The 64,860-nt window shown below is 35.7% G+C and overlaps 6 protein-coding genes across 12 annotated transcripts; 2 read left to right on the plus strand and 4 right to left on the minus strand.

Annotated features, from left to right (window-relative positions):
* Nucleotides 1–2,609: 2,609 nt before the first annotated feature.
* Nucleotides 2,610–5,174, minus strand: LOC113495341 (leucine-rich repeat-containing protein 70-like). The gene is made up of 2 exons (XM_026874022.1): nt 4,979–5,174; nt 2,610–4,517 (listed from the first exon to the last, which is right to left on the minus strand). Exon 2 carries the CDS (start codon nt 4,513–4,515, stop codon nt 3,235–3,237), a length of 1,281 nt encoding a protein of 426 aa, XP_026729823.1. The 5' UTR covers nt 4,516–4,517; nt 4,979–5,174; the 3' UTR covers nt 2,610–3,234.
* Nucleotides 5,175–8,260: 3,086 nt separating this feature from the next.
* On the minus strand, nt 8,261–9,934 carry LOC113495082 (insulin-like growth factor-binding protein complex acid labile subunit). The gene has a single exon (XM_026873676.1). It carries the CDS (start codon nt 9,930–9,932, stop codon nt 8,481–8,483), a length of 1,452 nt encoding a protein of 483 aa, XP_026729477.1. The 5' UTR covers nt 9,933–9,934; the 3' UTR covers nt 8,261–8,480.
* Nucleotides 9,935–11,478: 1,544 nt separating this feature from the next.
* On the minus strand, nt 11,479–12,970 carry LOC113494900. Its single transcript, XM_026873417.1, has one exon. The coding sequence runs from the start codon at nt 12,383–12,385 to the stop codon at nt 11,540–11,542; it is 846 nt and encodes a 281-aa protein (XP_026729218.1). The 5' UTR covers nt 12,386–12,970; the 3' UTR covers nt 11,479–11,539.
* Nucleotides 12,971–19,891: 6,921 nt separating this feature from the next.
* Nucleotides 19,892–21,151, plus strand: LOC113495448. 4 transcript variants are annotated; one of them, XM_026874168.1, is made up of 3 exons: nt 19,892–20,195; nt 20,276–20,686; nt 20,900–21,151. In XM_026874168.1, the coding sequence occupies exons 1-3, from the start codon at nt 19,980–19,982 to the stop codon at nt 21,041–21,043; spliced, it is 771 nt and encodes a 256-aa protein (XP_026729969.1). In that variant the 5' UTR covers nt 19,892–19,979; the 3' UTR covers nt 21,044–21,151. The 4 variants fall into 4 exon arrangements, with proteins under 4 accessions (XP_026729969.1, XP_026729971.1, XP_026729970.1 ...); XM_026874170.1 differs by having other exon boundaries at nt 19,892–20,150; XM_026874169.1 differs by having other exon boundaries at nt 19,901–20,195; nt 20,909–21,151.
* A 5,690-nt stretch (nt 21,152–26,841) lies between these two features.
* Nucleotides 26,842–28,899, plus strand: LOC113495078. Its single transcript, XM_026873673.1, has 3 exons — nt 26,842–28,083; nt 28,164–28,352; nt 28,432–28,899. Exons 1-3 carry the CDS (start codon nt 27,687–27,689, stop codon nt 28,737–28,739), a joined length of 894 nt encoding a protein of 297 aa, XP_026729474.1. The 5' UTR covers nt 26,842–27,686; the 3' UTR covers nt 28,740–28,899.
* A 4,730-nt stretch (nt 28,900–33,629) lies between these two features.
* On the minus strand, nt 33,630–60,582 carry LOC113494799 (equilibrative nucleoside transporter 1-like). 4 transcript variants are annotated; one of them, XM_026873271.1, is made up of 9 exons: nt 60,468–60,582; nt 48,415–48,522; nt 46,749–46,989; nt 42,840–42,985; nt 38,626–38,855; nt 38,050–38,239; nt 37,443–37,558; nt 36,820–37,016; nt 33,630–36,399 (listed from the first exon to the last, which is right to left on the minus strand). In XM_026873271.1, the coding sequence occupies exons 1-9, from the start codon at nt 60,475–60,477 to the stop codon at nt 36,264–36,266; spliced, it is 1,374 nt and encodes a 457-aa protein (XP_026729072.1). In that variant the 5' UTR covers nt 60,478–60,582; the 3' UTR covers nt 33,630–36,263. The 4 variants fall into 4 exon arrangements, with proteins under 4 accessions (XP_026729072.1, XP_026729069.1, XP_026729070.1 ...); XM_026873268.1 differs by lacking the exon at nt 60,468–60,582 and adding an exon at nt 59,187–59,310; XM_026873269.1 differs by lacking the exon at nt 60,468–60,582 and adding an exon at nt 53,830–53,887.
* Nucleotides 60,583–64,860: the final 4,278 nt, after the last annotated feature.

Raw genomic sequence — 64,860 nt, forward strand, 5'->3', positions numbered from 1 at the left:
GTCCCAAAGAAGTGGGCACGAATCAGCTACACTATAAAAAAACTTTTTAGAAATTGCAAGATTTGATGAAATCTTCCAGAAAATTGCTTGTCCACGTGCCGTTTGTCAAGTAGAAATACGTTGTGTATTTATAAAACAAACTTTCTTATAAAACGTACAATCTATAACTACATAACTGAGCAAAAAGCACACTTTAACAAGTTAACCATACTCAAAATAACTCCAAACATTACGAAACCACACAAAACACATTAGTTTTAAAACAACCGCAAATTAATAGAACAAAACTTAAATTAATTCTCCATCGGCATCCATTTCATACGCATCAAATAATAACAACAGATTATATTCGGCACAGATAATGCGACGCACAGCCAAATGGCGCGGAACGCGTAAAAAATAAAATTATAAAAAACTGCGATCTCGTGCCAGATAATTAAGGCTTTTGAGGCATTTATTATGAAAAAATGTTTACCTGAGCTATCTAAATTGTGTGTACAGGTGGCTATGTTTTAAGATAGCGATAACTTGACGTTTGCTAAGAATTTTTAGAATTATTTATCGTAAAATATAAAAAAGTTTGTGTTGAATTACAAATTGCAAGATTAGTTAAACAAAGGATGAATTTGTAAATTAACATCCATGCATTACTAGACTCTACTTTTTATGACTTGTAAATAAATCAGGAATTAAGATTAGTTAAAAGCGTTAAAAATCTTTCTAAAAAAAGAACTATTTTTTTTTCTTTGTGGATTATTGAGTTTCTTGCCGGTTCTGCTCTACCTAGGAAATATAGAAATGACATTTTGGAACCGTGCACCTAGAGTAAATATTGTAACGTTTTAAAAGTGCCTGGAAAACGACCTATTTAAAATGAAAATAATGTGATTTTGATTTTGTCATAAAATTATTTTTTTTGTCTGAATAACGTAAAAACAACTTTACTTTCTAAACTATTGCTATACTAAAATATCTTACAAAGAAATTAACATTTATGTGTTTCAAGCTAGATTCTTAAATTAAAAATTAAAAAAAAAAAGTGTTTATCTTCAAAACGGCATCACGCCGTATAGCTAGCCCGTCACATACGTGCACCGAATCTATCTGATATGCGATCGCTAAAAAACAGCAGAGCCCGCGTTTTTTATCAAAACTTCAAAAGAAATTCTAGAGAAAAAATACGATTTCGCAGATGTTGGTTTTATAAATTTCTTGCACGTGTTTTGATGTTTTAGGGTTCTTCAATAACACACATGCATATTGCACAACACTTAAAAATATTATTTTTTAGTGCTCTCTATAGCTCTACTCATTTGTTTTGCTCTACTTTTCGTTGCAGTCAGCAAAATAAGTTAAGTTAGAAAATTAAAATATGAAAAATACCTATTTCAAAATATTGTTTTTATGTAATAAATAGATCTCTTGAAACTATTAACAAACCTTAGAAGCAGGTTGCATTACACCAAGAACTATCCATAAACTGTTCAAAATTTCATTCTCTTCATAAACACTTGCATGGGTATCCAACGCCTTAGTACTTACAAATAAGAACATTAAGTTTATCAAATAAAGACACTAAAAACGTTTTTAAAGAATACTTAAATTGTTTTTAATAACAGAAACATCTGTATTCCTACATTTTTAATGTCTTACTTAAGGCAGAGTGCATTTGCTATCTGAGACTGTTACGCGAGTTGATAGTGTTCTAAAATGTATCAAGTAGTGAGAGAATCGTGAAAAAATGCCGACAAAATACCATTTTATATTAATTTTAAACTTGATATCTAGATTTTTTGTTAAGAAATAATGGTTATTTCTGGCCGACTTGTTAAGGACGAAAAAAGTCTAAGTTGCTCATTAAAAGTATGCTGTCTGGGCTACTTTAAAAACTGAAGTACCTAGCAGTAGATATTCATATATCCATATATTCATATCCATATATATGTATGAAGTATAACCTGTTTTTATATTTTATTCATTGAATTATTCAATACCCCGGTTAATATTATAATTCTGTACATTAATGTTTAATTTAACTTGATTCAGTTTAGTTTAGTTTAATTCTTTATTGCACACAGATACTTATAAAAATAAAATAACATAAAAAGTGGGTACAAAAGGCAAGCAGGATTAGCTAATGTAAGAAACGGCTTATCATTACTCAGTGTGCGGAACCCAGTGGTCAAAACGATCGTACTTAACCGTTCCGAACTCAAGTGTGCGGTCCAAAATTTTATGAAATGGACCAAAAACATAAAATCGGCTTAATTAAAGAAAACGTATAGTAATGATGGCGAAACATTGTTTATAGTTTACTAAATTGAGTTTTAAAACGTTTGCCACAGATAAAATACTTTAGATGGGTGAACGTTTTCGTTTTTGAACATTAGTAAACTAGTTACGAAGAGGTATACTTTAGTTTATTATGTAGTTTTTTTATTTAGCGACTATTTATTGATTAGTTCTTTGTAATTAGTTTGAGCGCAGGCTTTAACTGCTTACTACTTATACCACGTATACGCAGACCTCACATCTGAACTGAAAATAATAAACATATTAACTTTAGGTATAGCTGAGATATTAAAGAATAATAATTACCAAAACTAAAAATCAATTTATGTTTTTAATAATTTAAAATGTTTTTCGTAGGTAAGATTGTTACGTTAAATCCTATCGGAATAAGCAACTATTAAAGCAAACGAAACTTATCAAAAAAAGAATTTATTATCTATTTAAGTCTAATTAACAAACAGAAAAAAAAAGAAAAGCTCTGACTTAAACGTTAACATACTTAAAATGCAATAAGATTTCTAAAAAATCAACGCAAGAAAAATTTGTCATAGAGACATCTATGTAAGAAACTTAGAACTAATTGCAACGTGAGTACTGAGAATGATAAGAGATGTCGTTACTGTTCTTCCTCTCTGATTGGCAATGTTGCATATAATTCAGTCGTAAAATTATAGATGGCGCTGTTATAAGTTTCACCCATTCTTAAAGAAGCGGTAGTATATTTGAGTTACGCGTACTGTCACTACTAAAAACTTTGTCTCCCATTTTATTGCTTTTATACCATGTTGTAAAACATAAAAGTAAATGTCTCACTTTCCAGTCTCGCCACGAAAAACGGAAGCAGAAAGAAAAATATGCCTCACAAGTTACATATGACTTAGTTTTATAACTTGTCTCAAGCGTACTCTGGCAGTAGATTTTCTCCATTATCATTATATTTATTTAAGTTCCGTGATTTGACCACAAGATCTTTTTTGTACTTTTAATTTCATGATACGCGTCAATATAATTTTCATTAGCGTTCGATTGTCGATTGCATGTAAATTCATTCCAAGTCACACAAACAGGATCTCTTCCATTGTACTTCGCACTGTTGTATTCAATTCCTAGTCTTTTCACTTCTCTGAGCAAGTCCATGAGGCAGGCACATTGCCAAGGATTAGGGTCGAACAGGAACTTCTTCAATTGACCTCCGGAATTCATTAACTCGAGGCAAAAATTATCTTGTAGATATGTTATTTTATTATTCGATAGATTCAGATTCTTCAATGGGGATCCTCTAAAGGCATTCACAGGTACATCTTCAATCAGATTCCCGAACAAATCTATTGTTATTAACTTCGGGATGTTCCGGAATAGGTCATTAGGTATTGTTTTAATTTTGTTACTTCTCAAGACAATCTTTTGTAGCTTCTTGAGTGGTGCTAGGATATCACCATTAATGTGCTCTATTAAATTGTAGGATAAGTCCAAGATCTCCAAGTTGTCCAGATTAACGAAAATCGCTGAATTGTCTAGATTCGATATTTGGTTCGTTGAAAGAATGAGATGCCTCATTGTTCTGAGGTTGGACTTGATTGCGAACGCAGGCACTTCGGTAAGGAAGCATCTGTCAAGGTTCAGGAATTGTAACGAATCAAGTGCATGCAACAGATTCTGAGGGGCATTGTTCATGTCGTTTCGTGAATAGTCTAACCAGATAATGTGTGTGCTCTGGTCGAAGACGTAAGGGTTGAGATCTCTCCCCACAAGATTATTACTGGACAAATCCAAAACTTTCAAACCGTGCAACGAATCGAAAACTCCCAACTCGAGATTGCTGATTTTATTTCCTTTTAAATCCAGATGGGTTATATGAGTTACTTGGTCGAAGAGGCCGAGAGGGAACCCAGTGAGCTGGTTGTAGGATAAATTCAGATGCGTGAGTTGTGTCGGTTCATCAATAACACCGAGTTTTAGTTTTTGTATTTTGTTTACAGACAAATCTAGGTGTTTTAGGGAGGTCAGGTTATTGAAAGACTCGTAATCCACATCTATTATCCTACATCCTTTTAATTTGACAACTGTAGTGTGGGTGTTATCGGAGACCAGTCCTCTCACCAGTTTGTAGTCCGTTTTGCTGGCGGTACACACGACTACAGTTCCAGTTGTGGTACATTTCGGTCTTGCTTCAATAAGGATCAGTAGAGTCAGCAAAATGAAGGATGACCAGGATGCAGACATTTCTGGAAGTGATAAAGAATTTATTAAGAGAGGTGCTCTAAATCTGAGCTTTAGATTATACATATTTCAGAGCTAAAGATGGCTAGGTTGTAATTTCTAAATCTGCTGAACCGATATTGAAAAGTGATTAACATTTAGAAACTATTTCGTTTGTGTGTCGTTTTCTATACTTATTTTAAACTAAAAAAACTAGATTTTATATATTTGTGAGTTGATACCAAATATTTATTTGAATTTAAAAAAATAACCTATGGGGAGCAATCCATAGTCACATTTAAAACCATTTTGGTGAAAATCTTTATTGTTTAATCCCCTTATTATTTCTTAAACACTCAATTAAGAATACAATAGGTTACCCATCAAATCAAAACAAGTTTCAAAATAACAAACTTAACCTAAACAAACTCTGACACATAATAAGTTAGATACAAACGTACACACAACAAAAAAAGCAATAATTTACCTTATAAGTCTCTCAATCCAGAGCAAATAAAAACTTTTCACCAAATAATCACCATTAATTAATATCACAACTGGCAGGTTATCATTTTTCGAACTTATTTAAACGACCCTCGTGAAAAATAAAAACAATTGACACAAGATTTTATCAGCCGGTCGTTTCGCGAGAGTAGTCTCTCTGTGACTGCAAAAGTAAGATAGGAGCAAGAACGAATGAAGTTTAAACTCTTATGGACTCATTCAAACGATGCGAGGAATATTGTACAAGTAGATATACATTGCCGACGACTTAAGTTCACTTTTGTTGCAAGAGTAGTGCGGCCAGGCAATGAATAGCAATTCGCACTTGTTTTCCGCGACGTCTAAATGCGCCTTTAGTTATAATTGTAAATATAGCGTATTATGAGTAAGTATAGTCTGTGGTAACTTGTTTTGACTTCGTAGCGACTCGGGTTTTCCCGGCAAACAACATATTTGACGAAAGGATCTCAGAATCTCAGTGTATCGCTCAATTGCTTGATACATGCTTGCCTGTTTGTATGAAGGGCCCTGATACAGCCAAATTGTTGACTCATAGTGTTTGCTATGTAAGCATAAGGCTATTCAAAAATGCGTTGACCTGTTCAATTAAATTTTCTATAAATGGTGTGTTTATTGATTTAATAGTTCCAACAAACTTACTGACATTATTAACGTATCTAACTATCCATAATAGATTTTCTTTTCTGAAATCGGTCTTTTTTTTCTAAGTTAAAGTTTTATTTATCCATTTCATTATTCATAAATAAGAAAGAAATAAACTTTTCAATACCCAATTTAAAAAGGAGAGGTTCTCAATTCGGCCTATATTGTATATTCCCTAATCTCCTTGCTTTGCCATGTATCCCTACTAATTATCTGGATCCAATTAAAATCCTTCGGTTTAGCTCTACAACTTTGCGTGATATATAAATTTGGATTCGCAATTTCAAATAAAACAATTACTTGAAGTATTTATTTATTATTTACATATCGGTCACTTATAACAATAGTAAGTTTAGGTACAATTCTTATTCTCTTACAATATTATGTCAACATAGCAGTGTCTCATGATATCACAACAATAGGCTTAATCTTAGGCAGGGCGCACATGTGGATATTTTGGCAGTTTGAGGCAACAAGCAAGCAATTAATTATCGAAAAGCTACAGAAAAACAAAATTCTACAGAACTTAGTGTGTCTTTTTCTTGATTCCCAACCACACAAATGTTTTTGTAAAAAGCACGATTATTTTTTATATCATCATCATCCACAGCCTTTGTCCTCCCACGACTGGGCACAGATGAATATTAGAAAAAACTAGAAAAACACAAAATTCGACAGAACTTGGTGTGTTTTTTTTTGTGAAAAGAAACTCGGTTTAAAAATGAAAGTGTCTAAAACCGATGTAAAACAGAATAAAGAAGTCAAAACAATAATTACCAAATAAAATATTCGACTTCAACATAACAGTCCTTCAATTATTCAATAAATGTTTTGAATGGTTACATAAATCAAGATTATTAACAATTTTTACGTATAAATAAGGCTGATCTTCTATATATTAATCAGCAACCACAATTCCGTATAATGGCGTGCCTTGGCAACAAAAAGTATCTACGTTTGAACACCGACTAACCATAAATGTGTTATTAAAACAATAACATTCCAACTTATCAATTATTTTTAATTCTAGTATGTAAGAAATGTGAAAATATTTTGAAGAGAACTACGATATAGGAATGTAAGTGAAGAGATTTTTTGACGGATGAATAACACTGTCACACAATCGTTTATTTGAAAGAACGAAGGTGCAGATCCTATGAACCAAGTAGATCTGAATCAGGGATTTACTATACTCAGGGTCCCGATTCTGCTATTTACAATGGGCGATGAATGATTAAATTAGCATTCGTATTATTATAAGCATTTTTCTAACACAATAATTGGAAATTTAAAACGGGGAGGAACACTCATGGTCAATACTATGTATTTGAAATTATTGTGTTGGCAAAAAACTTAAGAGTATAGTCATCCTCAAATTTAATCCAACTGCTATTAATTCATCAGACGTTGTAAATAGCAGAATCGGGGCCCTGGTCTATATACGATACAATGGTCTCTCTCACGGTCCAGGGCATAATAATTTATTTGACGACAAAATTAAACGCTCCGGCTATCCTCACGCTAGAGAGCCTCTAGAAACACACTTGCTATATTTTAACCTACATTTAATGCTCAACAGCTTATAACTTTCGTCAATCTTTCATTAACCTGGGTACCTCAAAGATACCATGTAATCAGAGAAATCAGTACAAAAAGAGCGACACAACATAAATAAAAGATTTCATTGATCAAGTGTCGAGTTAATGTTTGTCAAACATGTCAAATGAGCTTCGTAAACAATCAAGCATGATTCAAATTACGAGTCAAATTCATAGTTTTAGGTCAAACATGTTGTAGCGTCTCACAGGTATTAGAATCAATCAGTTTTATAAACTGAAGACTTCTATTTCTAGTTCGTCGACCGAATACTTTGGCATACAATTCGTCGCTATGAGTACACAGTCCGTTCTGAATCCTTTAGATTAGTCGTGAAAATGACAGACACGTTGCCGATCCGATTTCAACTCCAGCCTACTTTAAAAAATCGCATAATACCGTGTCAAAAGATTAATTTTTGAATACGCAGAATATTGTAATGTTATTACAAGTTGTAGTCCAAAGCTCCGCCCTCGTAAACACCATCCACCGTACGGTCTTATCTAAGAGGAAAATGAATATTCTGTGCTAATTTGCTCATACAATACAAACTATTTGTGTCACTTACATTCGAGTCCTTGCTTTATTATAGTATACTTATAATTCAATAACAAATAAACACCAGTTGCTCCACACTTCTACTGTATAGCTAACCATATTACATTGTAATGTAATCAACTTCTAACACCTGGGCATCTTGTTTAAAGAAAATCCAAATTTAAATATATTTAAATATTTTCTTGTACATCTTATATATAAAATTCCCATGTCACGATGTTAGTTACCGTACTCCTCCGAAACGGCTTAACCGATTTTTACCAAATTTTATATGCGTATTCTGTAGGTCTGAGAATAGAACAACATCTATTTTTATACCCCTAAGTGATAAGGGTTGCAGACACTAAAAAAAAATATTTTATTTTTTGGACGAAATTGTTTGTTTTTATAATGTGGCATTAAAACTACATACAACTAGAAAAAAAATCGGCAAAACAACGTTTGCTGGGTCAGCTAGTATATATATATATGTACAAGAAAATAGGATCACTGACTGCACTATCTTCAATCACACAATTGTACCAGCCATTTGAGATACTATGGTGCACAAGCATGTACACAAACAATGTGTGATCAATACTCAAATCTCCCCGTAACAAAAAGAGGCCTGTGCCCAGCAGTGGGATGTATATAGGCTAATGTTATAAGAGCTATCGCTATTCATCATCTTATAACATTGCAGTTGAACCCATAAGTTGTCTGTACGTATTCACATACATATCGATCACATTTGGGTTTCTTTTACAAATAAATTCTGTAGACGTCACACAGACTAGTTCTTTTCTTTCATACTTTGCACTGTTGTATTCGATACCTAATATTTTCACTTCTCTGAGAAATTCCGTTAGACACGCACATTGCCAAGGATTTGAGTCGAACAAAAACTTGTTTAATTTGCTTCCAGATCTCATTAAATCCAGACAAAAGTTGTCTTGTAAATATGTGATCCTGTTGTTCGATAGATTCAGATCTTTCAGTGGGCTTCCCTTAAATGCATTTAGAGGTACTTCTTCAATCTTATTTACACTTAAATCGATTTTCGTTAGTTTGGGAATGTTCCGGAATAGAGTTTCAGGTATTATCTTAACTTTGCTATTATTTAGTAGAATGGTTTTCAATTTTCTTAACGGTTGAAAAATTTCTCCATCGATATTCTTCTTCCTTTTCTTCTTCTTCTTGTGTTTAATTTTCAGGAATTTTCCAATTATATTGTGGGATAAATCTAAGTGCTCTAAATTCTCCAAATGTACAAATAAGGACTCGTTTTGTAAATTCGATATTTGGTTATTGGATAAGACAAGTTGTTTTAATGGTCTCAGATTTGGTTTGATTGCAAAAGCAGGAATTTCGTTTAGGAAGCATCCGTTAAGATTTAGGACTTGCAAAGATTGGAATGTTTGCAACCAGTTCCCAGGGGCAGCAATCATATCGTTTCTAGAAAAATCTATAAATTTTATAAAAGGTCTATTGTCAAATAAACGGGGATGCAGCTCTCGGCCCATAATGTCATTGTCAGAGAGATCCACATACTCCAATTCTCGTAATTTGTCGAAAATACCAAAGACGAGTGTGTTAATTTTATTCACTTTAAGATCTAAATGAGTGAGACGAGTCATCTGATCAAAAATTCCAATAGGTAAATTAGCCAATTGATTGTACGATAAATTAAGAGAAATGAGTAGTTGTGTGTCCTCAAAAACGCCAAAGTTTAATATTTGAATTTTGTTTCGAGATAAATCTAGATATTCTAGAGCAGTTAGATTACTAAAAGCTTCATTTTCCACTTCAGATATCCGGCATGACCTTATTGTGATTACAGTTGTGTATATATTGTCAGAGACTATATTTCTTGCTAGTACGTTGCCCGTTGTGTCAGCAGTACATGAAACTAGACTATCGTTCATCGTTTTACATGTTAAGTCTGCTTTGGAGATGATTAATACTGTCAGCAAAATGATAAGATGATGTGTAAACATATCTGAAAACAGAGAAAGTAAATATGAAGTTTTTTTCAATAAAAATATGAATCGTGAGTATACAATTAGTAATACGTGTTTGAGTCCAATGACCTGACTATCAAGAAGAGACATTTTGGTACAGACAGAATTGAAATAGATCATTAGCACACAAACTGGGAAAAGAACGTAAAATTTTTTTTTCAGTTTAATAAATAAAGATACTCCTATTTACTAAAATTTTATACGCTATCAAAAAATCTTTAGATACTTTAAAAACCAGAAGTAAAACAATCCTGACTGAGCATTACTATACAAATCAACCATTTACCTTATATACATAGACACTACAAAACATACAGAAAATAATTATAAATAATCACTGTCATGATATCACAGCTTATCACCAAGCACATATTAAGATATTTATAGGTTTTCCAAAGTTTGAAAACACAACATTGTCAACTTATAGACTGCCGGCAACTATATCTACTCAGAGTAGATATAGTTATAGGAAGTAATGTAAATGTAATGTCATGAACTATGGAGATAATGAGGAAAAAATAAACTGATCGTTCGGAGCTGTGATTGGTAAACACTTCACGGTACTTATCTCCCGAACTACTGAACAAATATTGGTGAATTTTGCACTATTTGCTTTTGGGCAAGAGGATAGGTTTTTTGGATTTATTAATTTGGGGACTTTGGGAATTACATCTTGTAATGTTATGTGTGCAGAAAAACACAAAAGTGGTATTATAGTGACAATCTGTCAACAATTTTTTATAACAATGTTTAAACAAATTACTTGTCAATGTAGAAACTTCTACTTTGTTATATCTAAGGCTGGCTGCTGCACTCACTTTTGTTTCTGCTTTTGTCCTTTTCTTCTGATCAAAAACATCATTTACAGATTACCTCGCTTTTTTCACGAATTGTTTAATATAATCCTAATTCTTATCAGAATTAAACAAACACATCTACTACGGTAAAACGGGGTGAATAGAGTTTCAAGGGGTGAATAGAGAATAGTGTTTTTAGGGGGTTACATGAATATTTTCTTACATTAAAATGCTTAGACACAGTTACTTTATGAAACACTTGTGAGTTTGCGTATAATCTTTATGTTTTGTCTAGTTAAACGTCCAAATTTTAATAAAAACTCTGTTTCTATCCACCCCAAAAAACCCTCTATTCACCCCGTTTTACGGTATCTAAAAGAGCTTTATCGATTTAGTTCAAGCCACAAGCTAAGTCGAAGTAGTCATCATTAAACGCGCTAGATGGCGCTTTTTTAAGTTTACGTAGTTAATTATGAGTCAATATTGGTTGCTGCTGCACTTACATCATAGTGAGTTAATACCGGCGTTAAATATACACCTACAGCCACCTACTCGACTAATATTCATTAGTATTTATCAACCTTGACCGACAACTCATTTGAGTACAGAAAAACTTGTAACCTGTCTTATAGGATCTTAATCATTTAGGAGTCTAAACTTCCTTTTGCGATCCATAATTAGGAAGAAAAGTTTGTACTTTTTATAGCCTTCATCATTTTCTTGGCTCTGTACCTAACGACCATATCCTTGAGTAAATAACTATCCTGCATATTAATGAATCACGTACGACAATTAGTGCGAATAGGCATTAGTTTTATATTGTTGTTTCTAGCTTACTAAAGTAGGTATCTACGAAAAAAAACACGAAAAAAGAGAACATGTATTTATTTTATGACTAATTGTATTTAAATTTCAATGAGAACATTAATATTACTCATCTTTAATTACATCACTGTGTGAATTCTCATCTTCAAGTCGCGGCGTATTACGCTCCGACGTTTCTTGTTCGTCAACCCTATTACTTTTATCAGTTTCGGGATCTTGCATCTCATATGTATTGAAATCTATTGAAGTATCTTTCAAACTAGTACTACTACTACTTTCTTCAACATTCTTACTAACATTTCTCGTAATATCTAACTCACTTTTCAGCCTCTGTATAGCTTGAACCACTTCATTTTGAAAGTTCATGTTTAGTTTGTAGAGTTGTTCTGAATGTTCCTTCTCCCTTCGCGTTTCATTCCTCATGTGCGTGTCTTTGTATTTTTCGAACTCAGTCATTATTCTCACTTTTGACTCGTACGTGTGTTGTACCATCGAGACGAGTGCAAATAGTTTCTCGATCACTTTATCTTTTACATCTTTTGATATGTTTGCGTCTGATTCTAAGTCGGATTTCGCGTCGAGAGCTAAATCGTTAGCGGACGATGGGAACCCGAGTAAAGACTTTGATCCATTCGATCCGTTTGTTTTCGGGGGAGTCGGGCTTTCAACTTTAGGTGTACTGATGTTAGTGGAGGTCTTCGTATTTGTTTTAGATGTGAATGCGCCGTGAGTGACGACCTCGGTGAACACACCTGAGCTGGGTTTATTGGACTGATATTCCGCGGCCTTCTTATTTACCTTTTGAATGAGTTCACTTTGCTTCTCCTTCTGCTTCTCAAACGTGCTCTTCTCGATGACTTCTTCGTGCACAACCTTTTCGGGAGACTCCTTGGCCTTTTGGAAAGGGCTTCCAGTTCGTTTACTGAAGTTTGTGACGGTCAACTTAGACATGTTTATGGTATCTATATTTGGTGTTGTGTTAAATAAGGCGATGAAAATTCGTATCACTGAACTAGAATTTTACACGGACGCTAGTGTCACCGGTGATGACGCTCATGGCACTAAGCGGCCGGTCATACGGCGCTGGAACGGTTGGCCTCAGCGCGCCAAGTGTGGGCTTCGCTCCTTACTTTTGGTTTGCTTGCGCTTCCTAGGCGTGGCAATGAATTTATTATAAGCTGAATTGATTGGCTGGCGTGGGTCTTAATGCAGTTTGCATTGTAATGTTGACATTACTACGCTTGTAAAGGAGATAAACGGTAACGGTGTTTTATAACCTGCTGATAGCTGGCGGACGAGCTTTGGATCATTTTTGCCTTAATTTATGATAGCAATATTGGACGCTCCAATCATTTGTACTGACTTAAACATGATTTATACTTGGTACAGTTTCAATTGTGTTAAAATCAGTGAATGACGATGAAAGCGTTTTGTTTCATAGGATTACTGGATTATTCTTCAATAGTTTAAGCATTATTTAGTATCTAATTATCACTACAAAGACTTTTATAGACAGACAGCTGCATCTATCATAGTTCATAATAATTGTAACAATGGTGGGAAAATTAGCATTTTTATTACATTCCTCATTTATTATAAGATGAAGGACCAGTAATATTACAATAACTTTCTTAAGGCAGATTCATAACTATTTATTTAACGAATGGAATGCTTCAGTTATATGATGAATGTCAACAGTGATCTAACTCTGTAAACATTCCACGGAATATATGAAACCTACTTTAGTTCAAGGCAAGTAATCAATCGTGTAAATCTAATAAATACTACGAATACTAATCTGTTGGTCGAGTGGTTAGTGGCCCTGACTGCTAAACCAGAGGTCGATGGTTCGATTCCCACCCAGGACAAATGTTTATATGATGAGTATAGTCATTTGTTCTGTGTATGGATATAAGTTTTTTATACTTACTAGATTTGTATGTATTAGAACTGTATATGTATGTTTATCAGTTGTCAACTACTCATAAAATCTTTGCTTCGTTTGAGACTAGATGGCGCTGTGTGAAAATTGTGGAGTATTATATTATAACTTTATAAGTAATGAACATCGTTGATTGAGTCGCTCCAACTTATGGAAGTACCAAGCATGGGCCCCGTTACGGTAACCAAAATTACTGGATATCCGAAAGAACTATACACATTTCGGATCATTTCGGATATTGGTAGAGATTAAACACATCGTGACGGATATAATGACGTCACATTTCAATTATGACATCAGCATACAGTAATGCCCACCTAAGTACGTCACATCTGAGTAATTCCATTCCATACAAGATGAATGAAGTTATTCAAAATATTCGAACATTGTATATTAAAGTTTGCGTAGGTAGCTGTTGGTAGTGACCTACAAAAATTTATTTATCATCTACTCAATTAAATCGTTATAATTTTAAAAATATGGCCGTAGTTATGTATTTAATGGGTCATATCGAGCTTTAGTTTCTCAGCTATAATTGACGATTTTCTTCAAGATACTGGTTTACACGAATGAAGGGAAGGCGAGGCGGTCTTGTCTCACTAAAAAAAAGGCGTTAGGAATACACTTGGAAACTTGACATGTCTTGTCTAGATACAAAAATAATACAGGTAATTATTAGTCTTTATTTAACATGAAAGACTTCTTGTGTTCTTGAGAAAGCAAAAGCAGCTCAAAGCATATAGCTTATGGCCACGTTTAAAAGTAATATAAAGGACTACAGTTGTGGGAACAAGACGCCGCTCTTCATTATGAATTCCGCTGTCACGTTTTTCCATTGCAATAATATTACTTTTCCATACTTGGCGATAGGCCTCCATGGATGGCACTACAACAGTGGAGACAAGTGCCAGATGGACACTGAATGTAGGCTCCCAGAAAACCGTGAAATCTTTATAATCATCTAAGGAAACCTCCTTAGAAAATTAGTGAATCCCTTGAATAATGATTTAAACGGAAGAAAGAACGAAATTATGATACCTTCGATTTTTAATGATTGCTCTTATCACCTAGCCTAGGTATATAGGTCTGTCGGTAATAACGTCAATGACCACAGAGGATCAAACGCCCTTTCAGAGAGTTAAAATCCTAAGTGGACGACCATAGCGCGGACTAATCGAAGCAAGCAAATACATTACTCCTTACTATGCGTGCTAATTACTTCGATGTATACTGGTGTGTTCAGCACCAAAATCATAACTTTCAAAGGGGCTCAAGAATACGTTAACGATAACAATGTTAAAAATTCAAAAAAGAGGTCGTTAGCGAAAAGTCAAGCGGTAAAGCGTTCACAACTTGAACCAACATACCGACACCAACTGGCTACCAACCTACAAAATCCAAAGCTTTTATTCCTAAACCGGCGAATCGAAATTCGAGGCTCATTAATATAATTAATAGTGTTGCCATCACTTTCACCGTGGCGGAACTATGGGACACAAATGGTAACCCCATTAGTATTCCATAAGGTTGTTGGACGCCGGATCAATAATAATTGGATATCAACCCGTTACCTTATAGTCAAGAATTTGTGTCAGTTATTGGATTACATTTAAAGGTGGGTAAAAGTTTTTTGAATTGATCGAAGAAAAGTTAAGCTATCGTTTCTTAGGTTTTGATTTTGATGGGTGGTCGCTTACGATCATGAAAATATGAAACTGCCGTTCATAAAGGGCGTTACATATGTTGAAAATAACGTCCAGTCTCACTGATTCAGCTCAAAACTGTTTATCACACACCATGCCTGTCTGGAAACAGTATTACATAGTAACACTATGTACTGTAAATAAAATAGATAGTATAATATAATGGATAGTAGTTATTGGGCAAAATACCTACGTATTTTGTGCAGAGGATGAGAATCATCTAATGACTCCTACCGCTTTACTTAAGCGGAACCGAGTGATCTGACACTCGGTTTTACTGATAATATAATCCCTAATATTTTCGGACAATCCCGTTGGTTATGCAGACGCCTGGTTTGCATAACCATCTGACGCTGGTTTAGATAATTATGAAATTTTTATAGCTTTAAGCAGACACTTTGGAATTCGCGTGGTAAGAATATGGTCAGATAATGAGGCTTACCTACTAAGTATGAAATAAATACAACAAAATACAACTTAGATGAATATTTCCTTTTTGCCTGACGAAATGATAAGTCCATCCAATTTCAATCAATCAATCAATCAGCCAATCATAGTCCACTGCTGGACATAGGCCTCTCCCAATTTACGCCACAACACCCGGTCCTCCGCCTTCCGCATCCAGTCCCCACCAGCGACCTTTCTCAGGTCATCGGTCCACCTGGCGGGCGGGCGTCCTACCTTACGGTTGCCGAGCCGCGGTCTCCACTCTAGGACTCGTCTGCTCCAACGGCTATCGGTCCTTCGACAGACATGGCCAGCCCATTGCCACTTCAGCAAGCTAATTCTACGAGCTATGTCGGTTACCTTGGTTCTTTGTCGGATGACCTCATTTCGAATTTTATCCTTCAAAGAGACTCCGAGCATAGCTCGCTCCATAGCCCGCTGTGCAACTTTAAATTTGTGGACTAGTCCAACCGTTAATGTCCACGTTTCGGCACCGTAAGTCATAACAGGTAGGACGCACTGGTTGTATGCTTTCGTCTTCAGGCATTGCGGTATAGGCGAAGAAAAGACTCGACGAAGTTTGCTAAACGCTGCCCAGCCCAACTGAATTCTCCGATCAATTTCCCGCTCGAAGTTGTTTCTACCAAGCTTAATGACCTGCCCTAGGTAGATATACTCTTGAACAACTTCGAGCAACGATCCTTCGACATATATCGGTCTCGGCCTGACATGTTCATTGAACATGATCTTGGTTTTATCCAAGTTCATGCCAAGACCGACCAGTCGTGAAGCTTCATTTAGGCCATGCAGCATCTCGCTTAGCTGGTCCAGCGACTCTGCTACTATGACGATGTCATCTGCAAATCGAAGGTGCGAGATGTGCTCACCGTTCACATTTATACCCCGTCCAGTCCAATCCAGAGTTTTGAAGACATCCTCGAGCGCGTTGGTGAACAGCTTTGGGGATATAACATCCCCCTGTCTCACCCCCCGACGCAGCTCGATCGGATTCGTCTTACGGTCATGGAGCTGGACAGTCATGGTGGCGGTGTCATATAAGCATCTCAGCACCTCGATGTAGCGCCAGTCAATACGACATCGTTGCAGGGCATCCAGAACCGCCCAAGTTTCGATGGAGTCGAAGGCTTTCTCGTAGTCCACAAAGGCCAAACACAGCGGCTGATTGTACTCTTTGGTTTTCTGCACAATCTGCCGAACAGTATGGATGTGGTCTACGGTGCTAAAGCCTTTTCGAAACCCAGCTTGTTCCGGTGGCTGGAACTCGTCGAGTCTTGTAGCGAGGCGGTTAGTGACTACTCTCGAGAACAACTTGTAAATGTGGCTCAGGAGTGAGATAGGTCTGTAATTCTTCAGCAAGGTTTTGTCTCCTTTCTTGAAGAACAGAACCACCGCACTCCCACTCCACGCTTGTGGTGTTAAGCCTTGGTGAATGACGGAATTAAAGAGACTCGCTAGCTCTTTCAGGACTGTGGTCCCACCAGCCTTAAGGAGCTCGGTTGTAATTCCGTCATCACCCGGCGCCTTGTTGTTCTTTAGTTGTCTGAGAGCTGCCTCTACCTCGCCCGGGTCGACATCCGGGATGTCCTCGGTGTAATGGCGCGTGAGTGGGGCTCTGTGGTCATCTACGCCTTGTCTCGGTGGTTTAGTCGTCCGTGATGCGTATAGGTGTCTATAGAAACTCTCAATTTCCTCCAGAATCTCGAACTTAGAGGTGACGGTCCTGCCATCCCCGGTCCTCAGTTTCGCCAGATGGGGTCTGCCTAATTGCTGAGCGAAGACTTTGGTGCCTCTATTTCGTTCAATCGCAGCCTCGATCTTACGAGTGCTGCAGCGTCGGAGGTCACGTCGCGTCAGTTTCCTGATTTTCAGGTTTAGGGACCGCCTATCTGACGAAGACATCTGGGCATCTGGCGTTTCTCGTCTTTCCTTCATAAGTTCGAGAGTCTCTGGTGAGAGTTTGGACTCCCTATTTCCGCGTTTTCCGGGGAACAACCTTCGAGACACACTCTGTAGCGTTTTAACCACTGTGTCGGTTTTTTCGTCAACATTGTCCGTAGTTTCCAGCAGTGCGAAACGATTTTGGAGTTCCAACTGGAACTTATCGGAACCCAAAGCTATTTGCCCATCCAATTTTAAGGAATATAATTTTCTGTTGAATATTCCGTACTATGAAGTAAGAGTTAAAAAATCACTCACCCTGTAGTGCAGAAAATCAAATTAAAGTGTTTTATGTAAATATTCCAAACTTCCTTTTTTTTTAGTAATTATTAAATAATAATTGTACTAGAATGTGCACATGTTTAGCTTATAAGTAGTTCAAGATTAATTTAACAGTAATCTTAAATGATTCTGTATTAAAAAAAATACGAAATTGTTATATAAACGTCGTCAATGCAGAAAAAGTAGATATATTTTATATCTCTTGCTAAGCTCGGGCCTCGTAAAGACGGTACACCTTGTGATAACACCAATAAATTACATGGAAGATGGACTTAGTATCTAGATTTATAAAATTCTCTTCCGGTTTATGTTAACGCTAATCAAAATGAGGACATGACATGAGAATAGGTCAAAGTGACTAAAATTCAAAGTGACAAATACTTAATAATTAAGCATGATTTAAACTTACCCGACTTAATTTATTAGCTGATCTATTTTCTTTGTGGTCTGACATTTTCAATAGAATCAATCATAAAATCCTTATCGAAACAAATCGTAAGCACACACACACATACACTAATAAGTAAATAATTTCGTTTACTTTTTTAATAAATCGACCCCGCACTAACGATTTGAATCATTGCGGGCGGAGGATTTTAACAAACATTTACGTCACATCCTCAACGACTCCACATATTTGATGGCAAATTTACGTTAATACAAACTATAGAGCGACAATAATACAATATGATAATTGAAGGTAGAATTAAATATTTTCTTAATTGAATAATTGAATTTTAGTATGTATATACTTGCAAGTACGTTCGAATTACTTTCTAGCCTGCTCCTGTTCTTCAGCCTCGAAGAGTTCATGTCCTATTGCTTATGAGAATTACAGATTAAGTGCGAGTTGGACGTGCTTAAATGAGGGTTCCATATTTTACATATAGCTGAAGAAAAACATATTTGCAAAATTGCCACAGTTTCAAAAACTATGACTACCCAGCCTAGATTTTCTTTTTTAATATTTTATGTTATAGTAACAATACAAATTCAGCGTCTGTTAAAATTCAACTGTCTACTTGTCACGGTTCTTGAGATACTGCTTGGTTTGACAGACATCGTTGCCGCAGTAATAGGGTAATAGGGCAAAAATAAATAAATTATTCTATATCCCCTGATTGTTTTTACACCTCTTCATTTCAGACATTTCAGTTGGGTATCATGAAAAAACAGTTACTTATAGATTTTTTCCATGCTCTTTACAATTTTAGTCCTCTAACTGATACCTTGTCAAGCTAATCTAATATCTTTGGACTCCATAACTTATTCTTAAATACTGAAATGCCTGTTTAAAAAGTGACCTTATCCACTAAATAATTAAGGGGTATTTGTCCTGTCAATCCTCGAAATTGGATTATTTAAGACCAGGTTCATCTTAAAGCGCCTTTACGATCTTGATAATCTTATTCTAAGTTATTGGCCCATAAGTATGCAACCATTCAAATTATGTGCCCCTTAGTCTCATTATCAAGAGGAATGCCCTAAAATCTTAGGGCATATACCATATCTTCATAAACTACTACATATTTAGTTTAGACCCCTTGACAAAAACCCTTTGAGAAAAATAAAATTTGAACATCTTTCCGAAAACTGATCTTCTGACATTGGCCTACTGCTTGTTCTTGACATTTTTCTCCTAATTTCTAAAGTTCATACACATGACAATGAAACTTTAATCCATTAATGACGTTATCTCCGCGACGGACAAGTTCAATGATATCAACTTAAACACGATTACGTATGCAAAGAGGTGCGCACGCGCATCTCCTCCTCCATATCAAACACCTCACTACTTCACCCGTCAAACCTCTCACTCACACTTCCCTTACCACCCATAAGGCAGACAGGGACACATGAACTGGATCATGGTTCTTCAAATCAGGGTACGGTGTCACAAACAACAGAAAAGGCGCTTAATACAACTGATTCTAAAACGAACGATAAGTGACTGACAATGTTAGAACATAGGACGTTTTGTATTCCATAACTAAAGAAGGATTCGTATCAGATAGCTTTCCCTTACACTTGGGTCCCCTCCGTGCCAGAAGGTCGCATGTGCACGTTCGACTCGTACGTTGAAAGACAATGCCTACCGGAACTGCAGACTACGTGCTGAATTTGAAATAGCTGTATAAAAACCGCGGGGTCCTTGTCGAAACTATCACAAACAATTCAACCATCGTCCGGTGAACAACAGGAGCTGAGCAAAATGGTGTCCAGTAAAGTAGTGTGCTTGTTGGCTCTGGCCCTGTTCGGGAGCGCGGCTGCTCAGCCGGCGAAGGATGCCTTCTGGAAGGGCACGCCCATGGACGGCATGGTGGAGGAGATGCGCTCCGGATGCGCTGAGGGCGCCGACCCCACCGCCTGCATCAAGTACAAGGTCATGTCGCTATTGGACTCCATTTTCAAGAAGGACACCTTCCAGGTATCCGACTTTCTCCACACCAACAAACGAATCGTCTCTTCACTTTCAACTATCAATTTCAAATTTGATTTTCTCCTCAGATCTCTGACGCCGTTGAGGTGACGAAGAATGGTGCTGCCAACGACGTGACTGGCCGCTCATCTGGCGACTTCTTCGACAGCATCGAGGGCTTCATCCAGTCCCACGACGTGACCTTCAAGCTGCCCATCGCCGACACCCAGATCACCGTCAGCCCCAGGAACTTGGACAATGATGAGCTGTCTCTGAACGTTAAGTTCAACAAGGAAGGTGCCCGCTCAGTCGGTGAGGCTCGCAAGGCCAAGCTCAAGAAGATCATCGTCCCCATCCTCGTGTTCGTGCTCCTCAAGGCCATGACCCTCATCCCTCTGGCCATCGGTGTCCTCGGTCTGAAGGCCTGGAACGCGCTGCAGCTGTCCTTCTTCTCCTTCGTGGTGTCCGTCGCCCTGGCCATCTTCCAGCTTTGCAAGAAGGTGAGTTAATCCTCTAATTTGCAAAACAAAAACACGCTTGTTATTTAACAATTGAAATCTTTTGATATCATTGATTGATAAAGCACCAAACCTTTTGCACACAACTTTTAATAAGCACTGAACCTTGAGCACAATAAACATGAGCACTTTAACACAATACTTGTATACTAACTACCTTTCTGGACTCGACTATCCATAAGCCTAACATTGTAGTTTACCCAGATCGCGGCCGACAACTCGCACCCCCAGATCGCCGCGCACGGTCCCTGGGACGCCGCCTACGCTGCCACCCGCCGCCGAAGAGACGCTGAACCCCAGGAGCTCGCTCAAGAACTCGCCTACAACGCTTACCTCTAAACCCGACCACCAACGACCATCGAAGCCTATTTACAACTACAACAGCTGCTAAATAGGCCAACATAGACCAAATAAAACGATTCCGTTCAGAAATCGTGACCGTGTAAATACTATGTAATGCGACTATTTATTGAAATAATGTGCTTGAGAGCGTGTGATTGTGATGTATGACTGATGTTATTTATTTATATTTTTAATAAATCCTTGAAGAATAATAAGTATTTTATTTGTTTACCCTTTATTATATTAAACACATAAATTAATCAGTAAGCGATGACAGCTTATTCAAAGACTAAGCAAGAAATAAGACTACATTAATATATAGGCAGTAAATGAACAATTAAATATTAATAATATTTACATCCCTACACTCAGAATAATAAAAAAACAACAATAGCCCATCAAACAGTACTTTATTCCTCTTCATCGCCTGTAATTCATTCATTTCATTACTCTGTAATAAATTCCATCAAGTCTGAATCTGAATAAAAAAAAAGTTGACACCAAACCGACCCTCCATAAATAACAAAATAGGTCATGATACCAGGGAAATTTAGCTCACCACATAGTTGCCTGCAGACGTAATCAAATAACTTTCTATAAAGGAAGGAAAACGCTACGCGATGGCATTCTCGTCACACTAAGTTTCCGATGCGGTGCCAATCGCTTTCTACCAGCTCATCTGCTATGGGCAACACGTAGGAGATGCCGTCGACATCACGTGCCACATTTAACTTAGATAAAGTGACAAGCGACACTTTTGAATTCAGTGATTTTGATCGATTTCATTGATTTGTTGAAGCTTTATTTCTAATTCAGTCAATGTTCAATGATAAGTAATATGATTTATGGAAAATGAAAATTTCAATATTTTTTATCTTTTCCTTTTTTTTGACAAAAGATATTGATTATGTTTTCATTTACTTTTTATCCACTACTGAGTTGAAACTTCTTTATATTAATGGTCTCCGTGACGATTGCAGTAGCCCATATTCTGCTGCTGCAATATCTGTTCAGGTTCTGAAAGATGCTTGAAGATACGTTGATAGGCGCACCAAGTGTTTGAATTTTTTTACAAGCCTTGTAATTAATAAGTGTGGTGAAGTTTATACCCTGTCTAATAGAAAGAGGATGTTTGTTACCAATTGTAACATCGATATTATTTAAAGAAGTTATTCAAATTATTTCGAGAATTCGGTCATTCCATGTTCACCGCTAATTTTCATAGATAAATTTGCAGTGTAACTTTTTTTGTTACAAGACTACTCCGGCAAGGAGTTTAATCCTTGTGTAGCGGTGGAACTTACAAACATTAAATTCGTAAATTCCACCGTGTGTCAGATACAAAGATACCCAGACTTAGAAAGAGGATTCGGTGGCAACACAAATACATGTCCTACGCGGGGTCCGAACCAGCGACACGTCGCGGACATTAGTTTTGGCGTGGTGACCTATACCACTGGGCTACCCGCGCAATCATACTTTAAATTTCTTAGAAAACAAGAGTATAACAAATGCTTTACGTGCGCAACATAATTTGAATGTTAGATATGTAATACATAACGTGAATAACGGATATTGAAACAAAACTATTTATCAACGGAACTCTGATAATAAAATACATGGATTTACATCATATTCATTGCAAGTTAATTATAAAATAAAATGAAACTTTGTTTATAAATTTCGACATTCTTATTCTTTTTCCTGATTTTTTTTACCATGCCATAATACACCACTAATAAAAAAGGGCGGTAAGTACGAGTCTGACTCTCGACACTTAGGCTTCCACACAAATAGGCTAGTGAAAACCAAATCAGCTAGGTGACAATGAAACAAGAAAATACAATTTTGGACAAAAGCGGTAACCGGAATACATCATCCGTGAAATTTTTCGAACAGCTCACAAGATAGTTCGTTCATAATAGAGACCGAAGGAAGGACAGACGATGAACCGAATCACGATAGAATGCCCTAAAGACTTAGGTACAGTTCCATAAAAAAAGTAGAAAATCACTTTTCTTTCTGTGAATCGTGGGAAAACAGGGTCAACGCTCGGTCAGTGTTTAATTAAACAGCCAGTCTGCCTGTCACTGATGCATAGCAACGTTAAATGAATACAACTAATTAGCCAGATGTAATTACTACTGGCTTTTGACACGGTTTAATTAACTGATTCATCTTCTCTTCATTCAGTTTTCTCAGCGCTTTGCGCAGATGTGACTTTACTGAGAATTTTTTTTTATCTAACTAATAATAATTACTTTTCACATTTTAGATTAAAGTTCTCAGCGACGCTTGCATGTTTGCCCTGTGCCTCAGGTACGCCTTAAAAAAGGAGCGAATCTCTTATTGCATGAAGTCGCCCCTCTTTCTGGACCTGAAAGATACCATGGACCCTGAGTTAGTCCCTAAGTAGTAGCTAGTTAGACAACGTCAAACTCTGAATAACCTGAAAAAATCTTAACAAGCAAATTATATCACCTAAAGTCATTATAAAACGCCAAAATTACAGCAATTCTCGGCATAATTCGGGGGGCCTACTGGGGAGCCCTGCGGTACTCCTCATTATAATGCGGCGTCCCCACTCAGGATGCGTCCAGCGAGCGACCAGCATACCTGCCTTACCCTCCTGACCCACTCGGCACACATTAGCACGGATTCAGAACCATAACTCAACTATTTTTAGGTTCCTATAACATGACCACCTTATCGAATGCTTATGACAAATCTTAATGCAATTATAGAAAATGATATTTTTGTTATTTCAATGAGATAAGATTTAAAATCGCTTGATTGTTGTTTGTGCAGTGGTAAAGGTTAATTTGTCTATTCGTATGTAGAAGTAGATGATGGGTTTGGGGCGAGTTTGTATGGACGTCACGTGCGGTTGTAGCAGTAAGTAGACAGTGTTATGTGATGACTGTTACCTAATATGGCATGAATTGTTTACTTTCTTATTGCGAATAAATAATAAATTATTTTTTAAGTGGTCGTTTGTGAATACTAGCAAATGATAATTAATTAACACTTCTAATATCAATGAAGTTGAAGTTTTATCAGTGCGGTGGGCTTGACAGAATTAACTCTTTATCACATTTTTACTACCCTTTGCTTGTACAACAATTTAATTAAATAGTTATTTACTAAAAAGAGTTTATTGATATAATAACACGGAATACTATAATTTTTAATACAATTGATAATCAAGACACCTTGCGGTATAAGCAACATGATAACAGAAACTAAGCGTCATTCATGATATAACGCAGTTCGGGATCAAAAATTAGTTATGATTTTATGTGTTTTTTGAAGACAATTTTCAACCTTTTATACAAAAACATTTCAAATTTGGCTACTGGAAAAATATTCTTAATAATCGACGTAATAAAAAAGATAAGAATAGTGTACTGAACTTTTCTTATTAGTGACCTATATTGATCCGCATAGCTACAAAATACCATTCAAAGTGTCAATGAAATGCAACTAATACTAAATTTATGGTCAGTATTAGCGTAACGGAAGTGAAACAGCAATTTCACAATCCGGACATGGCGTCTATGGTAATGTGCGCGCGCGCAGCATCGTGATGTCAAGCAACCCTTATTGCATAATTTGCACGAAGAACAATCGGAGCAGTTTCACTTTTGTTTGTAAAACTACAATTTATATTTACGTAATATGGTCTGTGTATACTTGTACAAGTTGTAGATGGTTCATGTTTCTGGAATTTACTTGAAGGAAAATAGATATACATAAAAAATATGGGTAATATTAATTTTATTGTAAGAAGAGATATATCATTAAACAGTCATCCGTGCTACTTAAATAATCAGACAACACAAAGCAAATTACCTTCAAGAAATAAAGATTGTTTTTAGCAGCGCGCTAAAATGCAGTTTTATTCTTTTCGAAAAAAAAACAATTGTGTAACTTTGAAATCAGCATTACCTTAACTTTAATTATCATATTTATTGATTTTGTACCTTGCTGAGACACACAGCAATGAAGTTAATTAGAACTTGAAAAAATCGTGTCATCCAGTCTGACGTTGTACTGATTTAGAATTGTAAACAAAATGCATTACAAAAGCTTTGAAACTGTTTAGTATGTGCGAGCGGGCGGTGAGAGCATAGCACTCAACACTGCATGACAATTTACGGGTTGATTAACATTGTAGCTTGAGATATGGCCGTCATGTAACCACTACGGGCCGTAGTGGCTATTTTGAACTGAATTACTGGACACTAGCTGTTGCCTGCGACCCCGTCCGCGTGGACTTCAGTCTACAGCGCGCAGTGGGTCCTATTTCCGTGGAAAATGTACCCTTGTCTCCACCCCTTACCTCAATCCACCTAAAATCAATATACCCAAAAATCGCTATACACATATTTAAATACTTTCGCATTTATAATATTAATAGTATGGATTAAACGATGCCCCGGTCTTATTCCGTCATGTTTAGCACCTACAGGTTAAGTTAGTTCACTGAGATATCAAAATATGTACTACACGATAACACTGGATCGTCAATCGATCTTGGTTTGATTCAATAAAACCATTACAGGACGTAATCGACGGTATCATCCTAGCCTAAAAGGCTACCATACCTAGCCTTAAAACGAACTTTGTTGTGGTTGGTTTCGAGTCTAACTGGTGTTTTGCAAGGACTAAGGAGCGAATGCTTATCTGACCTTCTCAACCCTGTTAACTAGACAACACAATACTCCTTAGTCAGACTGGTATCTAGCTTCTAACTACGTCAATGATGTGTTATTAACAACCGGGACCCACAACTCAATGTGCCTTCCAAAACATGGACGTAATCGTTATGACATAGATGATCATTACCATACATTTGAAGTTTTCTATTCGTGACTAAGCTAATGCGAGGCAATTTTGTCTAGACTCTACACCACATACAGTTAAATATTTCCCGTAAGGAACTTTCATTGATTAAAACACATGAATGCATGTCTTCCTAACTGAGAGTTACCTTTAGTTAAGGCTTGCACTTTATTTACTATTAATAAGTAGCTCTTAATGCCCATACTGCAGGACAAAGGAATTCCTTCTATCCTAGTTATTTGGCTGGTAGAAACATTTTGACGAAAAGGAATCAAGCCTGTCCCGCCGTCTCCTTCCAAGAATATTTTCTTTATCGTCAATAACCAGCCAGTGTTTTGTTTACTTAGCCCAAAAACTATTCGACAGATGTGACAAGCCCAGCTCCACGTTAGGCTACGGCAGTTACTTGGGTTTTGGAGAACAGGGAATAACGTTTTCATTTAAAGAACCAATATCAATAACTAGCTGTTGCCCGCGACTTCGTCCCCGTGGGTAGAAGAGATAAGTTATGATTTACATATGCCTGCCCGTTTTTTTTCACATTTTCCATTGTATCCTCGCTCCCATTAGTCGCAGCGTGATGATTTATAGCCTAAAGCCTTCGTTGAATTCAACACAAAAAGACTTTTTCAATTTTGACCAGTTGTTCCTGAGATTAGCGCGTTCAAACAAACAAACAAACTCTTCAGCTTTATATATTAGTATAGATATAACAACTTCATATCTCTTCATAGGTTTTGTAGAAATCCAAGCATTACTAATCCAATATAGGTTGTATTGGATAAGTAATGTCACATTGAATAACCAAAGTTGTATGGGCTATACACCAGCTACAGAAATGGTTGGTATGGTGTAAACCTCAACAAATTAGCCATGCTTTTGATGTACCTACTTAATTATTATTGTGTGCCACTTAACCATACTGACGTATCACAGCCACCATAGGTCCTACGAATTGTCTACGCCGTAGCGTTGTAGTACCGCGATAACTAATAATAGTAGTATAATAGGCAAAATGTAAATCACTATGAACATTGCAGAGAGTCGTAGTATTTATAAAAGCATGGAAAACGGCAGCATGGATAATTCAGGAAATTATCAAATCTTTTGTAAAATATTAAAGTCCATTCGACTTAAAGTGAATTATTGGCTTTACAAAATTGTATCAATCAACTTAACAATGGTTATTGCAAAGATATACGAATACGAAGAAAACGCGATTATCCTTGTTTACTTTGTATATATTTTGTGTCTTTCTTTTGTTCGTAGTTTAATAGTTAGCCTGTGCGTAGGCTTTGGCTACTTCAACCAAGAATCACTGACGCGCGTTAAGGTCATTAGATGACACTAAATATTCTAGAGTTGTAGCACTTCTTTGTATCGTAAGATTGGTCGCATATATCGATACCGCAAATGACGTGAATAAACCTTGTATTTATACGTAGTAAAAGATCAAAAAGAGTTATCAAAGATTATGGAAAAAATAATTTGTATTTTTTGGTAAACATAACTTTAAAACAACAAAAAATTGTTTAATGAATATTAATAATTTTAATATGATCGCCAAAATATCGTCACTCTCACCAGCAGGACTTTCTTTAAATGAAAATATATAGTTTGCCAAGTATGAAAGCACTTTGCATTCTGGACACGCGCGCTTACCGCGTGCCTTGCCGCCCAAAGGATCACGTATAAATACCAAGCCCATTGAAAAATTAAATCATTGTTGCTCCATTAACCGGCCGGGCCGAACGTCTAATTAATCAAATCTAATGACAAAGTGATATAAATAAAAATGAAGTGTGTGTGCTTACTTCTGGCTTCCGTAGCGCTCGTGAGCGGATACAGCATCAGAGACAATGAGATTGAGACGGCGCGCTTACGGACAAGTGATGAGTTGCTCCAGAGTGTGATCAGTGATTGTTTCGAAGCCGCATCCCCCATGTCCTGCCTCAAAGTGAAAGTTCTCTCCTTCTTCGACACTAAGCTTGGCGTCAGCTCCGAGTCTGCGAGGGCTCTCGATGACAAGAACATCGATAAAGTGATCTTCGACCGCGTCGGCAAGTACCTCAGCAACAATGAGGTCAGGTTCCAGCTGCCGGAGTTCCTCTTCGAAGGTGCCGAGGTGTCCTACAGAGCAGACAGGGGCTTGGATGTGGAGTTCCCCAAGACTGACAGTGAAAACGGTGAAGGTAAATATTGAAACTTACGAACAAACTTCAATATGGAAGAAATTTCAAGGTCTTGAAAATAATTGTTCATTTTGTTATAGCTCGAGGCATCTTGAAGAAGAAGCTGCTGCTGCCCGTCCTTCTGCTGCTGAAGCTCAAGATGAAGGCGCTGATGCCCATCCTGGTGGCCATCATCGGTATCAAGGCCATCAAGGCTCTGATCCTCAGCAAGCTCGCCATCACCCTCGTCCTCGGATTCCTCATCTACAACTTGATAATGAAGAAAGGAGGTTAGATATCAAGGCTGAAATACATCACATAGCAATCAGTTCATTCAGTATTTTTAATTGTATTTTTTTCTTTTGCCAGCCATGCCCATGATGATGATGCCGCCTACGGAAGCCGCTCCTCCCGCTCCCCAATACGGTCCCCCGGCCTCTCAGTACGGACCCCCCTCGACATCTGCTCCCTCCGCCCCCCAGGACTCGTACGGGCCTGCCTGGGAGCCAGCGAGCAGCGGCCCCTACGCCCGTGTGTGGGACCCCTCGCAGCTGGCCTACAGCTCGTACTACCCCAGTGACTCCAGCTCCTCAGCTGCCTCCAACCAGTCTCCGAGCTACTCCAGCGTGTCATCCGTCTCATCGTCCATCTCATCATCATCATCAGCCACACACTAAACGAATTACCTCATGTAAATAGCACGGGAAACGCATTGTACATAGTGTTTTGACGCACGCACCAATGAAACGGCTAGGGTCTAGAAGAGTTATTTATTGACGATATTTATTTTTTATTTATTGAGAACAATAAAGAAACTGTCGTTTTACTGATGGTAAATGATTGTCTTTTAATGCTCCGGAAACTGGTATACCAGACACCACAAAACTCCTTACATAGAAAAGGAATGCAATAATGAACTTAAACCATAAACAAGGTTCTATGAAATGACAATGGTCCTATTGTCCCACAGAAATTCCCTAGGGCTTTAGTGGAGCAGGTACATATAACAGTCCTCGAAACCTATTTAAATGTGAAATGCATTCCTTTAAACTTTCACCATTACCTATTACGACACGGTTCAATAAATTGTCCTGCTTTTCCTGCCCGGTATGTATCGGGCTAAGCATATAATTTGTATGTGGATATGTAGGTATGAGACGTATGATCATTCAATGATATAGATATGACACACATAATCCAGTGGGGTCATATAAACACTTTCGTTGGTAACGTGACTATAACCCATAAAATATACTACATACCAATACCACAATATTATTTCAATTTCTTACGTCAAAGAATGCTTAAAAACAAAAAGACCTATGCGTAAATCATTTTGTGCTTATTGTGCCTAGTGAAGACAAACACATCATTATTAAGTACTTAACTAGATAGTGTGCACTCCAAGTAGTTAGTCTAAAGCCAACGCCTTATCTATATTTAGTGGCTAGACTTTCGCTTATGTTAAAACCCCGGATACGAGAACCTGCCTACTATTAGTGTACTCAGTTAATAAAACGCGCGATATCAATAATCAATTTCCTTTATTCCGTATATTAACTCGATTAGCACAATTTCAGGTGACAAGTGGAAGTTTTAAATTCTATAAAATACATAGTAATGTGGAAAAGTGAAAAAATAATTAGGTTAGGTTACAAAGATGTTTATAAGTTCGTTATTATTGTCACGTAAGTATGGTTTTGTTACTACATCAGATAAATTCATATAATTTCTTTATTCGATCTAAATATAATATAGTCAGACAGATTTTCTTGAAAAATTTGGAACAAGATTATAATATTAAAAAGGTTTTGTTGTATAGTTATATTAATTGCTACTTAGAGGAAGAATATAGTTTGGTTGTAATGTTATAAATATCATTATTTATTTTAAACTATTGAGAAATTAAACGTAAATAACTTTACATCAATATTGCCACATGTAAAAATAAAGCTAGAAGTTACATTCTTCAACGGATCTATGCATGATTAGACCTACTGTTCTGCAGAGATGTGAATGTTAAGGGGAAGTTTAAAAATTGCACTGGTAACTGGAAACTACGTGGGAATCGGCTGTTATGGCATGAGCGTGTTAAGCAGGGATCATGTGGTGAGGAAGGTTTTGAACTTGGATGTGGATGTATATAGGGGAAAAGGACGACCAAAGAAATGATTGACGGAGTATATCGAGTGTAAGACGATATAGCTGCAAAGAGTGTTACTTGTGAGATGACGTCAGATAGAAAGATATGAAGAAGAAGACATTACGCCGACCCCAAATAAAAAATTGGTATAAGAGCTGGGGAATAATGATTTCTCCAACTGCTTTTACGGACAAGTGACATTTATAACATTACAATCTCCGAAAATGGGTCTCTAGCAATGACAAGTACGAAATCGTTAGAAAACAGTTGTGCAGCTAACTACAGTATACAAATACAGTATAAATGCACTATTTACAGGGACGCTAAAGTATAACACTAACTATACAATTTAAGAGGGTAAAAATTACTTGATCATTCAACAAATAAATATTTTGTACTTGTAACACAGGTGAACAATTAAGTAGGAGGGTACAGCTATTCAGATGAAAAATTACATTTATTTATACAGGGTTTGTTAACTACACGGTGTTTTGGCTCATGCGGTCCACTGTTACTTAAAGTTATACTGTCGCAGCTTGCAGCTTAGGAAGTACCTTGTAATACGGCGTTTCATATTTACAACTGCAAAAGTATAACTACTTAAAATATTAATTCTATTGACCACCGATATTTCATATTTCATACATTTATACATTCAAGTGTAGTCACGGAGAGTTTTGGGTGTATATTATCATGTATCATAACTTGTGTCGATTTTCCTTTGACTACTACTAGCGACTTTTTAATGCCGTTGGATTTGATGAAGTGTGACAGCGCAATACACGGCCCATAGCGGCACCTCTCTCACACGGCTAACAGTCTATTTTTAAGATAGTGGAAGCTAACCAGAGGGACTTCTACCACTTCTTACAGTTATTGCTATTTTGAAAGAGAGAGCTTGCTATACGTCATCTAATTCACTGTCATGCTTGCCGGCTACAATATCATTTTATTTTATCATGAAATATTGCACTCTACATACACTTACATAATTATATAGGTTTATACATAAGAATGCATTTTCATCTGAACAGAAATTGTGCTTGTGATATAGAGTCTACAAAGGGAAGGTTAAAGCTATTATTTCACAGCCTTCGACTAAGGAGTGCGATAGGTACTCATTTATAATTAATTAGCAATACATAGATCAAATGTTCGAGTATATAGTACATAGATAATTTATAATTTGCGAGTATTATATATTTAGGGATGCGTTCACACTAGCTATTGTCGAACGCAGCGCTACATATAATTCTTCGGAAACGTTCCCCAAACGCCTACGATGGACAAAGGCTACTGTGAAGGCGTCCCAAGTAAGTTTAACTATCGTATAAGTACAGTTATTATTATAATACACTTGACTGGCGATCGCTACTTTTTCTTTAGACCGCCATATTTGTTATATGCGGAATGCGGATAGCTGTCAAAGCGCGGGAGTAATTGAATCAGAACTGATATTTGATAGCAAATGTCAAATCATTTTTTTTTTATCGTTGCAAATTATTGATCTTAGTTTCGAAGCAACAGCCAATTCAGTGTAATATAATAGATTTAATTAAATACATACGACCAAACCTCAGTCATACAAAAAGATTAACAATATATCCCTTACTTTAAGGAAAACAAAAGTTGTAAAAATTCTTGTAATTCCATTAACGTCCGGTCGTATGTATTTAGTCTACGTAGATAATATTTATATTCATCAATAACTTTCTTAACAATTGTAAACTAAAATATTTAAATCAACAAATTAGGTACACACGTATTCAGTGCTTTCAAATACAGCTCGATATATTAGGCTGGCCAATTTATTCATCTCAAATACTAGTATTCCATTATATTCTTAAATGAAAATTGTATTTTGATAAACACTCTTACATTAAAATGCAGTTACACCTGCAGTTAAAACTCTTTTTTCGACGTCTAAACAATGAACCATTTTCCGTTTTCTTTAAAATCCACAGCTCCAAAGGCACGCACATTAAAAATAAAACAAGCGTTTCAGAAGTAATATTTTACGCGTCGTTTCTGTTTTGTTTGACACTGGTGGTAATGATCACCATAGCTAGTCTGTGTTTTCTTGTGTCTTAGTTTCTTCAAGCGTAGCTAATATTTTTATATTGGAACATTTGAAATCAGCCTAATATAAACGAGCTGAAAACGATTTTTAATATAAGTATTTGTAAATAGTCTATATTCTTAGTTTATATGAAGTTGAGTGTTTTATTGCGAGTAGAAGTGTATTTAATACGAAGCTATATCAAAAGTTTGAATAAGAGATCATGAGGATAGGTTTTAGTAAAAGTGGAATTATTACATGTGCGTTGTGCAAGATAATAGATATTGCTTAATTAAATTCACCACTAAAGACGCTTATTATCATCTAGTCTCTAAATTAATTTCCAAGTATTTTATTACGTCTAAAATGGTGAAATTAACCATGTATTTTTATAATATATTTTTATTTACTATTAAATATTTCTCTGTAATTTTACTAACTCTATATGGCAATTTTCAATAATCTCTTTATTGTCATCAGTTTATTTTGCGTACACTAGAGAAATAATATTTTTTACGCTGTGTAACAATAACGCTGTCACGTTTAAAGAAACAAATGTTTAAATGATTTTACCTGGGTTGGTAAAAAAAAGGTATTCCATTTTTACAACAGATGTTATCAAATTTAACCACAATATTTTAATTTATAGAAGTTTTATATGTTGATACAAAGTAATAGCAAACTATATCAACACTTCTTCTTTCATTGTTATAGAAAACAACATTTTCTTATATTGACTTAATTTTAAAATAACGGATGCCTTGACAGCGTTATTAGCAACACAAAAATTCATGCAACACTGATATCAAATGGACTGACAACCATCAATTCCTCGGTACAACTAAATAAATATATAATCTGTATTTGCAAATAATAATCTCCGCTTACACTACATGGAAAACCAATGGAAGATGGATAAGGCACCTGGGTCATATAACACCGTTTTAAGCGTTTTGTCAACCAAACATACTTCTATCATGTAAAGCACGACAAAATTATATTTGCCGGTGACGAAAATCGGAACTAAAATTTGTCTGAACACGTTTGACAGCTTCTGAGGCAATGACAGCGCTACTAGCGCCGCTGTCGCCGGCAAGGATAAGTTTGTAGTACTATTTGTCATACTAACCTTTGAGTAAATATAGATGAGCTGTATAAACATTTATTAATACCCCAAAAAGCGTTTTCCTTGCTTTCTGAATCATACCGAAATGAAGTAGGCTTTAATAAAATGCACAGCTCACCAACAAATTCCACTCATTCAATGCAATGAACCTCCATATCTAATACTTCTACGAATATATCTATATACCTCTAATCATCTATTTACAAGGGACAAGGTGAAAACAAAATAAAAAACTGAAAATTTAAAAAATAACATTTTACTTTCAAATAAATAGCGACTAACAATGGTCATGCTAGGATGGGAAACATAAAGGTCATAAAACCAGGATATAATGCTACGAAATTTTGAAGTTTTTGGTTTCTGCAATGAACACACAAAAGTAAAAATTAACCTGAGACATAAAACCCGTTAATGTCGGCTACTTCAAGTAGCACAAAGTATCGCTTAAAATATCGTCACAAAAACTGTTAACGCACTACAAATCACTCGTAACTTAATAAAAACTCACACATTTGCATGAAAACGCTAGATACAGACTAAGCGGTTACCTAGGGACATTTATAACAATATGCTAAGTCTTATGATAACTTAAATTCAAATGATAGCTTACATCAATGTTAGTGGTTCAGTCTGTAAAACATACATAATTATATTATTAACATTAATTATAATAAATTACAAGAATGAGATTGGAGAGGAAAGTTAATTACAACAAAAGGATTTAAAGGGAAAATTATGAACATTGTATGTACCTATCAGTAATATATATATTATGTTAGGTAGGAAGTATTAAAATCGTCATCCATTAAAACAATCAAAAGAAAAAATGGAGAGCTACAACATCTGTATGTCAATATATATTTTACTGAAAAAACATGATTCAAAAATTTCAAATCATTCAATTTGTGCATAGACAAAATAACTTGTAATTAACTTAAATTACTTGAAATATAGAAAGAACTTTGGATTAATGTTTTGCAGTCCTAATGCAACAATTTTCATTAAATAAGGATAGTATAAGATACTACACAGCTATGTTTCAAATTAGGTCACATAAGTAGTCTAAATAATATCAATTATTGATCATAAGGAAATAAATTTTCAAACATACAGCTTCTAAAAGGCTAATCAATTTAAATGTATCAATTAAGGTGATATGTCAATGAAAATGGCTGTGCACACAAAAAACACTGATTTTGACTGCATGGTTAGGGGGTTAAGGTCACCACACCAAACCCACTGCATGCAATGTGTCACAGGTTCGGTCCTAGATTATGACAAGCATCTGAGTGAACCATGAATGCTTGTAAAGAGTCTGAGTGTCTTTAAAGCATGTGATTTGAATGATTGTGGACTACTCGCGACACAAGGATTAAATCAACTAGTGCAGGAGAAGTTTTTAAAAAGAAAAATTAGCAGTTTATGACATAAAAATTGACATATGATTAACAGATTTTAATATTGATAGCCTCTCAGAAATTGAGGGTGTGGATATGAATGTACAAGATAAGATTCAAAACATTATAAAGTAACTAACAGCAAATAATGAACAACAAAAACCCAACTTGTACTACCCATTAATATTATATATCTTCAACACACTTACAAACTTTAAACTATACATATATAACTTTATATAGCGACATTATATGTTAAATTTAGTATACAATATACATATACATTTTATATAACAATTTTAACTCTATTTGAAAGTTCTTGCCACATTTATGTTGTAAAAACATGCTTTTTATGCTTTGTATAAAGCCTTTGTGTCAACTTGGCGGAAGGTTTCAATTCTAAGCAACAAAAGAATAGATATCACTTTACTTAAGCTATTCACATATTTACTTATTCTGTATAGTCTCGGTTTAATTTTGTTCAGGAAAACATATTAAAAATACACCTCTGTACATAATTACTTAGCCTCACCGGGAGTTAACAGCAAAATTAATATATTATTCTTAATAAGCACCAAACTTATCATAATTCATAATTTGTAAGTCAATTAACTCAAGTTAATGATATATTATCTCTTCGATTGAAATAACTAAATATTTGGTGTTAACTTAGATTACTAGCATTCAAATCTGAACAGGACATCTAGTAAATGCATGACTATCTTACAAACTTTATAGATGTTAAGCACATGGGTTACTAGATTACTGTCAAAAAGCCCTCACTGGACCACAGATTATGTTTGTGTATATGCCAAAAGTCTTACTATCTTTGTCTTCTTAAAATACATAACGGCAAGGTCCAACAATCTTACAGCAGTGCTACAAACAAAGGCACAGTCAACACTGATACTATTACTTTTTGGCAATCTGTATCTCAACTTACAAATGCATTCACAACATAAATTATATATTTCGCATATATAGCTATAGAACACATTGTTGTCACTCTTAATATCATATACAAAAGTCTTCATACCTTTCGAGAGACTTGACGCTTGATTTCTCAAATATTGATAATTTGATATCTAATGAGGTCACTTATGATTGTATTAACGACAAGTTACCTACATGAGTAACTTTATTAACACAGGGTGCATGTCCTGTCCCATACAGTCACTTTTGCTTGAGGTCTCACCACAAAATTACTCTTGTCTTGATCTTTTACACACTACACAACATCTGTGTACTTTTTACACAATTAGATTCACTTTTGCACACTTTGTGAGCTCTGTGGACTCACATGTCGTTGTAATGCACTATTTTTCATTTGTGAGAAACTTTATAGTAAGCACTTGGTCAAGGTGAGCCGTTTAGGTTCCACTAGCGACTTGTTTACTGGAGGCCACACGCGTCCGCTCAGTGCGCCAGCCCCCGCGCCAGCACGTCCCAGGCGGCGGCCAGGTAGTGGGCCGCGCGCTACATGCCGCGCCACAGCTCCATGGTGACGATGATGGGGCACAGGCGCGTGAACGTGATGCCCATCATGATGCCCGTCACCAGCATGGCCGCGCCGATCATGCCCGCCGTCGCAGAGTGCTCCGGGGCCACGCCGCTGCCAATACCAGATACAGTGGTCAGATTGTTTGAATGCGTCAATTATGTTCATATGTTGCCTAACTACAAGCCCATTTAGAGGATGCGAGGAATATCATGCAAGTTGTAATACATTGCTGGTGATCATATATGTTACTTTAGATAGCTGAGCTGCGCGGCTGCACAATGTATTGCAGCTAACATGATATTTCTAGCATTGTCTAAATGGGCCATACTACAAATTACATAAAAACGATACACTTTTTAACTTATAATTAATGTTTGCAGACAAAATTTATGGCCAAGTAACACAACATTAATTAATTTCAAGTTGCTTTTGTGTCTCATGCTAACTTTATATAGTTAATAGACATTTAGAAAAAACGCAATATCTAGCTAGATAATAATTGAATGTAATAAATATTGCATCGAAACTCACCCTCCAACATACATCATGCCTAGCGAGCTGCCATGGCCAGAGGTCCAACCTAGCAGCATAGCGCCGATCCAGTACACCCAGTCGTTGGTGATCAGCACCGGCAGTGTGCGGACGTCTGGCTTGTAGTTGCACAGCAGGAAGAACGGGATGAAGGCCACGCGGAGGGTCGTGAACACCCACAACCAGCGACGGGTTGGCTAAAATCAATTATGCATATGTTAGAAGGATATAACGGTGTGACTGCTAGTAAATACCGACGAAAAGCTACTGCTAGTAAATGACGACTTCGAACCAATTTTTTTTTTCTTTTAAAACTCCAACTCAAATGCACAAAGACACCCAGACTCAGAACAAGCATCCGAGATCACACAAATGCTTTTCCTACGCGGGGATCGGACCCAGGACACGACGCGCACAGTGGGTTCCGCGTGGTGACCTCAACCACTAGGCTATCCGTGTAGTCATGAAATTAGTTTACGGTAACAGTTACCGAGAATTAGTCTTATAATAAATTGTTGTTTTTTTTTACTTATTTTAGTGATAAGTTTCCACAAAATAAATAAAAGTTTTAAACAACTGAAGATGTCTCTTCTTCAATAATTCAGTGGTTTGGGTGTACTCACGTATTGGAACAAGCTGGCTGAGATGTTTCCCAACATGGCGGTGAGATTGAACGTCAAGAAGCAAGTGAGGCGAGTGAAGTTCGTACCAAGGAATCCGGGCATGTTCGGAAGAATATCTGGAAATATAAATGTTTATTGTTTATTATTATAAAATAATATTTTTTTTTGTATGTATCCTAGACTATGACCATCTACGAGACATAATATTTGAAAAAAAAATACGCGGAGAAACCAATTTAACAGTTTTTACGAATGATTTGGTGAACGAAACAGAACAAAATATACTCTTACCTAGCCTGAAGTATTATTAAATGATGCAACGGTTTACTCACGCGTATTTATTGGGAGTGCCCGACTAGTTTCGGACCCAAACGGAGTCCTTAATCATGAGCTGACGCGGCGGGGTCGCGAGTCGTATAAAAATATAGTCTGAATTATACCCCAGAATCGTTTGCGTTTTTTAATTTTTGACTAGGTACATAACATACATTTCAGTATAAGAGACACCAAAAGCAAAAGAGCAACTGAACTGAATAAATAAAACTGAACGGATACCCGAGACAATCAATTACCATTGAATTTTTTTAGTAACATCTTTAGGGATTACCTGAATTAACAGAAGGGTAGACAGCTAGCGAGACGAAGAAAGTGAAGAACACGTTGTACAGTTGTACGGCAGTTTTCCTGAATATAGCGCCGTAGGGGATGTGCTCCTTAGCGGCGCCGTTGGTCGCGGCGAGCGCGGGGTTCGCTTGCATGGTACGCTGTTGTAGGGTATCGTGGTAGCGGTAGAACCTCTGGAAATACAAGGTTAGGTTAGGTTAGGAAAATTAAAATAAAAATGGTTTGGTTTGAAATACCGAGCCCTGAACGTAAATGGCAAGTAACTGTTTTCTGTCATATTCAATTATTTAATTAGAAACCAATGATAAAAAGTAAGAAATCTACGAGAATAGTTACTAATATTGGAATTTCTTAATTTTACTCAAATTGCTATTAGTCAGTAGTGGGTAATAGATCTTCATCTTTTTGTTTCCATGGTCACTATATTAGGTTTAACTAGCCCAGAAACTAAACAAACTATTCCAAGTCTTCCTGTGTGGCGATCCCTAAGTATTTAGGACATTACAGGCCAGTATTATTCCAAACTAGATTAAATCAAATAATTGACAAAACAACTCACATTTAATGGTAAAGCGAAGTATGTATCGAAGCAGATGAGCAGAACGAACATGCCTCCTATGAAGTAATAGATGGCGGCTGTTCTGACGCTCTCGAAGAATTCTGACGACCAGTTGAGGAATACCACGAGGGTGCCGCAGATGTTGGAGCCGAGGACCACGGCGCCCGTGTAGCTGGGGGGCAAACGCGCTGCTACGCCGTACACAGAGTTCTGGAAGATCGCGTTGAAACCTGTAAGTGATGAAATGATAGATAAGTTTTAGTTATGAATTACTATGTTTTATATCATTCGTGGACGGTTCTGACCACGCTATTTCAAGAAAAAAAAATGGGCTATCAAAAGTATGTGACCATTGACATATTGACGTATACGTTTGGCAAAGGCCATTTTTGGGCACGGGCCTTTTCCCCTATAAGAGGGATTTGAGAATTGATCACCACGCTAGCTCACTGCCGGTAAACGATTTCCAATTCCAATATTTAGAACCCAAGGCTCCTTGCGATGTTTTCCTTCACCGTTTGACCGAGGTGTCTTAGTGTGATTCAGAAAGTACACAGTAAAACGTTGAAAAAGTCGCATTGGTACTTTGCCTGCGAACATTCGAGTTTGCATCGAACTTGCACTACATGCTTACAAAACCAGGCATATAATCGTAAGGACACCACGATAAAAACAAAGCCTACTAAATTATTACTTAGGTGTATAAAATTTGCTTTTCTGATGAAGTTGCAACTAAAATTTTATTTTGTAGTATGAATTGCGTTCTTAAACCCTGGAATACCTAATCATTTAACCATCTAAAACCTACAAAAGCACAAATCTAGACTAACTGAACCGATCTGGTAATTAAATAATAATGTCTGAAGTAATCTAGTACATATTCATTGACGTTAAAATTTAATGTCAGTATAAATGTTTAAAAAGCTAAAACTAATATAATCCATTGGAATAGTTGACCTAAAGAGCAGACAAACGAAACTGTGTCAATAGATCTGTAAATACATAAATAGTTTTACAGAAACGTTCAATAATCGTTAAACGTATACATTATTCGCGACTACTTGCCACGGCCGGCGTATAAATAACACTAATGAGTATGTTTTAGAAAATATATAGAGTAATAACTGACCCGTGTCGACGTCGTTAAGAGCTATATTCCGATTTATTTAAGCCTGTATGACAGTCGTTAAAAAACGTGGCTTACTATTTGGTTTTCAGTATACCCTGAGAAACACCGTCTCAAATTCACTTTAGCTCTGGATAATCTTTATATATATAAAAGAAAGTCGTGTTAGTTACACCACTTATAACTCAAGAACGGCAGAACAGATTTGGCTGAAGATTTGATAGGGAGGTAGCTTAGAGCCAGGAAACGGACATAGGATACTTTTTATCCCGTTCGACAGCGTTCCCGTGTGACTTGACATGAAACGTCAGTCACTATAAAACGTGGTATAACAAAAAAGAATCAGACTTGGAATAACAAAACGCAAATGAAAGCTATGTAATTGACGTAAAATGACAGCTATGTAATAAAGTATGAATGACAATTTGATATTTGTAAGACATCAATATTAAAACTATTTCTATCTATCTATCTATATATATAAAAGAAAGTCGTGTTTGTTACAACACTTATAACTCGAGAACGGCTGGACCGATTGCCATGGTTTTGGATTTGTTGGATTTGTTTCCGTCCCGAATAGCAGAATACATCTTAAAAACAATGAAAACTCGATATGTGTAATGAATACTTTCATTTCAATAAATGCTGATTTGTTTATTACATGTCAAACTTTTGTTGTCCATAGGGTGATACCAGGAGATCAGATAGTAGTATTTCATGAGGGTTGTAGCTGGGGGCACGAGGGCGGTACCAGGAGAGCACGTAGCCGTAGCTGATTAGGGTGATACCAGGAGATCAGATAGGAGTATTTCATGAGGGTTGTAGCTGGGGAGCACGAGGGCGGTACCAGGAGAGCACGTAGCCGTAGCTGATTAGGATGGTACCAGGAGATCAGATAATAGTAGTATTTCATGAGGGTTGTAGCTGGGTAGCAGGTACTGTACGCGTGAGAGTAGGGTGGGACCTTAGAGTAGGTAGCAGTCATGAGGGGATTACCAGTAGAGCAGTGAGGGTTATAGCTGGGTAGCAGGTACTGTACGCGTGAGAGTAGGGTGGGACCTTAGAGTAGGTAGCAGTCATGAGGGGATTACCAGTAGAGCAGGTAGCAGTAATACATGAAGGTGGTACCATTAAATCGGGGAATGGTAGTCAAAATCAAAAATAAACTAGAAAGAAATAAACTAAACTTGGCAGCACCCATGAGTTTGGCTCTAAGTTGCAGTAGATGTATATGAAGGTGGTTGCGATCTTGCTGAAGAGACGCTATTAGCATAAAAAACTAATTCAATCGGCAATATTAGTAAATCATGTGTTTCTTATTTACAACCTATATACAACTTAAAATGATTACTTAAAAACAATCAGCAATATTATCATCGACTCTAAGGCGGTACGAAGTCTGCCGGGAAAGCTAGTAAATGAATAAAAGCGAGTCGAACTGGACTTCGACTTGCAAAGTCGATGCGTCAGCTCATGATTAAGGATTTTGTTGCTGAAACTCTAGAACAGCTGAACCGATTTGGCTTATTTTAGTCTTGAAATATTCATAGCAGTCCAGGGAAGATTCAAACGGTTTCAAAATACGGAAAAAAAAAACAAAAAAAGAATTGTACATCAGCTATTAGGCGGTACGTAGTTCGCAGGGCAGCTAGTATTAGTATAGGTATAGAGCATAATAATTAGAAATTTTATAATCTTTTTTATATTCTTACGCAAGACCAAAACCTAGTTTTCACGTGTATAAAAATAACACAAAATCTTGATTAGTTTTCTTTTTTATCTGAGTTATTAGCAATTTTAATAATCCTTTCGTCTTGATTATAGTCTAGATTGAAGTTATTTCTAATTTCCACGCTACATATAAATTTTAAGTAGCACGTGTATTAGACGTGCACGCATTTTAGAAAATTAATCATTTTTATTAGATGAAATGTATGTTCGTCTGCATAGTAACTTAACAAAATATCTTCAAAAAAAGTTTGGTATAAGTCAAAACAGCCAACGACTGTTAATCGACAAAATAATCTTCTATAAAAATATGCCACTTGATAGCTTCTTTGATAAATTAAGACACAAACAATGTAATGATAAACGCCCTAATATATCAATGTAATAACTTACAAATCCCTTTCAATCATACTGATGGTATTAATTAAATAGACCGCTTGAAGGCACAAGCATTTCAATTCAGTTGTCGCAGTGAATCATTGGAATCCGAGTCCATGAGAATTATGAACTGTTATAGCTGTCATCATTCTGTTGTGAATGAGATAATGATATATGTATCTCTGTCATTGGTACTAGTATATGAGCCCTTCGTATATAAGACATGACTGACGTATAATTTTAAAATGTGTCATTTAGTGAGGGCCTTATTAACTGCCACAGACCAATTAAAATACAGATGTATACACGGCGAATTACATAAACGTTGGTATATAATTTCTTGCTACCGAGATAATTTATTTAAAATACGAATATATTGTGTCTTCATACATACACGATCTATTGCTTTTGTGGTCTGCAATATAATGATAAAAGAAATGTATACTAATGAGCGGTCGATGACCTAACGCTAGGTAGTTTTGGAATAGGGACCGAGTGAGACCGGCTCAATTGAACACGAATTAAAGACACTTGAATTTTGATCTCTTTATAAGATGGCTGCTATTTAGAACTTATGCCCTTGACTTTTAGGGTCAATAGATTTTTTCTGGACATCCCGAACTTGTTTTTGTTTAACCATTTATTTGATACATTCCTATAGGTAGTTTTAAGTTTTAATTATTAAAAAAAAACATTGCAACAAAATTTCTAAAGGGCTAAATATTTTGATATATCACTTAATGTGTTGTCCAAAGTTCATACACTGTGTTGTTGTGTAACCAGATGATATTTGAAAAGCCGCTCCTGATACCGCGAAGAAAAAAAATCGCAAAAAGTCATCCAGTCCAAAATTTGATCAGCAAATGTCTTGTTATGGACACCCCAACATTCCTTCAAACATTAAATGTAGTAATTTTTAAAAAAACACACCTATTCTCAATGAACACATTGGTATATGTGAAACCATTACTGGTAAACTTACCGTTTATAAAGAAAACGAGTATCATGGTGAGCCAGAAGAACGCGCCGGGCCATTCGGAGCTGTCGACCATAGCTAGTACAACGGTCGCGACGAAGATCGCCACTTCTATCATCAACGACCACACGATACGCGTTGTTAAGTTACCCCTGGAACAAGTAAAACAAAAAGTTATGTGGTGCTTTGGTAAATGGAAAAAAATCGCAAGAAATATAATATTTATACTCCATTTGTTTAGGTACTTATAAAGGTAAAAACTAAGAACAGAGAATCTAAACCTTGGTGTCCTTGGTGTACTTATAAAAACGGTTTTCTTTTAGAGTATAGGGAATGAAAAGCACTAAATGGTTTATTCGTCTCTTCATTCTACTGGGTATTGACGAGGAAATGACAGCCTAAAGTGACATTTTGCAGTTTTCGAACTGCTGTTTGTCGTTCTTGCCAACGGCTCTTATTCTAAATAGAAAGTATAAGAATAATACTCTATCAGTTATCAAATATCAAATTTTCTTTTATCTATTTGTTAAATATTGTATCCTTAATTGTATCACATCGTTCAGCGTATTTTTTTGGATCATCCATTCCTCAATGTCGATGTGTTTTGTTTAACGTAAATTATAAAGAGGGTTAAAAGCGTTATGACTATCACTCGATAATTAAAGCTAATGTCATGATATGACTATAAAATTAATTTCCGATATTTTTATTAATAATTCTGTTGCCTACTTGCAATCGGATATGGTAAACGGTATTTTCCCGATAGGACTTCCTATTCCCGGCTAGCTGGGATTAACTCAAGCTGATAACTCGCCTACGCCTTGTTGGTACATCGATTTTGCTAAATCTAGTAACTACGACATAATATCATCTTCCTGTTTGCAGTTAGAAAATTACAGGAAGAATTGATTTACCATAGCCGACATTAAGTATGTCGTACTAAGCTCATTTTAATAGAGATTAGTGGGTACAGAGAATTTCTTTCGCTTCATTACTGATATAGCAAACTTCATAGTGGCTCCCTCAACGGATCAAATACTTTCTATAATATAACATGAACCAATAAACTGGATTTTCCCAAATTGGAAGACATATAGCGGCACCATAAGGCGAAAAGGGATGACAACTGGGCATAAAAAGAAAAATTCAAATTATCCTCGGTTAGATAATTGAAAAGTATTAAAAAAATTTTGTTCCTTTTTCAGACAAACTAAAATTGACAGATTAAAGTTTAATAAAGGGGCGTAACAATATGGTAAAATTTATTCTCAATCGTGACGTCACGCGTAAGTTTTTTTTTCTATTCGCAACGAACTCAAACAATAATACTATTACGTCACTGGTCTTGTTATACCTACACAAGATGTCGTATCGACAGGAAGCCGTCCCAATCAACAGATGACCGCTTTAATTCCTGAACACGTGGATAACGAGCACGAATCATCTCGTGTCGAGTTCCGAGTGGTCTTTGTGTAATCTGGGAAGCACGTTATTTCCTATCCATAAAATTCCAACGTCATACTGGTGTCCTATGTTTTAAAGTTGGTGAGGTAGTAGGGTTAAAAACGGAACCGACTTAAAACATGTCAGTTGTTTTCCCTATGACAACGTTATTCGTGAGTGTAATCTGTAAAATGTTTGCATCCCAATTAAGTGCAAAAATCTATGCATATTAGACTAAAATTTAAATGGGAAAGGGACGACGCTTGCCGGATAATATCCTGGATCATAGTATGTGCCCTTTGGTTCCATCCAACATGCCCACGACGAATGTGAAGGCAGAAAAAGCAGTAGACCGTATGGAAAAAAATAAAGGAGGCGTTTTGAATACAGTGAGAAAGAAACGACTAAGCAAAAACAAGACTAATTAGACATCATAATGTACATTATGTCTACCTACTCTCCAAATTCCGTAGTTAGTAAAACCAGGAAACCTTATATAACCGCGTGGGCGTACAGTCGGACGCTGGTACAGACAATTGGACATTCGACCTCGTCTGTTCAACTGTCACAGAAATGTTTAACTTTCTAACCAACATTTAATTGGGAAACTCGATTCGAACTGCTATAATAATCTTGAAATGGTAGAGCAAGTTTCCAGGGAGCTGTCATCGTTGGGGATAACTGGGACATCTTTAACCAAAACAAGTCTGATCTAAAGCCAGCTTATGTTGCTGAAGAATAAACGGTTTTTATGATACGGGAAAGAGTTTTAACTCCAGCAGTAATCAATTTATTGAATGGATGGCGGGGATTTCAGAAAAGATTTTCACAAAGAAGAGCCAGGCTTTAAAAAATGCGTATCAGCATAAAAGCAATGCTTGTTCCAAGCAGGTATCGAACCCGCAACAGTGGTAATTGTTGCTTATATGACTGTTACTTATATTCTTAAGTTTTGCGACGAAGTCTTACACGTACGTGCCATTGAATAAACTAGTCTTTATCAGCTGATCTATAAGAATCATATAACATTCCCTATAAAACTAGACATCCAATCTCCCATCACGACAAAGTATCAAATATATGAATTCAAACTGCATTCAATAATAAAGGTATTAATCACCGTGTCGAAATAACCGAGCGAAGCAAACACAACGGTGCAGCCGATAATAATCAAATTAAACAGCAATACCCACGGACTAATATCCCGATGATACGGGTGAAACACACAACAACCTATCTGATAATCAACTCTATTACCTCGTGATAAGGACTATCGATGTATGCACAATAGCTGTTCAAATAAGCCATTAGCGTATATAAATTATTGATGGTGGTAACGGTAGGTGAGGCTGAAATACGCGTGTATTGGGTTTAACGCTGCCACTAGGTTGTGTGAAAGCCACTCGGCGATAATGTAAGTGGTACGTTGTAAGCTAGGCTACATGCTAAATCATTTTATCTACGTGCTTTGTGGTTAAGTATATGAAGATACCAAATATGGGATTATTTATGCGGTATAAAGTGCTTTAGGCATTGAGTACGCTATTGTTTATGTGAAGGAAGGTATAAATAAACAAAGAAGACAGTTTCCAATATGTTTGGTAATGCCAGACCGTTGTTTTGTGGTAAGTTCTATGATGAAAAACCATCATGTCATGACAAAATTGAAACAATTATCTTGAAATGGCAACATTCAAATTGAAATTCAAATATCTTGTACGAGAAGTAATCACTTCATTTGTCATAGTAATTAATCAGTAAACAGTAATTCGATACCGAGATCTCAAACCATCAAACTTCGTATTGAATATGGTTTATTAATTATATTATACGAACATTACTCTGATCGTCGACTCAAGGGAATAAAGTTTCTCAACTAAATCTCTAGCGAGATCCATTTGAACCAGCTTAATAACTTGACTAGTTAAGTTAAATGTACAGTTCAATCTGAGGTTTAAGTTCAAAGCTCGGTACGGTAAGCTCCGCTTGGCTGAATGCGAAAATACAGGAGTCATTTTAAAAATGTTAAACTCATAAAACCACTACGTTCTGCATGGGAGAAAATCAACCAGTCTGGACCTGTTTGCGGTTTTATATAAATTAGGATTTATTTAAATGTCAATTCACGGAAATAAAATGAAGTAATGTAGAGCTTTAACAAAGTAAAGCGATATAATTATTTTAATTGTAAAATATAGTCATTTTATTGGTATTATTATGTATTTTTTTAATAAAAAGTACTTAGTCTCTTTTTTAAGTCAATGGTCGAAATAACTAGAATTCTTGAACCTAAAAATGGCCGGGTACACCTTGTGGCATTTAGTCATCTGACGTGCAGGTGAAATGGTGAATACTGCAGATGTCTTATTGAATAAATAGTTTATTACACACACAGCTAAACAGCTCTTTTGTACCTTTGTTATTGTTACTTGTTACGATTCATGTGTAAGTTTATATGTAAATAATGCATACCCCGTCCTAACAAACACGTTGAACCAGCTGAAAAAAAGGTTCGGTATCTGGCTGGCCCAGCCGACGTAAGCCAGGAAGTGCTCGGAATACTCCGGCGCGTTCTCCAGCTTGTACTTGACAAAGTAATCCTTGGCCGTGATGAACATGTTCCAGGCTGTCAGCGTGCCGAGCCCGTGGAGGAGCAGCGTCAGGAATATCAGGTTCCATTTGTCTTTGGGAGGAGCCAAATCCATGGCTATACCTGGTAGAAGAAATATTTGTTAGCTTTGATATGTTTTACTGTTTATACCCTTTTGCCAAATAAGACGAAAACATTGATGAAAAATCGGGTACATAATTATGGTGTAAAATATTTTAACTCAAATTCAATAAAAACCCAATTCCAACAAGAGAAATGTTCCATTAATATACTAGTCTACTTTAAAATTTAAATCTTTTACCTATATCGGACATTGTTTCCATAAAACAATAAGACAATATTGTATGACAAGGGATAATGATCTATTAATCATCATCGAAGGCCATGGCCAACTCGTTTGCAAATTTTAATGTCAATGTTAACTTCTCTTTGGCCGCGAGTTCAAATCCCGAAAGGAATCTGTCTTTTTGTATTTAAAAAACAATGTCTAGGCCATTCAAAATAAATATGTGCTATGGAATTTACTGAAAATAATTTTCATTTTAGAACTTATATTTAATACTAGCTGTTGCCCGCGACTTCGTCCACGTGGTTAGAATTTTCCCCATTTTCCATTGTATCTTCGCTCCTATTAGTCGCAGCGTGATGTTATATAGCCTATAGCCTTCCTCGATAAATGGTCTATTCAACACAAAAAGATTTTTTCAAATCGAACCAGTGTTTCCCGAGATTAGCGCGTTCAAACAAACAAACAAACAAACAAACAAACTCTTCAGCTTTATATATTAGTATAGATTGAATTTTTTTAATTTTTTTTAAATGAATAAAACGAATTGTCGCAATACTTAGGTGCACACAAATTCACAGGAACCTGCATGTGTTTTAGTGAAGCTTTTATTATACCCACTTAAGTTATAATGTGACACACAGTTATATTTAACTGAAGACACTGCGTTGGGAGTGGGACATGATCTCATTGATCTACGAAATAACAACACGTGTGTTCAAGTAAGTGAAAACTTTGCTTGCGTGATTCAGGACTGATATGTTTCTCTCCGCACACGGTAGATGGCGCTTTTATTAACTAACTTCATAGTTCATCTCAAAACGTACTATTCGTACAATACCTTACGAGGGAATCGAACCCGTAATACTCGATGCAGAAAATCGAACGTAAACTCAATTAAGCATGAAATACATACAGTTGCGGACATCTCAAAACGAGCTGCCTTTGAGTATAACATGTCGTATCGTGTTCCATACGTATCGTGCTCAGCGTAACGTTAAGGACTGGCGCACATATAGAGGAAAACCGCTCAATTCTCTTTAATACACTTAAAAGTATGCTTTAAGGGTATAGATTGAAAGAGCATAATAAGAAGATAACGCTCCAGCAGCACTTTGTAGTTGTCATTTTATATCATTTTTATTTGCCTATCTTTGACTATTATATTCGAACGTTGTAAAATGGCTGTGGTGTTCGCTATATGTGGGCCGGGCCTAACAGTCGTGTTAGAATCCAATTACCTTTCAAGTTGAGCGTGTCATTGGGCAGGTTGGTGCCCTCCCAGGCCGGCGTTAGCTTCACCGGTTCGTTGCGAAGGAACGGCGCCTTCTCGTCCGCCGCATCCCAACCTAATAAGTAATAACATTCGTTTAATAATGGTTAGGATACATGGATTTTTTTTACAGTTTAGAGTAATGGGGCTGAGAAATATCAGGCTCTTTTGCCAGTCTAAAAAATATTCGCCACTTAGACCTACTTTTAAGCAATTTATTGTCACGAAAAATTTAAATAGGAATTCAATTGTGGTTTATATTGTAAGCAGGATGGAATCATTTTTTTTTTCAGAGTACAAACATAGTAATGTAATGATACTGTCCCACTAGTTTACTTTTCCAGACGTTCCCCGCGTGAAAAAAAGGCTTATCAACTCTATGACTTACAACTAACTTGTACAACATTTTTATTACTTTTACTTAGGTTAAGTGTGCCAAGCTAGACATAATTTTTTATCACTGTGCTAATGCGGTTACGCTAAATTTTTACCAGAGTTGTTTAGACATGCGGTAGCCAAGTTCAAGCTAACAGAACTGGTGGCATGGCATTATGTCTACCATAAACATGGATTAAAGAGCTATCTATAAGATTTATAGGTACGACCGTCATAACGTGTTAACATCTGCATTCAATGTGCGGCTTAATTGAAACGACAATAGAGGATCGTTCTCGGATCGACTCCAGCGATCTATTGTGAACCATGACTAAGTGGCTAGCTCTTTCTTGGTGTTATGAGTCTTTATATTATACGGACTCTCGAATGTATAAAGTTCTTATAATAAAGTAAGTAACCATCGTGAGCCTCGATCGGCTTATAGTCTCTAGGTAGAAACGCCTGGTAAATAAGTTTTTAAACGTTTGGCATTTCTTTACGTACCATATTTAAGTATTCAATGTTGCCAAATCGTAGATAGATACTTATAGCAGTTGCAGAATCCACGACCTTTAGGACTTTTGTAGATCAATTTTTAATGCGCCATTTCTTACAAATCCTACCCAAAATCTTTACTGGAGTTATCATACTTTTTATAAGACAATCTCCAGCAATCACACTTTTTAAATATAGCTTCATTTCTTTGTTTGAAATAGCATTAACTTGTTTGATAGTTAAAGCCTTGGTTTGTCCCTAATGACCTAAACTTAACCTTTCGTGCGCTCGATCACTTAAATATGTATATTGTAGGGTAAAGCTAAAACCGATGGAAATATGTTGTAAGAAGTAAAATCAATTTTCCTGTTGTAAAATGAAAACCGTGTTACTTTCTCTGATCTTGTTTTAGCACCTTTTGTTCTTTTCATACAATCTTGTCAAACATACACAGCATCTAATATTTAATAGCGGTTTGTATATGTATGTGTGTAATGTTTTGGTACTTATAGATTTTTGCTAGCAACCAACACCCTACTTACAGTCCTTTCGAATATTTTATTTATTAGTCGACGAATATGGCAATTTAAGTTTGATGTTTTGATTGCGATATTGTTCGTTAGATAGAATAATTAGAACAACAATAGTGACTCCATTTATTCTCTGTTTGACTCTATATTCGACTGTATAGCGACGGAGGCACCATGACACGAACGATTTTTCATTCAAGTGACGTTTGTACGTCGGTCAATTAAGCTCAAGTAATCTTTGGATCTATTGTAAAAGAGCAATTTCCATCGTAATTTGTCTCTTTAGAATGAAAAGCTGTGAAGGGAATCATGGTGCTACTTTGTGGACTAATATGAATAAACGTTTTTAGATTTTTAAAGTGCAATCCACTGAATATCGATCCTACACAAAAAAGTAAACAGTGAACTCGGAAAGCTACACCCGACTTAATTAAGCTCACATAAATAAACGTTGACATTACAAAGCGGGTTCCGTTATTATAAACACATCACGTACACAAACATCAATCTTGCATTACGCTACTTAAATACGGAAACGAAACGTATATTGTAGTTAAGCGTAGCTCGGTTATGTTGAGATACACGTGTTAGTTAGGATTTACAAGTTACGCAGCTAGGCAAACCAACAAACGTACTCAATCGATTTATGGATTTCATGTCAAAAAATGAGAAGGACAAAAGAATGAGTAAGCGGTTTCTGGTTACGATAAAATAAATAAAACATGACAAACAGTTTTCCAGTAAATATGATTTAATTTTAAAAGGGTGAGTGAGAACGTTGAATGAGAGCTCTACAAAATAGTTACTATTGATATAGCAACTTTCGATTGTATATTATGCAAAAAATCTGGTCAAGCAACGTTACCAAACCACCATCACTTTTTTTCTATTGGATAGAAAGACTTTGTTAGACACGTACCTACTGCAAAAAAAGTTTAGTCGATCAAATGAAGTAAATACAAGTAGGACAAGTTACAAACTATTACAAAGAAACTACTCATAAACTACTTTGGGAATCCGGTTTCTAATATTTCTTTTAAATACAGTAAATTATACAACATTAATCTTTAAACTTTAATACCATAGAAAATGGAGAAGTGAAATTACTCTGACACAGCGAGACTATTAACAGATTACGATCTACATTAACATACAATAAATTTGACAAATTTAATAATCTGCGCCAAGATTTTTATGTTCTTCTGCCATCTCGAGGAAAATCAAACAGCTTAGAAATTATAAAAACCCCATCGGTAATAAGTTTCATCCCTTCCCCTCCCCCCACGTTCCTCCCCCACAATTTAAATACTCCTTTCATACAGAACCAACTTAATTGAAATCGTCCAATCCGTTCGGGAGCTATAATGCCACGGGCAGACGACATCAACACTACGACAGGCAGACACGTCAAACTAATAATATCACAACAATAAATATAGATACAGTGCCCTCCCTGTGCATAATACAGAATATTTATACTTTACATAACATAAAGTTATAATGTTCAGCAATAACAAACGTTTAAAAGCGACAAGTGCATGCCAGCAACCCTCAGCCCTCGGCTACACAAGGAGGGCTGCAATGGTCGTTGTTCCGCCCTCTCTACTTTAGCTCGCTTACAGAAACAACATTTTATAATGGCCTGTTTAAAATACGTCCTAAATGCGGGAACGGCGTAGAGAAATATATTACTTTTTGCATAGTAGTTTAGCAAAGAACTTTGCAATGAGATTTTACGGGTTTATGTAAAGTTTATAAAAAGAAATACAACTACTGGTTAAACTGTTTTCGTTTAAATCTCGTAAGGGCGATAGCCTCTCTAATCTCCTATTTCTCATATGTTATTCCAGATTTATTGAAAGCTAACCTATCCCAGACCAAGGAAGCCCAAAATACAAAGACTTTGGAGAGAGAGAGACTTTGGAGACTTTAGAGATTGGAAATCGATCAAATGTATTTTACAGCCTCGTGATGAGATTTTAAATACGACAAATTACCTGAAAATGTCCCGCTCTTGCAATTAACATAATTGGATACCTACTCGTGAATGGGCGCACATTAAGATTAGAAATGTAAATGTACAGATTTATATTACAGATTGAAAATCACTGTCCTATACCTTCCCGTCTCTACATTAAGCCGTCGGTCTATTTGCTGAGAATTGTTCTTAATCCGCTAAATGAATTTCGATTCGGTTTTCACGGATAGAAAAGCGTTTAATGAGATTATGTTTATGTAATAAACTTACTTCGTTTGGAATGTCGTAATAAGAATATATATGAAATGTATTTTTATTTGGTTAAATAATAACCGAAATCACTGGTGTGTAAAACCGAGGAGGGTCTCTAGCTAAAATATATCATGATATTTACCTTCATAAATTAAAATTTTTCATGATATACCACTTGCTTTACATTTTCCTCGCAAATATGTCCAATATTGGTGTATGTTTGTACATGACACCCAATTCTTTACCTCAATGCACTGGATAACCCATTTTAAAACAAAAACACACCTATTTAGTAAATTTAAACGGCAACTTTTTGCACCATAAATACGACAGCAACAAGTAGGTCACAAACTTGTATTTTATAGTTACGGAAGCTTTTTATAAAAACGCTAAATGCACTGCGGCAGACTAATTTCCTTCACAGTATTAACGTAATGGGGACTAAGAGCGGGCTAACGTATAACGCCACGATCCAATCTATCGTATCGGCCAACAATAGCTGTATTATCGCATTCACTCGTAATAAACGTTTTCTCTTTATTTTTATCGCTTGTAAAAAGGTACTATTGCAAACGTTAGTGCTTAAAATAGGCTTTTATATGTCCCTTTCGCTTTGCACTTGGTAAAAATTATAATATTTTGTATAACATAATAACAAATTGTTTACGTTGCCTACTTTCGTAAAATAAAGTTTAAAGAGGAATTAGCAAATAACAAGATATATTATGACGAAGTTGAAACATTATCATATTTAAAAAAAAAACAACTTTGAAAATGACCCTGCATGTATAATATAATTCTCGAAAGCAAAAACAACTGGGATTTCGCTGCTTAAATTGTCATTTCCCAAGCGATATTACATTATTACGTTACTTTAGAAACTTATAAAATGTTTCTGCAGATATATCGCCTCATTTGCTAAAATATAACTCGATGCAAATAATTAAATATTCGTATACAGGCCCAACGAAATAATAGGTACGTTACCTAATATATCGTCCTACTAAGTAATTTGAGTATGATTTTGAGACATTCTTAATGATATCTACCACAGTCGCGAAGCCACAGCCAGACCACAAGCGAGACCTGTCCACACAGATTGTGTAACACTACTTTTATGAATATTTACACGGAACATGTGTACAAATGAAAATAGTAGCCGGCACCTGTAGGCTGTATAAATATTTATCTTGCGAGGGGAAAACTTTGGCACACTAGGGTTGCCATATGTTAGGGAATTAAGCTCGTTTTTGTACGCAATGCGGTGCCGGAGAGGGCCAAAATTACTTTACAAGTAGTAGGCACATAGTTTGTAAATCGCTGCTTGCTTTTTGAACAATCACATATGCACACCCACGCAGTGTGAAAGTTTAGTATAATTCAATGATAATAAAACACGTTTATTTAATACTGCAGTTTGGTGTGGTAAGATTAGAGATATAACACTATAACATCAGCAAGATCAAACAAGATGGAAATCCTAGGTCAAATATTCGAGATAAGATACTTCGAGATTTAATGAATATGTGTATACTCTCTTAATAAGTATTATAAACACACTATAAACGAATGTTTAGAAATAACATAAAATATTAAAACGATTTTTATAAAAACTACGACACAAAGATGCAAATCAATACATTGAAAGTTATCGTAGCAACAAAATTGATTTAGAATTAAAGGATTGCGTAATAAAATGTAACACAACAAACTGTAGCGTTCAAAAATCGAATATCTCAATTAAACTACTTACTTTTCGGCCGATTCGCATTAAACGTTCCATATTTAAACACCATCTTGACTTTTTTATTTTTTTTAGATATTATTTATGAACAAAACATTAAATTAACACTGGCAGTCAATAAGTTAGAGACGTGTTCTCGTTAGGAACCACAAGACAACTGCAAGGGAACTAGTATTGCCATTTGACAATATAATATTAATTATAAGTAACACTTATGCGGTATATACCCCTCTTAGACATCGATCTTATATGTCGAAAGAATAGGAAGAATTGAATTATGTCTTGTTATTCGATAAGTTGGATAATTACTGGCAACTTTGGAGGCTTTACAAACGGTAACCGGTTTTGGGAGTTGGTAAATAGTTATACATATTTATAAGCACGATATAGTATTGCTTAGAGGCTAAGTATTGGACGCGAAGATGGTTCTGAGAATGAATAACTATTTGACGCTTGAGATTACGAATTCGGGTTAACTTAAAAAAACTTTTATTCAAGTGATTCTTTTAATCTTTAAAAATATTTTGTTCTTAATTTATTATTACCGTGTACTAACTAAAATAATACTAAAATGACTACTAATTGTATAATTATTACACTACAATATACAATATTACGACCCTTGGTTATACTTTATGGAAACAAGGATATAATATATGCGGTTTAAACGCTTCATGGTTTGTATGCAACAGTGCATAGTGTTTAATGTTTATAGTATTCAAACACATGCCGCATACTTTTAATGTGTAATGATGTATAAAAAAAGAATGAGGGCTGTCCCTGTGTGTGTAAAAAAGAAAAATAATATTTTTAAGATTTTATAGTTTCTGTTTGTTTTTGTGTCTAAAAATAGAATATTGTTATGTGTACATTACATTAACAAACTTCCTTAATAATTTTGTTGTTTGAACATTAACTCCACACTTAAAATACTTAGGTATGTAATGTCCTGAAATCAAAATGCGTAAGTTAAAAATTACCAACGAAAAACTCAAAAGAAAAATACACTACCTTGACACTACCAAACACAAACACACCGACAGTTTGAACTAAACAAAACATATTATTTAGTTAAAGAATCTCTCAAATTCTGACAACAATTAAGGTTAATTAACATAGTCTTATTATCGCAGCTGATTACACTAGTTAGGAGTTAGTTTATCTCGGGTAATGCAGGCGAACAATACTTGGCGGGTTCAAAGCAGTTATGTCAAGAAACACCATACTTCAACGACTTTCAAAGACATGTGTCGGACATAGCAATTATTATTACACTTTTGTTTCTGTGTGTGTTTTACAAACAGCCGAGTGTTTGAGGTCACCGCGCCAAACCTACTGTGCGCATCGTGTCTCGGGTTCGATCCCCGCGTAAAATAAGTAGTTGTGTTATCCACGAATGCTTGTTCCGAGTTTGGGTGTGATTATGCATGTGATTTGTATGTTTGTGAAACCCCCGCGACACAAGGATTAAGTTATTTAGTGAGGGAGTCGTTAAAAAAACAACAAAACAAAGACTAACGTACTATGAATTAATCAGCTATTGTAGTTAGCTCTGTAGCCACCTATGGACAGCTTAGTCTGTTGTAAAATTAAAATAATAGTACCTTTTAAATTATAAAACTATTTATCTTTGATTCAATCGTAATCTCCTGTCTCCGAAATGACACTTTTTACTTATTTCTAAATTTCTGAGTGTAATGCACTGTTAAATATTCCGTTATAATAAATATACTAGTAAGTATGCAGGTGAAGTGTCATCTGTCGCAATAACATACCCGTATACGCCCACGATATACTATTGAATATAAATCTGAATGAGTTATGTTGTATTTCCGTTGTTTCACACTTTAACAAATTAATTTGTTACAATTGGAATATACATAAATAAGATACCAACAGTTAGTTAATAGATTAATTAGTTAACACGCTACTAAATGACCAAATGCATTAAATTAACCGTGACCTAATATTGTTTTTTATAATAATTTAATAACACGTACACAATAACAATGAAATCAAAAGTGTAATTAACTAATTAAACCGTCAACTCGTTAATTAATAAACAGCACGGTTTAATTGAAACAAATATTTGATAGAAATCTCAGTATAGCTCTGATACATTTTCTGTTTAGTGTGTAAATGCGTTTACAAATCTAGTGTCAAAACCAGTATGTCAATTCATGATCAAAGGTTTTTTTTAAACGACTCCCGAACGACACCCTTGTTTTGACTTCAACAACTCGCCTATCCGTGCAGCCCCACTGACCTTTTAGTATTTTAATAATCACTTAAATTGAATTTTATTTATTAGATGCTTCAAGTAGATACATTTTCTTTGCTCTCTAAACTTGACTGATTCTAATAACTGCAACAACTAAGGACAGAGATATTTAAGAAGAGAAGAGAGACTTTGTTCTTCCGTAAGACAGAAACGGCTAAAAGAAAGTTGAATATGGTAACCCTACTCGTTATTATAGGTCAGCGGGAAGGCGGAAACGAGGTAGTATGAGATTACCGAGATTGAATGACTACGGGAGACTATACTTTTGTGAAAGCTATTCATCCTTGCCGAAACGAAAAGCCTTACCAAAGTACAGGAAAACCTACCCATATGGCAAAATTAAAGGATGGAAAACCAACCTTACTGTATTCAAATAAGGACGATGTTAAAGTCAGAGTGTTGTCAGTATTGTGAACCCGATGTTACCTTTTGTTTTCTAAGGGTTTGCCTGTTTGAGAGTAAAAATCATTTTTATGATGATCTGTGGAATACAGGTCGGATTACATTTCATATTTCATCGGAGGTCGAACCTTTTTATTGGTTCAGTGACGGATTGTTTACTGTAGGTTGAGGTTAGAGCTTTGGACTTACGTTATTTGATCGGTTTGATTTGTAAGCATATTTTTTTTTATATTATAATCATAAAGTTGTATATTCAATTTACCGACGTTTTTAGTGCTTATGTTTGCCCGTAGCTTTGCCCGCGGGGCTATCACTATGACGATCACTACCGCGGGGGTAAGACAATGTGGAGATTGAAATCGGCAACAGCATCCTTCATCTCATTTCATAGAAATTGGTCCAGCCGTCTAGGCTCACAAACATAGCTTCTTATAAACTTACGCCTTTACAATATTCACGTGATTAGCAAGTTATTGGACAAAAATTTTGCATACAAAGCATGTCTAGCAAAGCAATTACCAGAGAGATTTAATGGGTGAATAGGACATAATTACAGGGAAAACAATTCCATTACGACTGGCTTTTATTTTCTTAAGCACCAATTTAAGTTATCGGTATAGACCTTGATAAGGTGTGATTGTTTAAATTAAATTATTCTTCAGTATTTTCTCTGCATTGTTCTTGTTGTTTTAAAGTGTGCTAGTTTCACAATAATAGTGTACAAGGGACTGGGATTCAGGCATTCAGTGGCTAGTTATTAAACTAAAACTCAAATAGAAGGAATTTTTTTATTAGGTAGAGCACTCTACAGAGTCAAATTTATACGATTTTAGTAATTTAGGTACACAATTGAATAAGAAATAATTACATGTAAAAATATCTATGAATATTCCACAAAAACACATTCCGATCCGAACAGAACATTCAAAAACAGAAAATTTGCATTTCGATAAGAACAAATCTTTATCAAATATGACATAATGTGATAAGAATTGACAACAATGTTATCTTGAACAATCACAAATAAACGGTAGGTACTACTGACTAGTATGTAGCAGCACTGGGCAAATTGCAGGACTATACTACTATCATACACCCTGTAAATGGTGCACTAGAGTACTTAATTTTTGATTTTTTTAATGTTTATGTTACAAACTTATAAATTTCTTACTTCTAGGCAAAGGTATTTGTACAGAATAAATAATAGAATACTTAATTTTTGACATTACGAGCAACAAGATCTTCAGATTTCATATTAAAAACGACTGGCCTTTATAAATACATTATAGCCGTTGTATAAAGGTTAAAAGCGACAGTAATTAAATGTAATAAGCGAAAACTGCTAGTCTTATTCATCAGTGTAATTATATTGGTGATTCATTATCATCTTAACAATATGAATAGTCAAATGCGATACCAAAAAAACAAAGTAATTACAACTCAATAAACAGAGGAGTAACAACAAATATTGAAGGTCGACAAAACCGTTTGCTGATAAGACAGGCGGTTGGTAGACGGACAGATATCCAAACAAAACTGATATTTTAACAAATAACATATTCAAAATCCATTCATGGGTATGATATTATAATAACTTTCGTGAGGAGGATTCAAAATGATCACTAACACGTTTTCATCGGGATCACCCGACTAATTTCGAAATCAACCGGAATAATTAATCATGAGTTGAACTCCGCCGCTGATGCCGTATCGGACTAGTGGGACGATGCCGTATCGGACTAGTGGGACGATTCCGATAACCATGGATCAGTACACCAGTATTTAAATAGTCTCTATTCACACCTATTTTTACTACAAGGCCCGTAACAGACTTGGTACAAATCCTATCATTGTCACCAGCTGTCCGCTATCCGATAAATCTGTTTAACAACCTTGATCCCATTAATATACGACCGATATCACCACGTAACGGAATCAGGTCAACACCACGTGAATAATCAGTATATTTATCTTAACGATATAATTTTCTGTGATTTAACATAGTAAATCAGTCAAAAATATGCATATTAATATAAAAATTACAATTTCTACAAACAAATTATGGTGATTATACATCAAAAATATTGCGTGCAATAGTACGATCGTACTAAATCCTAGAAACTAAGTTACGGCCAATAAAAATGTATCGCTATATTTATGGTTAACCCGGGGGAAAATATGAAATACACGGCTTTCGGGAGAGAAAAGTTAATAAACATTGGTTGTTGTCACCGGGATAAATGTCTGGCAACTGGCAAACGGAGCTGTGATAAAATGTTTCAACAAGTAAATGTGCTGAATGGTGGACTCATTATTGTGGACTATCAAGAGCTGTGATTTACGAGGTTTTTCTCGTTATTAACATACAATGAAGAGTATTGTTTCTAGATGGTAGGTTTACAATAGATGTACCAAATCTGTTCAATTCTTCTACTAAAACGATACTGTATATTACTGTTATTTCAGTGAAGTGTGATACGCAAAGCCACTGCGTTTTTTGTTTATGAAACCAGATTCATCGGTAACTACTTGCACAAACGTTCACAAACACATTGTACAATAAATACAGCTTATATGGATGAATATTAAATGATGTAGAAAACAAACAAATTTCTACATGACCAACTAAGTTTTTAAGTTCTATTCATACAACTGTACAAATACAAACAATCGTCTAACTTACTCAATAACCAAACGTTTTGAGAGCAGTCTGAAAGGGCACCAGACAATGGAAAACAAAGTCCATATTTTATCAAAGAAGAACAATAAATATTGTATGACGTCAATAGCATAACATGACATTAAAAGCCCAGAGACAACGAGAGTCCCGTAATGCAAAAATATAAAGAAGTTATGACCTACTTGAGTAAAACCTCTAACGATTTATTTAGAAATAGCAATGCCAGCGCGCTTGAGATAGAGGGCATACCGCCGTCTCAAATATTATTGTATTATCATACTTGTGGAAGCGTGACACAGCGTAGAGCTGCATCCTTATTTCACATTTGTAATAACATTAGGCTTCAGGTGTTATTTTTTAAATAAATATCCGATACACCTTTAACATTCGAAATACGACCATATAGAAATGGTACTTGTAATAAGAATACAAGAATTTAGGAGTACGATGTCATTCTCAAAATAACGCTTCGTTCGTCAAAAATATCAAAATGCTTTGTAAGAAGAAGCGAGAGGCATACGACACCTGGAATGCGTATCATGACCGTGTGTATTAACAATGTGATGTATTATGCATATTTACAATGAGGTATTGACATCGTATGTTATACAAACAGCGCGGAGCCCCGAAATATCAACAAGGGTAAAATGTGGAAGAAAAGGGTGGACCCCACTCATAATCCTTTTACAGTTTGACCCAAAATTAATAGGACCAGGAATATCAAGTCCACAACACATCATATTTCACCTGGAATATTTTCCCTTAATGTGATTATCTGACCGAGGTCGAAAAGTTTGCGTGTACCCGTATTACGCAAAATTCCACTTCAATCCCTAAGTAGAGAGGGTACTTAATTAAGGATATGAATAAAGTTGCCTATCTCGGAATCGATGAAAATAATACTGTCCTTATTCAGTAGGTAACATCCAGTAGCTGTTAACGAGCTGATAGCACAGCTTGTAACCTCATGTTTGGACGTGGCGTCATAAACCCCGACTGACAACGTAAATGTTTATCTGATAGCTCGCGGCCACATGCACCGTGTAGATTTACTAACTGTACTTTTACTTTGTAGTTGTTAGCTTAGTTTATATCTGACAGTTTAGTTCATGTCTAACGGAAATTGAGCCGCGTCACAGCTGAATAGATAAATCACACTAATTGGTGAAAATTTTCGAGACTACGATTGACTCATACTAATCTCAGCTAGTCAAATTTTAATCATAATTGGTGTAGTATAGAGATAGCCAATATCCTGGCAGCATCCTCGTATTGAGTTCTTACTCGATTTCATCAGCTTTTTTATGCACACTTTTGTATGACTTCCACGCAGGCGAAGCCGGGGGAATAAGCTAGGTGACACTTGACGCACAAATGCTTCATCTGATGAAGGTGTATTCTAGCACTAAGAGAAGCATTTCCCGTCAAATATGTCCGAACCCTAACCTCACTCGGTATACAGATAACGTCGCAACACTAGCAGCGTCTGTATCATTTGATTTATTATCTGTGCGCTGGCCGTTTGCTCCTAGTGTTATTTGATTAGATTGGTCTAATGAAGCTTTCAACTTGTGACCGTAGACCTAAAGTCAATTGAATGTGGTGTGCTTTACTATTATTGAACGCAATTTAAAGTATATAAAGTGTGTGATTATTGACGCCAGTCAGCCATATACTTTGATAAATTTTACTTAAATGAGAAGTATTGACCCTTACAACATCTTTAATGGAATGTAATATATAAAAGATACGTATTCATTTAAAATGCATGACCACAATACTTTTTAGTTGAAAAAACACGATTTAAAATATGAAGTAGGTACATAGTTTGCCTTTCGCAACACCATTTCCGCAAGAATTTTCCTCAATGAAGCAAGCAAGTAGCAATATTAATATAATGTAATTCTAATACGGTACAAGCAACAAACAATTCCGCGTGTTCTTAATTGAAGAGGTCACTATTTTGTCTAGTTATGCTCTTAAATTGATAGCTTTCGATACACAAGTATTGCTATGAATACGTTAACGTACACTCGGTATTTTTCGTGGAGTTTTAATTTAAAACATAGCCCTACTCTCTATTATTTCGTCTTACAGCACACACCCGAAATCTTTCACAAAAAAGTCCATGAAATATTTTCCTTTAACTTAATACTTACTAAAACTAAAAAGATACACCTGAGAAGTATTTAGTAACTTTAAACTCTGATTTCTAAAACGTTGATAAAGACGGAACCCAGGTTTTAACTTATCAATAGAGTTACTAGAATATAAAATGGTACAGGCTCTCAAGCCGTATTTTTGACGTTCGACTCCAACCAAATATTCTCTGTAGACATACTACAAACAAGTATTCGAGTTACAATGAGTTAAGATGTTATTATCTCAAAGCGCGCTCTTCACATTCTTGTACAAAGGAAGGTATATACATATAAATGTTCCACGTATATATATGTCACATAAAAGCTACTTCACACAAGTGGTATCCACCATTCCACCCACATAGCACATCGACGGGAGAAGGTCAGCTATTGTTTAGGAGCCGTACCAATAGACCGATGTACAACGTATTTAAAACATTCCAGGGCAGATTTAAAATTTCACATGATACAAGTAAACGAACTAATTTCTAGATAGCCAAGAATTCTAAGCAAATTGAGCTGTCACAACAAAATTTTCATCATCTGATAAAAAGTTGTCGAGGAATCCCATTTTATTCAGTTCAGAATAGCGTCGTTTCAGTACTTTGTGTGAAAAATGCACGATATGCAGATGAGATTCCTATACGTCTATTCTGACTCCACTGATAAACGGTGAAGGAAATCATAGTGTGGAAAACTGTATTGGATACTGCAGTAGGCATGTTGATCAAAGCTCAACCTTCCCTATGCGGAGGGAGGCTTGTGCCCAGGAGTGGGGCATCTATAGGCTGGTGCAATCATAAACTATTGCTTTCACCTTCATCCATACCTAGGGATTGATATTTAAACACATGACCGGCGTTTTTTAAACATGCTGTATGTAAGAGACATAATATTGGTATATTCTACAACAATGCTTAAGTCTCGTTATCCTCCACTCTATATAAAATAATAAAAATCGTGCGTTTTAATTACGATGTCACTCACTCGAATTAATTTTCAGTTGAACTTTATAATTTCGCGCTTCCATTTGTTCTGAACTTTTAAAGCTGACTTTTATCCTGCTTAGAATGTTTGAAGTTTTTCATTAAAAGTTTCTTTACATTACTTGAGAATTGTCAATATATATTATAGAAATTAAAATATCACGATTATACATACGTTATTAAGGATGCTTAGAGATTTAGCTTGATACGTCACAAATACACTAGAGTAGAGATGGTTTTGCAACTCAAATTCTCAAAAAACTTCTATACTTAAAACTCTTTACATACTGTTAAAAATTGTGGTCTTACTGAGCTAACTTCGGACTTACGTTATTCGCGAGGAGGTGTTAACTTTGTGTCATCTCACGATCACGAAAATGAAGAATAGTTTTATTGAAAATTCAAGGATGAAATGTGAGAAAAGGATTGCGTACAATATAAAAAGCCGATTGAATGCGAGTCGGGCTTGGGATACTAAGGGTTTTGTACAGATATGCTGAAAAAAAGAAACAAATTGGTCATCCATCACTTTTATGACTGGACAAACCGTTGTTTAACCTCGGTTTTGTTTGCGTAGCGGCTTCATCATTCAGAAATATTCTTCCCAAGTATTAAAATTCAATTTAACATTTAACATTCCTAAAAATAATAAACCGATAATGCATGTGTGGACGGTTGAACAAAGAAAGACGAAATATCCAATAAATATGTTAATTAAATGTAAAATGCACGCTCAATACATGTAATGCTGTGATTCACGTCCATTTAAAATACGGTCACATAAAACCGTGGCGTACAAAAGTATCAACAGTTTCATTGACGACCTCTATTCATTCAATATTTATATCAATGCGGTATCTTTTAAAAATACAAAGATTATAAATGCATTTAAAATACAAATTAATAACACTGGTCAAACACGAAATTTTCTTTTTAACACACATTCGATTTAAATTTTTAAAGAAGACAAAAAAAAACAAATTAAAAACTCGCCACCATTTTATTAAATGTATAATAGTCTAGATTTCTAGATGACGTAAAATTTAATAATATTTTGACGACGCTAACAATACACGGCGCTTATAAGACCCGATGCGAATTGCATATTACCCATGCATTATATTATAATTTCCTGCTGTCTGTATTAAGCACGATGGTCCATTGTTCAGACGACCACACGTGCTGTATTTCTAGTTATATGCGTATTTACGTATGACTATCTAAAGGCAATAGTTTAAGTCGTAAAACTAAGTTTATGTAAGTAATAAAGACGGTCATAAAGAAAACAAATTTGCTCTCGGTTTTGTAGTGACAATTTTAATGGATTATGTTGTTTGTTCTCGTTTTTATTGTGTTTGTTATTTAAGTTAATATTTTATGCAGTAATTAAGATTGTTGTCAGGTATTTGTTGTTACGCGTAGATGAACAATAGAGTAATGTAACAATAGAGTAGTGTATGTAAGTAATACGCGTAAATGAGGTATGACTTGCTCTATGCAGTGCCGGATTAAGACAACGCGTGACTTGTAGCCAATTCAGTTACTCGGCCAAGGGTCCCTTTGGTTTACTTTAGATTCTCAAATTCTCCTGTTACTTTTGCTGTGCTGGGTTACTTGTGGAAGAGTTAGAAGTACGAAGAGTGTGTAAGTGTAATCACAGGTTCATTTTATTTTTTACTACAGGTAATTAAATAAGTGGCAACTTTCTTTGTGCATGTAGGTAATCCTACGTCCTTGTTGACTTTAAATAACTCTATAATGACTGGAACAATTCTTTTCTTACTTATTATAACCATAGCATAATTTAATTAATGTCAAACTTAAAATACTCGTTTACCATGCATTGTATACAGTTTACCATAACCTACAGTAGGTTCTGGAGATATAACCGCGCTTATATAGAGAATTTACTGAATAAAATACAAACTCTTTAATTACGAACATAAATTAAAAGACAATAACTCTCATTTGTTTCAGAAAGAGAAATTAGTTTTACATTCACAAACTATACATGAATATCGATAGCGTGTTTAGTGGAAATAGTCTAAGAGATCTTGGCTTAGACAATGTGGACTGATAAATACTCGTATGTAAATACATATACACAGTACATATAATCATGCTTTTTACGGCCAACCTACTTTAAAATTGTTCACTGAACCTTTTGATAACATGTCGTAGGTATGTACATATAGCTCATCTTTCATTTGCATGACCAGTTTTTCTATCATTGCGTCAAAATCTTCGCTAATTTAGCACCCAAACAAAAGCCGCTTTATAATCTCGTCAAGGTCAATCGATGACTGCACCTAGAACATCTCGGATAACCTTAAATAGCGTGATCAGAATTCGTTCATGATTTCATCTCCGTAAAATTTTATGGGTACTGTCAGCAATAGAAGTCAGTTACTTCAATGAGATTTTCATGATTGTACGTGATCCAACTTACTGAATTACTCTTGTGACGTGCAACCTACTTCTAACAAAAACTACTGAGAATATTTGGTGTATTTGATGGGACAACTATTTCACGATAAATTAAAAAATAAT

This window comes from Trichoplusia ni, chromosome 6, assembly GCF_003590095.1.
Source record: "Trichoplusia ni isolate ovarian cell line Hi5 chromosome 6, tn1, whole genome shotgun sequence".
Classification (NCBI taxonomy): Eukaryota; Metazoa; Arthropoda; class Insecta; order Lepidoptera; family Noctuidae; genus Trichoplusia; species Trichoplusia ni.

Bases quoted from the DNA above. Each gene is read 5' to 3' on its own strand.
- LOC113495341 (XM_026874022.1), bottom strand. From the start codon at position 4,515: ATGTCTGCATCCTGGTCATCCTTCATTTTGCTGACTCTACTGATCCTT.
- LOC113495082 (XM_026873676.1), bottom strand. From the start codon at position 9,932: ATGATCTATTTCAATTCTGTCTGTACCAAAATGTCTCTTCTTGATAGT.
- LOC113494900 (XM_026873417.1), bottom strand. From the start codon at position 12,385: ATGTCTAAGTTGACCGTCACAAACTTCAGTAAACGAACTGGAAGCCCT.
- LOC113495448 (XM_026874168.1), top strand. From the start codon at position 19,980: ATGGTGTCCAGTAAAGTAGTGTGCTTGTTGGCTCTGGCCCTGTTCGGG. The intron at 20,196-20,275 runs GTATCCGACTTT...TTTTCTCCTCAG, and splicing joins TCAAGAAGGACACCTTCCAG to ATCTCTGACGCCGTTGAGGT. The intron at 20,687-20,899 runs GTGAGTTAATCC...CTAACATTGTAG, and splicing joins TCTTCCAGCTTTGCAAGAAG to TTTACCCAGATCGCGGCCGA.
- LOC113495078 (XM_026873673.1), top strand. From the start codon at position 27,687: ATGAAGTGTGTGTGCTTACTTCTGGCTTCCGTAGCGCTCGTGAGCGGA. The intron at 28,084-28,163 runs GTAAATATTGAA...ATTTTGTTATAG, and splicing joins TGACAGTGAAAACGGTGAAG to CTCGAGGCATCTTGAAGAAG. The intron at 28,353-28,431 runs GTTAGATATCAA...TTCTTTTGCCAG, and splicing joins CTTGATAATGAAGAAAGGAG to CCATGCCCATGATGATGATG.
- LOC113494799 (XM_026873268.1), bottom strand. From the start codon at position 59,295: ATGCTATTGACGTCATACAATATTTATTGTTCTTCTTTGATAAAATAT. The intron at 48,523-59,186 runs GTAAGTTAGACG...ATTACTTATTAG, and splicing joins TCAAAACGTTTGGTTATTGA to GTTGGGATGCGGCGGACGAG. The intron at 37,559-38,049 runs GTAATCCCTAAA...TTATATTTCCAG, and splicing joins CTACCCTTCTGTTAATTCAG to ATATTCTTCCGAACATGCCC.